The sequence below is a fragment of the Salmo trutta genome, unplaced genomic scaffold (genome assembly GCF_901001165.1).
Source record: "Salmo trutta unplaced genomic scaffold, fSalTru1.1, whole genome shotgun sequence".
NCBI classification, from domain to species: Eukaryota; Metazoa; Chordata; class Actinopteri; order Salmoniformes; family Salmonidae; genus Salmo; species Salmo trutta.
The window spans coordinates 1-59,058 of NW_021823076.1; the positions used below are offsets into that span (position 1 = coordinate 1).

A 59,058-nucleotide genomic window follows, 5' to 3' on the forward strand; every position below is an offset into this window, starting at 1 on the left:
TAGTATACAGTAGGTATTGGTAGGCTATAGTCTATAGACTAGTAGTATACAGTAGATATTGGTAGGCTATAGTCTAATACGACTATGTAGTATACAGTAGATATAGAGGGATACCACAGTTCCTACCAGACTCTCACTAGCCTGGTAAAGAGGGAGGATAACACAGTTCCTTACAGACTCTCACTAGTCTGGTAAAGAGGGACGATAACACAGTTCCTACCAGACTCTCACTAGCCTGGTAAAGAGGGAGGATAACACAGTTCCTTACAGACTCTCACTAGCCTGGTAAAGAGAGAGGATAACACAGTTCCTTAGACTCTCACTAGCCTGGTAAAGAGGGAGGATAACACAGTTCCTACCAGACTCTCACTAGCCTGGTAAAGAGGGAGGATAACACAGTTCCTTACAGACTCTCACTAGCCTGGTAAAGAGAGAGGATAACACAGTTCCTTACAGACTCTCACTAGCCTGGTAAAGAGGGAGGATAACACAGTTCCTTACAGACTCTCACTAGCCTGGTAAAGAGAGAGGATAACACAGTTCCTTAGACTCTCACTAGCCTGGTAAAGAGGGAGGATAACACAGTTCCTACCAGACTCTCACTAGCCTGGTAAAGAGGGATAACACAGCTCTAACAGAGTAGAACAGGACTGTCCTCTGGGCTGGATCGCTGGGGACATGTCCTTCCCCTTCCTCCAATCTCTCCTTCTCCTCTCTCCCTCTCCTCCTGAAAGACAAACCTTCCTCCGAACCTCGTCCTCGTCATCCGTGCGGACGTAGCCAGCGTCGGTGAACAGGGGGGATGAGAGGGGGGAGGAATGGGCGTTGAAGGGCGAGGGCTGGTGCATGTTGGGTCTCTGACCCGGGCCGAGGGGAAAGGCTTTCTGCCCGTTCAGCACCACTGAAGGGTTGGCCAAGGCGGAGTCCGAGAGATCAGAGATGCCTGAGATCACACCTGGAAGAGAGGAGAGGACAGGAAGCAGTCAGAGCTGCCTGAGATCACACCTGGAAGAGAGGAGGGGACAGGAAGCAGTCAGAGCAGCCTGAGATCACACCTGGAAGAGAGGAGGGGACAGGAAGCAGTCAGAGCTGCCTGAGATCACACCTGGAAGAGAGGAGGGGACAGGAAGCAGTCAGAGCTGCCTGAGATCACACCTGGAAGAGAGGAGGGGACAGGAAGCAGTCAGAGCAGCCTGAGATCACACCTGGAAGAGAGGAGGGGACAGGAAGCAGTCAGAGCTGCCTGAGATCACACCTGGAAGAGAGGAGGGGACAGGAAGCAGTCAGAGCTGCCTGAGATCACACCTGGAAGAGAGGAGGGGACAGGAAGCAGTCAGAGCTGCCTGAGATCACACCTGGAAGAGAGGAGGGGACAGGAAGCAGTCAGAGCAGCCTGAGATCACACCTGGAAGAGAGGAGGGGACAGGAAGCAGTCAGAGCAGCCTGAGATCACACCTGGAAGAGAGGAGGGGACAGGAAGCAGTCAGAACTGCCTGAGATCACACCTGGAAGAGAGGAGGGGACAGGAAGCAGTCAGAGCTGCCTGAGATCACACCTGGAAGAGAGGAGGGGACAGGAAGCAGTCAGAGCTGCCTGAGATCACACCTGGAAGAGAGGAGGGGACAGGAAGCAGTCAGAGCAGCCTGAGATCACACCTGGAAGAGAGGAGGGGACAGGAACGAGTCAGAGCAGCCTGAGATCACCTGGAAGAGAGGAGGGGACAGGAAGCAGTCAGAGCTGCCTGAGATCACACCTGGAAGAGAGGAGAGGACAGGAAGCAGTCAGAGCTGCCTGAGATCACACCTGGAAGAGAGGAGGGGACAGGAAGCAGTCAGAGCAGCCTGAGATCACACCTGGAAGAGAGGAGGGGACAGGAAGCAGTCAGAGCTGCCTGAGATCACACCCGGAAGAGAGGAGGGGACAGGAAGCAGTCAGAGCTGCCTGAGATCACACCTGGAAGAGAGGAGGGGACAGGAAGCAGTCAGAGCTGCCTGAGATCACACCTGGAAGAGAGGAGGGGACAGGAAGCAGTCAGAGCTGCCTGAGATCACACCTGGAAGAGAGGAGGGGACAGGAAGCAGTCAGAGCTGCCTGAGATCACACCTGGAAGAGAGGAGGGGACAGGAAGCAGTCAGAGCTGCCTGAGATCACACCTGGAAGAGAGGAGGGGACAGGAAGCAGTCAGAGCTGCCTGAGATCACACCTGGAAGAGAGGAGGGGACAGGAGAAGCAGTCAGAGCAGCCTGAGATCACACCTGGAAGAGAGGAGGGGACAGGAAGCAGTCAGAGCTGCCTGAGATCACACCTGGAAGAGAGGAGGGGACAGGAAGCAGTCAGAGCTGCCTGAGATCACACCCGGAAGAGAGGAGGGGACAGGAAGCAGTCAGAGCTGCCTGAGATCACACCCGGAAGAGAGGAGGGGACAGGAAGCAGTCAGAGCTGCCTGAGATCACACCCGGAAGAGAGGAGGGGACAGGAAGCAGTCAGAGCTGCCTGAGATCACACCTGGAAGAGAGGAGGGGACAGGAAGCAGTCAGAGCTGCCTGAGATCACACCCGGAAGAGAGGAGGGGACAGGAAGCAGTCAGAGCTGCCTGAGATCACACCCGGAAGAGAGGGGGACAGGAAGCATTCAGAGCAGCCTGAGATCACACCCGGAAGAGAGGAGGGGACAGGAAGCAGTCAGAGCAGCCTGAGATCACACCTGGAAGAGAGGAGAGGACAGGAACGAGTCAGAGCTGCCTGAGACACCTGGAAGAGAGGAGGGGACAGGAAGCAGTCAGAGCTGCCTGAGATCACACCTGGAAGAGAGGAGAGGACAGGAAGCAGTCAGAGCAGCCTGAGATCACACCTGGAAGAGAGGAGGGGACAGGAAGCAGTCAGAGATGCCTGAGATCACACCTGGAAGAGAGGAGAGGACAGGAACGAGTCAGAGCTGCCTGAGATCACACCTGGAAGAGAGGAGAGGAGAGGAGAGGAGAGGAGAGGAGAGGAGAGGAACAGGTACTGCCATTACGTCTAACTGAGGCTTTTTCAGTCTTGACAAAACATTATCATCATGCAGCCAGAATGGCAACACACTTCGAGGAAAGAACAATCTCAGAGGAAATGAAAGTTGAAAAGGTTCAATGTAAAGGGCCCAGTTGAATGTAAAGTCCTGTAAAGGGCCCAGTTGAATGTAAAGTCCTGTAAAGGGCCCAGTTGAATGTAAAGTCCTGTAAAGGGCCCAGTTGAATGTAAGTCCTGTAAAGGGCCCAGTTGAATGTAAAGTCCTGTAAAGGGCCCAGTTGAATGTAAAGTCCTGTAAGGGCCAGTTGAATGTAAAGTCCTGTAAAGGGCCCAGTTGAATGTAAAGTAATGTAAAGGGCCCAGTTGAATGTAAGTCCTGTAAAGGGCCCAGTTGAATGTAAAGTCATGTAAAGGGCCCAGTTGAATGTAAAGTACTGTAAAGGGCCCAGTTGAATGTAAAGTCCTGTAAAGGGCCCAGTTGAATGTAAAGTACTGTAAAGGGCCCAGTTGAATGTAAAGTAATGTAAAGGGCCCAGTTGAATGTAAAGTCCTGTAAAGGGCCCAGTGAATGTAATAGTCCTGTAAGGGCCCAGTTGATGTAAAGTCCTGTAACGGGCCCAGTTGAATGTAAAGTCCTGTAAAGGGCCCAGTGAATGTAAAGTAATGTAAAGGGCCCAGTTGAATGTAAAGTACTGTAAAGGGGCCCAGTTGAATGTAAAGTCCTGTAAAGGGCCAGTTGAATGTAAAGTACTGTAAAGGGCCCAGTTGAATGTAAAGTCCTGTAAAGGGCCCAGTTGAATGGTAAAGTCATGTAAAGGGCCCAGTTGAATGTAAGGTACTGTAAAGGGCCCCAGTTGAATGTAAAGTAATGTAAAGGGCCCAGTTGAATGTAAGGTTTACTGTAAAGGGCCCAGTTGAATGTAAAGTACTGTAAAGGGCCCAGTTGAATGTAAAGTACTGTATAAGGCCCAGTTGAATGTAAGTACTGTAAATGGGCCCAGTGAATGTAAAGTAATGTAAAGGGCCCAGTTGAATGCTAAAAGTACCTTAAAGGGCCCAGTTGAAATGTAAAGTCCTGTAAAGGGCCCAGTTGCAATGTAAAGTCCTGTAAAGGGCCCCAGTTGAATGTAAAGTCCTGTAAAGGGCCCAGTGAATGTAAGTCCTGTAAAGGGCCCAGTTGAATGTAAAGTCCTGTAAAGGGCCCCAGTGAATGTAAAGTCCGTAAAGGGCCCAGTTGAATGTAAAGTAATGTAAAGGGCCCAGTTGAATGTAAAGTACTGTAAAGGGCCCAGTTGAATGTAAAGTCATGTAAAGGGCCCAGTTGAATGTAAAGTACTGTTAAGGGCCCAGTGAATGTAAAGTCCTGTAAAGGGCCCAGTTGAATGTAAAGCTAATGCTAAAGGGCCCCAGTTGAATGTAAAGTCTGTAAAGGGCCCCAGTTGAATGTAAGTCCTGTAAACGGGCCCAGTTGAATGTAAGTCCTGTAAAGGGCCCATGTAAAGCCTGTAAAGGCCCAGTTGAATTGTAAAGTCCTGTAAAGGGCCCAGTTGACTGTAAAGTCCTGTAAAGGGCCCAGTGAATGAAGTAATGTAAGGGCCCAGTTGAATGTAACTGGGGCCAGGCTTGAAGTGTAAGTCCTGTAAGGGCCCATTTGAATGTTAAAGTACTGTAAAGGGCCCAGTGAATGTAAAGTCATGTTAAAGGGCCCAGTTGAATGTAAAGTCATGTAAAGGGCCCAGTATGAATGTAAGGTACTGTAAAGGGCCCAGTTGAATGTAAAGTAATGTAAAGGGCCCAGTTGAATGTAAGGTACTGGTAAAGGGCCCAGTTGAATGTAAAGTACTGTAAAGGGCCCAGTTGAATGTAAAGTACTGTATAAGGCCCCAGTTGAATGTAAGGTACTGTAAAGGGCCCAGTTGAATGTAAAGTAATGTAAAGGGCCCAGTTGAATGTAAGAGTACTGTAAAGGGCCCAGTTGAATGTAAAGTACTGTAAAGGGCCCAGTTGAATGTAAAGTACTGTAAAGGGCCCAGTTGAATGAAGTAAGTAATGTCAAGGGCCCAGTTGAATGTAAAGTACTGTAAAGGCCCAGTTGAATGTAAAGTACTGTATAAGGCCCCAGTTGAATGTAAGGTACTGTAAGGGCCCAGTTGAATGTAAAGTAATGTAAAAGGGCCCAGTTGAATGTAAGGTACTGTAAAGGGCCAGTTGAATGTAAAGTACTGTAAAGGGCCCAGTTGAATGTAAAGTACTGTATAAGGCCCAGTTAATGTAAGGTACTGTAAAGGGCCCAGTTGAATGTAAAGTAATGTAAGGCCCAGTTGAATGTAAGTACTGTAAAGGGCCCAGTTGAATGTAAAGTACTGTAAAGGGCCAGTTGAATGGAAAGTAATGTAAAGGGCCCAGTTGAATGTAAAGTAATGTAAAGGGCCCCAGTTGAATGTAAGGTACTGTAAAGGGCCCAGTTGAATGAAAGTAAGTAAAGGGCCCAGTTGAATGTAAAGTCATGTACAGGCCCAGTTGAATGTAAGTACTGTAAAGGGCCCAGTTGAATGTAAAGTAATGTAAAGGGCCCAGTTGAATGTAAAGTACTGTAAAGGGCCCAGTTGAATGTAAAGTACACAACAGTGGAACACAGTAGAAAGAGAGACAGAGGAAACAGCCTGACTGACCTGGTTACAGTTACCATACCTGTTCCTACCCACAAACTGCTGCTCTGACTGACCTGGTTACAGTTACCATACCTGTTCCTACCCACAAACTGCTGCTCTAACTGACCTGGTTACAGTTACCATACCTGTTCCTACCCACAAACTGCTGCTCTGACTGACCCTGGTTACAGTTACCATACCTGTTCCTACCCACAACTGCTGCTCTAAATGACCTGGTTAGAGTTACCATACCTGTTCCTACCCACAAACCCCTGCTCTAACTGACCTGGTTACAGTTACCATACCTGTTCCTACCCACAAACTGCTGCTCTAACTGACCTGGTTAGAGTTACCATAACCTGTTCCTACCCACAAACTGCTGCTCTAACTGACCTGGTTAGAGTTACCATACCTGTTCCTACCCACAAACTGCTGCTCTAACTGACCTGGTTACAGTTACCATACCTGTTCCTATGGTGGGTGCAACGCCAGGGTTGTGGGTTCGATTCCCACGGGGGGCCAATACAAAAAATAAAAATAAAAAATAAATAAATAAATAAATAAAATAAAAAAATGCATGAAATGAAATTTATGAAATGTATGTATTCACTACTGTCAGTCGCTCTGGATAAGAGCGTCTGCTAAATGACTAAAATGTAAATGCCAGACTGGACCTGAGATCTGCTGCTCTGGGTGGCTGGTGGAGGAGGGTAGGGCCTGGCCCTCTGGGTCCTCCGGTCCCTCTGGTCCAGCCTGGTGGCCGTCGGTCACCGTGGGGTCGTCCCCCGGCGCCTGGAGGGTCGACCTGAGAGGAGCGTCTGTCTGGTCCACTGAGACAGTCTGGAGAGGAAGGAGAGAGAGAGAAAAGGGTTATTCTGTGATATCTTCTGTTAAAACAACAAAACAACACATTGACTCTATTCCTTCTCCTAGGAATCAAAGAGAGAAAGGTCACCGTGATATACTTGACCTCTGGTGGTACTGTGGATGTCTTTCTATCCTGGGGCGTCTGGCTGCTGCCGGACACCTTCTTACTGTGTTTCCTGACGGGCAGAGGAGACAGGTGAGGCTCGGTCTATCAACTGGCGAGGTAAAAGGGACATTGACATGGGAACGTCGAGACACAAAAAACAAGCCTCAGGGGGGAAGAGAGGCTGACGTCCAGACAGTGTGAAGACTCACCTTTCAAACGGGACCTTTTGGAACTCTGAGTCCTTGACGTAATCAGAAACCTGCTTCTGTGTCCGACCGCTGCAGATATAAAGAGACAGGACATGGTAGAGAACGTTGAAGGAGGACAGTCCCTGTTAAAGGACTGGCAGTGGAACACAGAGGTCTAATAGCAGAACAGTCCCTGTTTTAAAGGACTGGCAGTGAAACACAGAGGTCTAATAGCAAAACAGTCCCTGTTAATAAACACAGAGGTCTAATAGCAGAACAGTCCCTGTTAATAAAGGACTGGCAGTTGAAACACGAGGTCTGCTGAAGCAGAACAGTCCCTGTTAAGGACTGGCAGTGAAACACAGAGGTCTTGTTGATGCAGAACAGTCCCTGTTTAAAGGACTGTAAGTGAAAGGCCCTGAAACAATAGGAAAGGTTACATTACTAAATTATTATTATTATATACAATAGGAAAGGTTACATTGTTGAGTCCAGTATCAATCTGTGTTGTTGTTGCTGGTTAATATGCATTTAACTCTACAAGCTCCACCCACCCAGCCAGCCTCCCTAAACCTCTACAAGCTCCACCCACCCAGCCAGCCTCCCTAAACCTCTACAAGCTCCACCCACCCAGCCAGTCTCCCTAAACCTCTACAAGCTCCACCCACCCAGCCAGCCTCCCTAAACCTCTACAAGCTCCACCCACCCAGCCAGCCTCCCTAAACCTCTACAAGCTCCACCCACCCAGCCAGCCTCCCTAAACCTCTACAAGCTCCACCCACCCAGCCAGCCTCCCTAAACCTCTACAAGCTCCACCCACCCAGCCTCCCTAAACCTCTACAAGCTCCACCCACCCAGCCTCCCTAAACCTCTACAAGCTCCACCCACCCAGCCTCCCTAAACCTCTACAAGCTCCACCCACCCAGCTAGCCAGCCTACCTAAACCTGAAGGAGGACCCTCTGGTGAAGAGCTGCAGCCAGCCTACCTAAACCTGAAGGAGGACCCTCTGGTGAAGAGAACAGCTTTGGGTTTGGGTTTAGGTTCCTCAAACAGTCTGAAGAAGGCGTGATACTCCACACATATTTTCCAGAAGATCTTACAGCAGTCTCGACTGGCCATCGTAAACTCCAGAGTGTCCTGGTATCCACTCTGCTGCAGGGCAGAGACACACAGACACTGTCAACACATAGCTTAGCATTGGTTAGAACAGGAAGAATACATGGGCTGTTATCATCTATACCACTTAATATAAAACACTGTGTTCGAACTACATAATAACCGGTGAATATCGCTGTGAATTTAACTGAGAAAATATAAATAAAAAAATAAAAAAATCGACACCCTCTCAACCAATCGGAATGTAGTATTCTGCCAAGGCGTGGTATGAGGACTTACATTGAGGTCTGGTCTGAGTTTGATGAGGAAACGCTTCCTCTTGAAGCTGAGCTTGCGGACTTTAGACCAGTTAAAAGTATTGATCCTATTGTCCCCCTATAGGAGAGAGTTTAGACCAGTTAAAAGCATTGATCCTAGTGTCTCCCTATAGGAGAGAGTTTAGACCAGTTAAAAGCATTGATCCTAGTGTCCCCCCCTATAGGAGAGAGTTTAGACCAGTTAAAAGCATTGATCCTAGTGTCCCCCCCTATAGGAGAGAGTTTAGACCAGTTAAAAGCATTGATCCTAGTGGCTCCCCCTATAGGAGAGAGTTTAGACCAGTTAAAAGCATTGATCCTAGTGTCTCCCCCCTATAGGAGAGAGTTTAGACCAGTTAAAAGCATTGATCCTAGTGCCCCCCCCCCCTATAGGAGAGAGTTTAGACCAGTTAAAAGCATTGATCCTAGTGCCCCCCCCCCTATAGGAGAGAGTTTAGACCAGTTAAAAGCATTGATCCTAGTGTCTCCCCCCTATAGGAGAGAGTTTAGACCAGTTAAAAGCATTGATCCTAGTGTCTCCCTATAGGAGAGAGTTTAGACCAGTTAAAAGCATTGATCCTAGTGTCTCCCTATAGGAGAGAGTTTAGACCAGTTAAAAGCATTGATCCTAGTGCCCCCCCCCCCCCATAGGAGAGAGTTTAAACCAGTTAAAAGCATTGATCCTAGTGTCCCCCCCTATAGGAGAGAGTTTAGACCAGTTAAAAGCATTGATCCTAGTGTCTCCCCCCTATAGGAGAGAGTTTAGACCAATTAAAAACATTGATCCTAGTGTCCCCCCCCCTATAGGAGAGAGTTTAGACCAGTTAAAAGCATTGATCCTAGTGTCTCCCCCCCTATAGGAGTTTAGACCAGTTAAAAGCATTGATCCTAGTGTCCCCCTATAGGAGAGAGTTTAGACCAGTTAAAAGCATTGATCCTAGTGTCCCCCCCCCTATAGGAGAGAGTTTAGACCAGTTAAAAGCATTGATCCTAGTGTCCCCCCCTATAGGAGAGAGTTTAGACCAGTTAAAAGCATTGATCCTAGTGTCTCCCCCTATAGGAGAGAGTTTAGACCAGTTAAAAGCATTGATCCTAGTGTCCCCCCCTATAGGAGAGAGTTTAGACCAGTTAAAAGCATTGATCCTAGTGTCTCCCCCTATAGGAGAGAGTTTAGACCAGTTAAAAGCATTGATCCTAGTGTCTCCCCTATAGGAGAGAGTTTAGACCAGTTAAAAGCATTGATCCTAGTGTCTCCCCCCTATAGGAGAGAGTTTAGACCAGTTAAAAGCATTGATCCTAGTGTCTCCCCCCTATAGGAGAGAGTTTAGACCAGTTAAAAGCATTGATCCTAGTGTCTCCCCCCTATAGGAGAGAGTTTAGACCAGTTAAAAGCATTGATCCTAGTGTCTCCCCCCCCCTATAGGAGAGAGTAGTTTCAGTTGGTTGGACAACAACTACTATTTATTTACATGTTTAACCTCCTTTCCACACACACACACACACACACACACACACACACACACACACACACACACACACATTCAAGGGTTTTTCTTTATTTTTACTATTTTCTACATTGTAGAATAATCAAAACGATGAAATATCCCATATGGAATCATGTAGTGTTGTTAGGTTCTAATTCTCAGAGTATAAAACTCAGCGGACGTTATGAAAGCTTAACCAACTTTAATTCTTCCCAGAGGGTCAATACCGCTGCATCAGACAAATACATTTTTCACACAAGCTCTGATATTTAACCCTTCATCCTAGGACGAGTCTCCTCCTACACATCTGAACAGCCAATGCGTCTCTGTTGCTAGGCAGAACCTTAGTGAGATCTGTTCTTCCTCACTTCATCTGACCGGACCTCTAACCCCAATGTGCTCACTCCTCTCCAACTCACGGCTGTCATGGTGCCTGGTACCAGACCGTGTCTCTTCTCCTCCCAGAGGATCCCTGACGGCTAACAATAACACATCCTGACATAATGTAAACGTTATACATTACCCTCTCTCCCTCAGTGACATGAATAAGTATATTTCATATTCTCAGAACCCAACAGTAGTAACCAAAAAAAAGTGTTAAATAAATCAAAATATATTTTATATTATAGATTCTTCAAAGTAGCCACCCTTTGCCTTGATGACAGCTTGGCACTCTCTTGGCATTCTCTCAACCAGCTTCATGAGGTAGTCACCTGGAATACATTTCAATTAACAGGTGTGCCTTGTTAAAAGTTAATTAGTGCAATTTCTTTCCTTCTTAATGCATTTGATCCAATCAGTGTGACAAGGTAGGGGTGGTATACAGAAGATGGTCTTTTACCAAATAGGACTAAGTCAATATTATGTAAAGAACAGCTCAAATAAGCACAGAGAAACGAAAGTCCATCATTACTTTAGGACATGAAAGTCAGTCAATACGGAATATTTCAAGAACTTTGAAAGTTTCTTCACAGTGAAATGCAGACTGACCAGTCCTTAACCAGCAGGTGTAGACCTCACAGTGAAATGCAGACTGACCAGTCCTTAACCAGCAGGTGTAGACCTCACAGTGAAATGCAGACTGACCAGCCCTTAACCAACAGGTGTAGACCTCACAGTGAAATGCAGACTGACCAGCCCTTAACCAACAGGTGTAGACCTCACAGTGAAATGCAGACTGACCAGCCCTTAACCAGCAGGTGTAGACCTCACTGTGAAATGCAGACAGACCAGCCCTTAAACAACAGGTGTAGACCTCACAGTGAAATGCAGACTGACCAGCCCTTAACCAACAGGTGTAGACCTCACAGTGAAATGCACTGACCAGCCCTTAACCAACAGGTGTAGACCTCACAGTGAAATGCAGACTGACCAGCCCTTAAACAACAGGTGTAGCCCTCACAGTGAAATGCAGACTGACCAGCCCTTAACCAACAATGCAGTTTTAAGAAAATACCTTAAAAGAAAAAAGGTAAAAGATCAGAAATGAACTCCCATGATCCTAGTGGGTAAATATCTGTTGCCCATATAACCCAGCAGTACCTGAAACAGCAGCAGTCCAACATGAGACACAGCCAGACTGAGCTTGGTCCCCTCTCGGTCCTTAGCAGGATGGAGTCTGACTCCGTACATCTCCAAGCGCCGGGAGATCTCCAACAGCTGCTGGTCTGACTCGGCTGGCGTCTGGCCTCTGAGGGGAACAGGACAGATGCTTACGCATTTTAACATCACCTTGGACAATTTTCATCTGTACATTTGTCATAAAAATGTTGACTAAATCGGCGCGACACACAGCCTTAAAAAGACAGCTTGGTGGTGTAAATCTGATCACTGTATAAAACTAATAACTAATAGAAACAATTAAACTAATAGAATCCATTAAACCAATAGAATCCACTAAACTAATAGAATCCACTAAACTAATAGAATCCATTAAACTAATATAATCCATTAAACTAATAGAATCCATGAAACCAATAGAATCCATGAAACTAATAGAATCCATGAAACTAATAGAATCCATGAAACTAATAGAATCCACTAAACTAATAGAATCCACTAAACTAATAGAATCCATGAAACTAATAGAATCCACTAAACTAATAGAATCCATGAAACTAATAGAATCCATGAAACTAATAGAATCCATGAAACTAATAGAATCCATGAAACTAATAGAATCCACTAAACTAATAGAATCCATGAAACTAATAGAATCCATGAAACTAATAGAATCCATGAAACTAATAGAATCCATTACACTAATAGAATCCATGTATATTAAACTAATAGAATCCATGAAACTAATAGAATCCATGACACTAATAGAATCCATGAAACTAATAGAATCCATGTATATGAAACTAATAGAATCCATGAAACTAATAGAATCCATGAAACTAATAGAATCCATGAAACTAATAGAATCCATGTATATGAAACTAATAGAATCCATGAAACTAATAGAATCCATGAAACTAATAGAATCCATTAAACTAATAGAATCCATGAAACTAATAGAATCCATTAAACTAATAGAATCCATTACACTAATAGAATCCATTACACTAATAGAATCCATTACACTAATAGAATCCATTACACTAATAGAATTCATGAAACTAATAGAATCCATGTATATGAAACTAATAGAATCCATGTATATGAAACTAATAGAATCCATGAAACTAATAGAATCCATGAAACTAATAGAATCCATGAAACTAATAGAATCGATGTATATGAAACTAATAGAATCCATTAAACTAATAGAATCCATGAAACTAATAGAATCCATGAAACTAATAGAATCCATGAAACTAATAGAATCCATTAAACTAATAGAATCCATTACACTAATAGAATCCATTACACTAATAGAATCCATTACACTAATAGAATCCATTACACTAATAGAATCCATGAAACTAATAGAATCCATTACACTAATAGAATCCATTACACTAATAGAATTCATTACACTAAAAGAATTCATGAAACTAATAGAATCCATGAAACTAATAGAATCCATTAAACTAATAGAATCCATGAAACTAATAGAATCCATGAAACTAATAGAATCCATGAAACTAATAGAATCCATGTATATTAAACTTATAGAATCCATGAAACTAATAGAATCCATGTATATTAAACTAATAGAATCCATTAAACTAATAGAATCCATGAAACTAATAGAATCCATGAAACTAATAGAATCCATGAAACTAATAGAATCCATGAAACTAATAGAATCCACTAAACTAATAGAATCCATTACACTAATAGAATCCATGAAACTAATAGAATCCATGTATATTAAACTAATAGAATCCATTAAACTAATAGAATCCATTACACTAATAGAATCCATTACACTAATAGAATTCATGAAACTAATAGAATCCATGAAACTAATAGAATCCATGAAACTAATAGAATCCATGAAACTAATAGAATCCACTAAACTAATAGAATCCATTAAACTAATAGAATCCATGAAACTAATAGAATCCATGAAACTAATAGAATCCATTACACTAATAGAATCCATGTATATTAAACTAATAGAATCCACTAAACTAATAGAATCCATGAAACTAATAGAATCCATTAAACTAATAGAATCCATTACACTAATAGAATCCATGAAACTAATAGAATCCATTAAACTAATAGAATCCATGTATATTAAACTAATAGAATCCATTAAACTAATAGAATCCATGTATATTAAACTAATAGAATCCATGAAATTAATAGAATCCATGTATATTAAACTAATAGAATCCATGAAACTAATAGAATCCATGACACTAATAGAATCCACAACACTAATAGAATCCATGAAACTAATAGAATCCATTAAACTAATAGAATCCATGTATATTAAACTAATAGAATCCATTAAACTAATAGAATCCATTAAACTAATAGAATCTATTACACTAATAGAATCCATTAAACTAATAGAATCCATTACACTAATAGAATCCATGAAACTAATAGAATCCATGAAACTAATAGAATCCATGTATATTAAACTAATAGAATCCATTACCCTAATAGAATCCATTACACTAATAGAATCCATGTATATTAAACTAATAGAATCCATGTATATGAAACTAATAGAATCCATGAAACTAATAGAATCCATGAAACTAATAGAATCCATGAAACTAATAGAATCGATGTATATGAAACTAATAGAATCCATTAAACTAATAGAATCCATGAAACTAATAGAATCCATGAAACTAATAGAATCCATGAAACTAATAGAATCCATTAAACTAATAGAATCCATTACACTAATAGAATCCATTACACTAATAGAATCCATTACACTAATAGAATCCATTACACTAATAGAATCCATGAAACTAATAGAATCCATTACACTAATAGAATCCATTACACTAATAGAATTCATTACACTAAAAGAATTCATGAAACTAATAGAATCCATGAAACTAATAGAATCCATGAAACTAATAGAATCCATGAAACTAATAGAATCCATGAAACTAATAGAATCCATGAAACTAATAGAATCCATGTATATTAAACTTATAGAATCCATGAAATTAATAGAATCCATGTATATTAAACTAATAGAATCCATTAAACTAATAGAATCCATGAAACTAATAGAATCCATGAAACTAATAGAATCCATGAAACTAATAGAATCCATGAAACTAATAGAATCCACTAAACTAATAGAATCCATTACACTAATAGAATTCATTACACTAAAAGAATTCATGAAACTAATAGAATCCATGAAACTAATAGAATCCATGAAACTAATAGAATCCATGAAACTAATAGAATCCATGAAACTAATAGAATCCATGAAACTAATAGAATCCATGTATATTAAACTTATAGAATCCATGAAATTAATAGAATCCATGTATATTAAACTAATAGAATCCATTAAACTAATAGAATCCATGAAACTAATAGAATCCATGAAACTAATAGAATCCATGAAACTAATAGAATCCACTAAACTAATAGAATCCACTAAACTAATAGAATCCATTACACTAATAGAATCCATGAAACTAATAGAATCCATGTATATTAAACTAATAGAATCCATTAAACTAATAGAATCCATTACACTAATAGAATCCATTACACTAATAGAATTCATGAAACTAATAGAATCCATGAAACTAATAGAATCCATGAAACTAATAGAATCCACTAAACTAATAGAATCCATTAAACTAATAGAATCCATGAAACTAATAGAATCCATGAAACTAATAGAATCCATTACACTAATAGAATCCATGTATATTAAACTAATAGAATCCACTAAACTAATAGAATCCATGAAACTAATAGAATCCATTAAACTAATAGAATCCATTACACTAATAGAATCCATGAAACTAATAGAATCCATTAAACTAATAGAATCCATGTATATTAAACTAATAGAATCCATTAAACTAATAGAATCCATGTATATTAAACTAATAGAATCCATGAAATTAATAGAATCCATGTATATTAAACTAATAGAATCCATGAAACTAATAGAATCCATGACACTAATAGAATCCACAACACTAATAGAATCCATGAAACTAATAGAATCCATTAAACTAATAGAATCCATGTATATTAAACTAATAGAATCCATTAAACTAATAGAATCCATTAAACTAATAGAATCTATTACACTAATAGAATCCATTAAACTAATAGAATCCATTACACTAATAGAATCCATGAAACTAATAGAATCCATGAAACTAATAGAATCCATGTATATTAAACTAATAGAATCCATTACCCTAATAGAATCCATTACACTAATAGAATCCATGTATATTAAACTAATAGAATCCATGAAACTAATAGAATCCATTAAACTAATAGAATCCATGTATATTAAACTAATAGAACCCACTAAACTAATAGAATCCATTAAACTAATAGAATCCATTAAACTAATAGAATCCATTAAACTAATAGAATCCATGTATATTAAACTAATATAATCCATTAAACTAATAGAATCCATGTATATTAAACTAATAGAATCCACTAAACTAATAGAATCCATGTATATTAAACTAATAGAATCCATGAAACTAATAGAATCCATGTATATTAAACTAATAGAATCCATTACACTAATAGAATCCATTAAAATAATAGAATCCATTAAACTAATAGAATCCATGTATATGAAACTAATAGAATCCATTAAACTAATAGAATCCATGTATATGAAACTAATAGAATCCATGAAACTAATAGAATCCATGACACTAATAGAATCCATTAAACTAATAGAATCCATGTATATTAAACTAATAGAATCCATGTATATTAAACTAATAGAATCCATGAAACTAATAGAATCCATGAAACTAATAGAATCCATTAAACTAATAGAATCCATTAAACTAATAGAATCCATGTATATTACACTAATAGAATCCATTACACTAATAGAATCCATTACACTAATAGAATCCATTACACTAATAGAATCCATGAAACTAATAGAATCCATGAAACTAATAGAATCCATGACACTAATAGAATCCATGACACTAATAGAATCCATGAAACTAATAGAATCCATTACACTAATAGAATCCATTACACTAATAGAATCCATTACACTAATAGAATCCATTACACTAATAGAATCCATTACACTCATAGAATCCATTACACTCATAGAATCCATTACACTAATAGAATCCATTACACTAATAGAATCCATTACACTAACAGAATCCATTAAACTAATAGAATCCATTAAACTAATAGAATCCGTTAAACTAATAGAATCCATTACACTAATAGAATCCATGTATATTAAACTAATAGAATCCATTAAACTAATAGAATCCATGAAACTAATAGAATCCATGAAACTAATAGAATCCATGACACTAATAGAATCCATGACACTAATAGAATCCATGACACTAATAGAATCCATTAAACTAATAGAATCCATGAAATTAATAGAATCCATGAAACTAATAGAATCCATTACACTAATAGAATCCATGTATATTAAACTAATAGAATCCATTAAACTAATAGAATCCATGAAACTAATAGAATCCATTAAACTAATAGAATCCATGAAACTAATAGAATCCATGTATATTAAACTAATAGAATCCATGAAACTAATAGAATCCATGTATATTAAACTAATAGAATCCATGAAACTAATAGAATCCATGAAACTAATAGAATCCATGAAACGAATAGAATCCATGAAACTAATAGAATCCATGAAACTAATAGAATCCATGAAACTAATAGAATCCATGAAACTAATAGAATCCATGAAACTAATAGAATCCATGAAACTAATAGAATCCATGAAACTAATAGAATCCATGTATATTAAACTAATAGAATCCATGTATATTAAACTAATAGAATCCATTAAACTAATAGAATCCATTAAACTAATAGAATCCATTAAACTAATAGAATCCATTACACTAATAGAATCCATTACACTAATAGAATCCATTAAACTAATAGAATCCATTACACTAATAGAATCCATTAAACTAATAGAATCCATTAAACTAATAGAATCCATTAAACTAATAGAATCCATGTATATTAAACTAATAGAATCCATTAAACTAATAGAATCCATGTATATTAAACTAATATAATCCATTAAACTAATAGAATCCATGTATATTAAACTAATAGAATCCATGAAACTAATAGAATCCATGAAACTAATAGAATCCATGAAACTAATAGAATCCATTACACTAATAGAATCCATGTATATTAAACTAATAGAATCCATGAAACTAATAGAATCCATTAAACTAATAGAATCCATTAAACTAATAGAATCCATTAAACTAATAGAATCCATGTATATTAAACCAATAGAATCCATTAAACTAATAGAATCCATTAAACTAATAGAATCCATTAAACTAATAGAATCCATTACACTAATAGAATCCATTAAACTAATAGAATCCATTACACTAATAGAATCCATGAAACTAATAGAATCCATGAAACTAATAGAATCCATTAAACTAATAGAATCCATTACACTAATAGAATCCATGTATATGACACTAATAGAATCCATTACACTAATAGAATCCATTACACTAATAGAATCCATGAAAATAATAGAATCCATGAAACTAATATAATCCATTACACTAATAGAATCCATTAAACTAATAGAATCCATGAATCTAATAGAATCCATTACACTAATAGAATCCATTACACTAATAGAATCCATGAAACTAATAGAATCCATTACACTAATAGAATCCATTAAACTAATAGAATCCATTAAACTAATAGAATCCATGTATATTAAAATAATGTAATCCATGAACATAATGCTACTTAACCAAAATGTTGGACTAACATATTGCTCTCCGCCTCCCTGGAGAGGTAGTAGGACAGACAGAGGGTGGAGGGGATAGAGGGGGTTGGTTTGGGGGGTGGAGAGAACTAACATATTGCTCTCCGCCTCCCCACCAACACGAGAGACTTTGAGTTACTAAATCTGCTGAGTGGAAATAGTTTCCTGTTTCCTGTATGTGAGCCTGAATTAGGCTCTTCCATCCTTCCTGTTCTGATCTGGGCTGGCTGGTCTCCTGAGGGGCCGGGTTTGGTTAGGGGGGTGGAGAGGGGCTGGCTGGTCTCCTGAGGGCCGGGGTTGGTTTGGGGGTGGAGAGGGGCCGTGGTTGGTTAGGGGGGTGGAGAGGGGTCATCTGATCCTAGATCTGTGGTTAGGGACGTCTACACTCAGGGAAGACTAGGGACTGGGGTCATCTGGTCCTAGATCTGTAGTTAGGGACGTCTACACTCAGGGAAGACTAAAGCCTAGGACTGGTGCCCATCTCTGGGAGGAGAGGCTGGGAGAGAGAGCAGAGGGAGGGAGGGATGAGACGGAGGAAGTGGTCCTGGCACACACCCAAGGAATGGTATGAGTCATCTCAGATGGAATTCTGGGAAAAAAGGAAGGACAGGGACAGTCTCGATCCATCAGTCCCACAATAGTTTTTACAGGGAAGGCTGGAAGGCAGGGCAGCGGCAAGAGGAGCTTTATGGATAACCATCTCTAACCATCTATGTGGGCGCGGTGACAGAGGCATTGCCAAGCCTGTCAGATTAACAACAACACTGTAGACATAACACTGGGCCTGGCTACTGATGTACATCAAGCTTCTTCTACAGCAGCTAAATCACCATCTAACTTCTCATCTTTCTGATTTAATCTGTCATGTACCTTTTTACTGAGGAGAGGCTTCTGTCTGGTCTACCATAAAGGCCTGATTGGTGGAGTGTTGCAGAGATGGTTGTCCTTCTGGAAGGTTCTACCATTCTCCACAGAGGAACTCTGGAGCTCTGTTAGAGTGACCATCGGGGTTTTTAGTCACCTCCCTGACCAAGGCCCCTTTACCCCGATTGGTCAGTTTGGCCGGGCGGCCAGCTCTAGGAAGAGTCTTGGTGGTTCCAAACTTCTTCAATTTCAGAATGATGGAGGCCACTGTGTTCTTGGGGACCTTTCCCCAGATCTGAACCTCGACACAGTCCTTGCAAACATTTCTAAAAACCTGTTTTTGCTTTGTCATTATGGGGGTATTGTGATGTCATTATGGGGGTATTGTGATGTCATTATGGGGGTATTGTGATGTCATTATGGGGTATTGTGATGTCATTATGGGGGTATTGTGATGTCATTACGGGGGTATTGTGATGTCATTACGGGGGTATTGTGATGTCATTACGGGGGTATTGTGATGTCATTACGGGGGTATTGTGATGTCATTATGGGGGTATTGTGATGTCATTACGGGGGTATTGTGATGTCATTATGGGGGTATTGTGATGTCATTACGGGGGTATTGTGATGTCATTACGGGGGTATTGTGATGTCATTACGGGGGTATTGGGTATAGATATCTGAGAAAAATTATAATATTGAATCAATTTTAGAATAAGGCTGTAACGTAACAAAATGTGGAAGAAAGTCAAAGGGGTCTGAATATTTTCCGAAGGCGCTGAATTTTCCCCCCAAAACATTATTGGTTACTGATTACTATGCGGTTGCATCAAACATACATTTTACAAATCTGCAATGTTTGAATTTCCCACTTTAATTACGGAACAAGTAAAAACATGATTTCCACCAGTCGACATTATAAATAGCAGCATCGTGACGCCGTAGAGGCCTGCAGCTCCGCGAAACACGAGGAGCAACATGACAACCCGATCTAAATAAACACGTCTTCATTTAAAGCCAAAACACACAGCACCACTTCATCTGACAGGCTATCGATAGGTAACCTCGTAGACGACGCAGCACCACTTCATCTGACAGCCTATCGATAGGTAACCTCGTAGACGACGCAGCACCACTTCATCTGACAGCCTATCAATAGGTAACCTCGTAGACGACGCAGCACCACTTCATCTGACAGCCTCTCGATAGGTAACCTCGTAGACGACGCAGCACCACTTCATCTGACAGCCTATCGATAGGTAACCTCGTAGACGATGCAGCACCACTTCATCTGATAGCCTATCGATAGGTAACCTCGTAGACGATGCAGCACCACTTCATCTGACAGCCTATCGATAGGTAACCTCGTAGACGACGCAGCACCACTTCATCTGATAGCCTATCGATAGGTAACCTCGTAGACGACGCAGCACCACTTCATCTGACAGCCTATCGATAGGTAACCTCGTAGACGACGCAGCACCACTTCATCTGACAGCCTATCGATAGGTAACCGCTTATACGACGCAGCACCACTTCATCTGACAGCCTATCAATAGGTAACCTCGTAGACGACGCAGCACCACTTCATCTGACAGCCTATCGATAGGTAACCTCGTAGACGACGCAGCACCACTTCATCTGACAGCCTATCGATAGGTAACCTCGTAGACGATGCAGCACCACTTCATCTGACAGCCTATCGATAGGTAACCTCGTAGACGACGCAATATCAGAGCCACGGACAGCGATCGGGGAAGTCTACACTTTGTATGTGACCCAAACTCTAACTTTACAGGAGGGTCCGGAGAAAGGTAGAGTGGGGTTAGGGGTTAGGGGTTAGGGTTAGGGGTTAGGGGTTAGGGGTTAGGGGTTAGAAAGGTAGAGTGGGGTTAGGGGTTAGGGGTTAGAAAGGTAGAGTGGGGTTAGGGTGAGGGTTAGGGGTTAGGGGTTAGGGGTTAGGGGTTAGGGTTAGGGGTTAGGGGTTAGAAAGGTAGAGTGGGGTTAGGGGTTAGGGGTTAGGGGTTAGAAAGGTAGAGTGGGGTTAGGGGTTAGGGGTTAGAAAGGTAGAGTGGGGTTAGGGTGAGGGTTAGGGGTTAGGGGTTAGGGGTTAGAAAGGTAGAGTGGGGTTAGGGGTTAGAAAGGTAGAGTGGGGTTAGGGGTTAGGGGTTAGAAAGGTAGAGTGGGGTTAGGGTTAGGGTTAGGGGTTAGGGGTTAGGGGTTAGGGGTTAGAAAGGTAGAGTGGGGTTAGGGGTTAGGGGTTAGAAAGGTAGAGTGGGGTTAGGGTTAGGGGTTAGGGTGAGGGTTAGGGGTTAGGGTTAGGGGTTAGGGGTTAGGGTTAGGGTTAGGGGTAGGGGTTAGGGGTAGGGGTTAGGGGTTAGAAAGGTAGAGTGGGGTTAGGGTGAGGGTTAGGGGTTAGGGGTTAGGGTTTAGGGGTTAGGGGTTAGGGGTTAGAAAGGTAGAGTGGGGTTAGGGTGAGGGTTAGGGGTTAGAAAGGTAGAGTGGGGTTAGGGTTAGGGGTTAGGGGTTAGAAAGGTAGAGTGGGGTTAGGGGTTAGGGGTTAGAAAGGTAGAGTGGGGTTAGGGGTTAGGGGTTAGGGGTTAGAAAGGTAGAGTGGGGTTAGGGTGAGGGTGAGGAGTTAGAAAGGTAGAGTGGGGTTAGGGTGACTCACACATGCTTGCGGTGGTTAGGGGTTAGGGTTAGGGGTTAGGGGTTAGGGGTTAGGGTTAGAGGGTTAGGGTTAGGGTTAGGGGTTAGGGGTTAGGGGTTAGGGTTAGAGGGTTAGGGGTTAGGGGTTAGGGGTTAGAAAGGTAGAGTGACTCACACATGCTTGCGGTGGTACTCTGTGATCCTGTCCATCAGGGTGTCTTGGTTTGGTATGTACTTGTTGTGAAGAAGGTGCTGAAAACTCTGGACCTCATCAAAGTCCCCGATCTCAGCTGTGGAGAGAAGAAGAGAGGAGAGACCGAGAAAGAGGAGAGAGAGGAGAGACGAGAGGGAGGAGAGAAGGGAGAGGAGAGACGAGAGGGAGGAGAGAAGGGAGAGGAGAGAAGGGAGAGGAGAGACGAGAGGGAGGAGAGAAGGGAGAGGAGAGAGAGGAGAGACGAGAGGGAGGAGAGACGAGAGGGAGGAGAGACGAGAGGGAGGAGAGACGAGAGGGAGGAGAGACGAGAGGGAGAGGAGAGACCGAGAAAGAGGAGAGAGAGGAGAGACGAGAGGGAGGAGAGAAGGGAGAGGAGAGACGAGAGGGAGGAGAGAAGGGAGAGGAGAGAAGGGAGAGGAGAGACGAGAGGGAGGAGAGACGAGAGGGAGGAGAGACGAGAGGGAGAGGAGAGACCGAGAAAGAGGAGAGAGAGGAGAGAGCAGAAATTAGGAGTCAGAAGGGAGATGGGAGGAGAAGAGACGAGAGGGAGGAGAAGAGAGGGAGGAGAGAGGGGAGAGGAGAAGAGAGGGAGGAAAGACGAGAGGGAGGAGAGAGGGGAGAGGAGAGACGAGAGGGAGGAGAAGAGAGAGAGGGAGGAGAAGAGAGAGGGAGGAGAAGAGAGGGAGAAGAGACGAGAGGGAGGGAGGAGAAGAGAGAGGGAGGAGAGACGAGAGGGAAGAGAGAGGGGAGAAGAGAGACGAGAGGGAGGAGAAGAGAGAGGGAGAAGAAGAGAGAGGGAGGAGAAGAGAGAGGGAGGAGAAGAGAGAGGGAGGAGAAGAGAGAGGGAGGAGAGACGAGACGGAGGAGAAGAGACGAGAGGGAGGAGAGAGGGGAGAGGAGTGTTACTGAATAACCAAGAGAAGAGTTTAATTCACACAGGCGTTTCCCCACTAGAGCCTGAACTGGCCAGTTATTCCCTCTGTATCAGGTATTCAGCAACAGTCTCTCCAGATTACCCAAAGGGGGTGATTTTTCTGACAGGTATTTTTATGTATCCAGAGAAATGGTTCAGCCTGAATGACAATGGCTCCTCTACGCATATTAACCGCCTCATCAACTCAGTTTGGAACTGGAGCCGGTACCCACTGGAGCCGGCCGGTACCCACTGGAGCCGGCCGGTACCCACTGGAGCCGGTACGTACCCACTGGAGCCGGTACGTACCCACTGGAGCCGGTACGTACCCACTGGAGCCGGTACGTACCCACTGGAGCCGGCCGGTACCCACTGGAGCCGGCCGGTACCCACTGGAGCCGGTACCCTCTGGAGCCGGTACCCTCTGGAGCCGGTACGTACCCACTGGAGCCGGTACGTACCCACTGGAGCCGGTACGTACCCACTGGAGCCGGTACGTACCCACTGGAGCCGGTACGTACCCACTGGAGCCGGTACGTACCCACTGGAGCCGGTACGTACCCACTGGAGCCGGTACGTACCCACTGGAGCCGGTACGTACCCACTGGAGCCGGACGTACCCACTGGAGCCGGCCGGTACCCCTGGAGCCGGCCGGTACCCACTGGAGCCGGCCGGTACCCACTGGAGCCGGCCGGTACCCACTGGAGCCGGCCGGTACCCACTGGAGCCGGCCGGTACCCACTGGAGCCGGCCGGTACCCTCTGGGGCCGGCCGGTACCCACTGGGAGGCCGGCCGGTACCCACTGGAGCCGGCCGTACCCACTGGAGCCGGCCGGTACCCACTGGAGCCGGCCGGTACCCACTGGAGCCGCCGGTACCCTCTGGAGCCCGGTACCCTACTGGAGCCGCCGGTACCCTCTGGAGCCCGGTACCCTCTGGAGCCGGTACCCTCTGGAGCCGGTACCCTCTGGAGCCGGTACCCTCTGGAGCCGGTACCCTCTGGAGCCGGTACCCTCTGGAGCCGGTACCCTCTGGAGCCGGTACCCTCTGGAGCCGGTACCCTCTGGAGCCGGTACCCTCTGGAGCCGGTACCCTCTGGAGCCGGTACTAAAATAAATCAGGAAGCTCTAACTATATTATAATATAAAGTATGCTCACACTGGACGATATGTGAGACCAGCAGAGCAGCACTGGTGTCGTTACAGGTCAGACGTCCACACGCCAAATCATGCTTTATCTGGAGAGCAAACAGGTACCTGAGAGAGAGAGAGGAGGAGAGAGAGAGAGGAGAAGGAGAGAGAGAGAGGAGGAGAAGGAGAGAGAGAGAGAGAGAGAGGAGAAGGAGAGAGAGGAGAAGGAGAGACAGAGAGAGAGAGGAGAGAGAGAGAGAGAGAAGGAGAGAGAGAGAGAGGGAGAGAGATGAGAAGGAGAGACAGAGAGAGGAGAAGGAGAGACAGAGAGAGAGGAGAAGGAGAGAGAGAGAGGAGAAGGAGAGAGAGAGAGGAGACACATGGTAACTATTAGCCTGTGTTTCCAGCTTCAGCGAGTTCTGCCCAGTCAGAAACCTGCTTTGTAATGGCAGAGCCTTGAAACCCCAACCCTCCTTACAGGGTCAGCTAACAGTCACATCAGATGCCTTGGCAGACAGTGAATCCACAAATAGCATGAGAATGTTGCCAAGCCATAAAACAGCTCTCCATCCATCTGATTGAATCCCCGAGCTGACAAGGTAAAAACCTGTTGTTCTGCCCTATATCTCTGATCACACATCAACACAGGCCAATATCTCTGATACCGATGACAAGCATACCCATAACATGATGCAGCCACCACCATGCTTGAATACCGATGACAAGCATACCCATAACATGATGCAGCCACCACCATGCTTGAATACCGATGACAAGCATACCCATAACATGACGCAGCCACCACCATGCTTGAATACCGATGACAAGCATACCCATAACATGACGCAGCCACCACCATGCTTGAATACCGATGACAAGCATACCCATAACATGACGCAGCCACCACCATGCTTGAATACCGATGACAAGCATACCCATAACATGACGCAGCCACCACCATGCTTGAATACCGATGACAAGCATACCCATAACATGACGCAGCCACCACCATGCTTGAATACCGATGACAAGCATACCCATAACATGACGCAGCCACCACCATGCTTGAATACCGATGACAAGCATACCCATAACATGATATAGCCACCACCATGCTTGAACAGTTCAAACCTCAAGTGTTATGTTGTGATTTGCCCCCCCCCCCAAAAAAAATAACACTTTGTATTCAGGATTTAAAGTTAATTTCTTTGCCACGTTTTGTTGCAGTATTACTTTAGTTGTCTTGTTGCCAACAGGATACATGTTATGGTACATTTTTAATGTATTTTTTAATGTATTTTATTCCCTCAACAGTAGGTTACACTGCGTCTGATCCCTCAACAGTAGGTTACACTGCGTCTGATCCCACAACAGTAGGTTACACTGCGTCTGATCCCTCAACAGTAGGTTACACTGCGTCTGATCCCTCAACAGTAGGTTACACTGCGTCTGATCCCTCAACAGTAGGTTACACTGCGTCTGATCCCTCAACAGTAGGTTACACTGCGTCTGATCCCTCAACAGTAGGTTACACTGCGTCTGATCCCTCAACAGTAGGTTACACTGCGTCTGATCCCTCAACAGTAGGTTACACTGCGTCTGATCCCTCAACAGTAGGTTACACTGCGTCTGATCCCTCAACAGTAGGTTACACTGCGTCTGATCCCTCAACAGTAGGTTACACTGTGTCTGATCCCTCAACAGCGTCCCTCAACAGTAGGTTACACTGTGTCTGATCCCTCAACAGTAGGTTACACTGCGTCTGATCCCTCAACAGTAGGTTACACTGCGTCTGATCCCTCAACAGTAGGTTACACTGCGTCTGATCCCTCAACAGTAGGTTACACTGCGTCTGATCCCTCAACAGTAGGTTACACTGCGTCTGGTCCCTCAACAGTAGGTTACACTGCGTCTGATCCCTCAACAGTAGGTTACACTGCGTCTGATCCCTCAACAGTAGGTTACACTGCGTCTGATCCCTCAACAGTAGGTTACACTGCGTCTGATCCCTCAACAGTAGGTTACACTGCGTCTGATCCCTCAACAGTAGGTTACACTGCGTCTGATCCCTCAACAGTAGGTTACACTGCGTCTGATCCCTCAACAGTAGGTTACACTGCGTCTGATCCCTCAACAGTAGGTTACACTGCGTCTGATCCCTCAACAGTAGGTTACACTGCGTCTGATCCCTCAACAGTAGGTTACACTGCGTCCCCTCTTCTCTTGTTAAGGACATATTGACTCCCGTTAGAACTGCTGGAGATGCAAACACAGGAAGGAGGCTTCTGACCACTTCCTGTTACACTTCCTGTCCCTGTTTGTTTTGGCCTCTGAGTTGTAGGATACGCTGGACTCATGAGACATTGACCTCTGTAAACATCAGGAAAGAAAAAGCACTGTAACTCTACAGAATGGTGAAGTTATTTTCCCGTTGATGGTTCAGGGTGTGTACAGAATGGTGATGGTTCAGGGTGTGTACAGAATGGTGATGGTTCAGGGTGTGTACAGAATGGTGATGGTTCAGGGTGTGTACAGAATGGTGATGGTTCAGGGTGTGTACAGAATGGTGATGGATCAGGGTGTGTTCAGAAGGGTGATGGATCAGGGTGTGTTCAGAATGGTGATGGATCAGGGTGTGTTCAGAATGGTGATGGATCAGGGTGTGTTCAGAATGGTGATGGATCAGGGTGTGTTTGTTGAGAAGAAGAACAGGAAGACTCATCCACTCTCACCGTGTCAGCTCCTCCAGCAGCTGTGTGTCTGGAGGGAAGAACTTCACCACAAAACGAAGGATGGTGTTCTTAGGGCCTGTGGGGAGAGAGAGAGAGAGAGAGAGGAGAGAGAGACAGAGAGAGAGAGAGAGACAGAGAGAGAGAGAGAGACAGAGAGAGAGAGAGAGAGAGACAGAGCATAATGTAGTTAAAAAGGGTTGTCCTCTCAGTACTATATTCCATTAATACTATACAGGGTTGTCCTCTCAGTACTATATTCCATTAGTACTATACAGGGTTGTCCTCTCAGTACTATATTCCACTTGTACTATACAGGACTGTCCTTTCAGTACTATATTCCACTAGTACTATACAGGGTTGTCCTCTCAGTACTATATTCCATTAGTACTATACAGGGCTGTCCTCTCAGTACTATATTCCACTAGTACTATACAGGGCTGTCCTCTCAGTACTATATTCCATTAGTACTATACAGGGCTGTCCTCTCAGTACTATATTCCATTAGTACTATACAGGGCTGTCCTCTCAGTACTATATTCCATTAGTACTATACAGGGTTGTCCTCTCAGTACTATATTCCATTAGTATTATACAGGGTTGTCCTCTCAGTACTATATTCCATTAGTACTATACAGGGTTGCCCTCTCAGTACTATATTCCATTAGTACTATACAGGGTTGTCCTCTCAGTACTATATTCCATTAGTACTATACAGGGTTGTCCTCTCAGTACTATATTCCATTAGTACTATACAGGGTTGTCCTCTCAGTACTATATTCCATTAGTACTATACAGGGTCCTCTCAGTACTATATTCCACTAGTACTATACAGGGTTGTCCTCTCAGTACTATATTCCATTAGTACTATACAGGGTTGTCCTCTCAGTACTATATTCCATTAGTACTACACAGGGTCGTCCTCTCAGTACTATACAGGGTTGTCCTCTCAGTACTATATTCCATTAGTACTATACAGGGTTGTCCTCTCAGTACTATATTCCACTAGTACTATACAGGGTTGTCCTCTCAGTACTATATTCCACTAGTACTATACAGGGCTGTCCTCTGAGTACTATATTCCATTAGTACTATACAGGGTTGTCCTCTCAGTACTATATTCCATTAGTACTATACAGGGTTGTCCTCTCAGTGCTATATTCCACTAGTACTATACAGGGTTGTCCTCAGTACTATATTCCATTAGTACTATACAGGGCTGTCCTCTCAGTACTATATTCCATTAGTACTATACAGGGTTGTCCTCTCAGTACTATATTCCATTAGTACTATACAGGGTCCTCTCAGTACTATATACATTTTACATTTACATTTTAGTCATTTAGCAGACGCTCTTATCCAGAGCGACTTACAGTAGTAAATGCATACATTTCATTTCATGCATTTTTTTTTTTTTTTTTTTTTTTTTTTTTTGGTACTGGCACGGGGGGCCAGTACCAAAAAAAAAAAAAAAAAAAAACGAACCCACAACCTTGGCGTTGCACACACCACGCTCTACCAACTGAGCTACAGGGTCCTCTCAGTACTATATTCCATTAGTACTATACAGGGCTGTCCTCTCAGTACTCACGTCTTATCTGTTTCAGGGGCTTCAGCAGGTCCAACCAGACCTACAGAAAAACCACAAACAACAAAACGCTTCAGAAACACTTCAGAAACCTTTATAAACGGGTTATAAGGCTGTGTGGAGTCTGGCTGCTTTAACCCCTTTAACCCCAGGCTGTGTGGAGTCTGGCTGCTTTAACCCCTTTAACCCCAGGCTGTGTGGAGTCTGGCTGCTTTAACCCCAGGCTGTATGGAGTCTGGCTGCTTTAACCCCTTTAACCCCAGGCTGTGTGGAGTCTGGCTGCTTTAACCCCAGGCTGTGTGGAGTCTGGCTGCTTTAACCCCTTTAACCCCAGGCTGTGTGGAGTCTGGCTGCTTTAACCCCTTTAACCCCAGGCTGTATGGAGTCTGGCTGCTTTAACCCCAGGCTGTATGGAGCCTGGCTGCTTTAACCCCAGGCTGTATGGAGTCTGGCTGCTTTAACCCCTTTAACCCCAGGCTGTGTGGAGTCTGGCTGCTTTAACCCCAGGCTGTATGGAGTCTGGCTGCTTTAACCCCAGGCTGTGTGGAGTCTGGCTGCTTTAACCCCAGGCTGTATGGAGCCTGGCTGCTTTAACCCCAGGCTGTATGGAGTCTGGCTGCTTTAACCCCTTTAACCCCAGGCTGTATGGAGTCTGGCTGCTTTAACCCCTTTAACCCCAGGCTGTGTGGAGTCTGGCTGCTTTAACCCCAGGCTGTATGGAGTCTGGCTGCTTTAACCCCAGGCTGTGTGGAGTCTGGCTGCTTTAACCCCAGGCTGTATGGAGTCTGGCTGCTTTAACCCCTTTAACCCCAGGCTGTATGGAGTCTGGCTGCTTTAACCCCAGGCTGTGTGGAGTCTGGCTGCTTTAACCCCTTTAACCCCAGGCTGTGTGGAGTCTGGCTGCTTTAACCCCTTTAACCCCAGGCTGTATGGAGTCTGGCTGCTTTAACCCCAGGCTGTGTGGAGTCTGGCTGCTTTAACCCCTTTAACCCCAGGCTGTATGGAGTCTGGCTGCTTTAACCCCAGGCTGTGTGGAGTCTGGCTGCTTTAACCCCTTTAACCCCAGGCTGTATGGAGCCTGGCTGCTTTAACCCCAGGCTGTGTGGAGTCTGGCTGCTTTAACCCCTTTAACCCCAGGCTGTATGGAGTCTGGCTGCTTTAACCCCAGGCTGTGTGGAGTCTGGCTGCTTTAACCCCTTTAACCCCAGGCTGTATGGAGTCTGGCTGCTTTAACCCCAGGCTGTGTGGAGTCTGGCTGCTTTAACCCCTTTAACCCCAGGCTGTATGGAGTCTGGCTGCTTTAACCCCAGGCTGTGTGGAGTCTGGCTGCTTTAACCCCTTTAACCCCAGGCTGTATGGAGCCTGGCTGCTTTAACCCCAGGCTGTGTGGAGTCTGGCTGCTTTAACCCCTTTAACCCCAGGCTGTATGGAGTCTGGCTGCTTTAACCCCAGGCTGTGTGGAGTCTGGCTGCTTTAACCCCTTTAACCCCAGGCTGTATGGAGCCTGGCTGCTTTAACCCCAGGCTGTGTGGAGTCTGGCTGCTTTAACCCCTTTAACCCCAGGCTGTGTGGAGTCTGGCTGCTTTAACCCCAGGCTGTGTGGAGTCTGGCTGCTTTAACCCCAGGCTGTGTGGAGTCCGGCTGCTTTAACCCCTTTAACCCCAGGCTGTGTGGAGTCTGGCTGCTTTAACCCCTTTAACCCCAGGCTGTGTGGAGTCTGGCTGCTTTAACCCCTTTAACCCCAGGCTGTATGGAGTCTGGCTGCTTTAACCCCAGGCTGTATGGAGTCTCGCTGCTTTAACCCCTTTAACCCCAGGCTGTGTGGAGTCTGGCTGCTTTAACCCCAGGCTGTGTGGAGTCTGGCTGCTTTAACCCCTTTAACCCCAGGCTGTGTGGAGTCTGGCTGCTTTAACCCCTTTAACCCCAGGCTGAAGTCACCAGTAGCACTGTCCAGGGGCCAGTATTGAGAGTCACCAGGAACACTGTCCAGGGGCCAGTACTGAGAGTCACCAGTCAGTAACACTGTCCAGGGGCCAGTATTGAGAGTCACCAGTCAGTAACACTGTCCAGGGGCCAGTATTGAGAGTCACCAGGAACACTGTCCAGGGGCCAGTATTGAGAGTCCCCAGGAACACTGTCCAGGGGCCAGTATTGCGAGTCCCCAGGAACACTGTCCAGGGGCCAGTATTGAGAGTCACCAGGAACACTGTCCAGGGGCCAGTATTGAGAGTCACCAGTCAGTAGCACTGTCCAGGGGCCAGTATTGAGAGTCACCAGTCAGTAACACTGTCCAGGGGCCAGTATTGAGAGTCACCAGTCAGTAGCACTGTCCAGGGGCCAGTATTGAGAGTCACCAGTCAGTAACACTGTCCAGGGGCCAGTATTGAGAGTCACCAGTCAGTAACACTGTCCAGGGGCCAGTATTGAGAGTCACCAGTCAGTAACACTGTCCAGGGGCCAGTATTGAGAGAGTGCAACAGAAAAGTAGACAGACAGAAACGTAGGCATGGCATAAGGCTCTGGGCAGAGGTAGTGAGCTATATAGAATACAGGGATCCATTTGTGACACGTCATAGTGTATAAAGAACTTCAGTCTCACCATCAGCCTTCTGGAGTTCTGGTACTGTAGACCGAAGTAGTCTCTTTCAGCCAGGTTCAGATGCACACACACCAGGTCAAACAGAGCCTTGGCTGGGGCCCGTTGCTGTGGAGAGAGCAGAACACACCAGGTTACAGACAGAGCCTTGGCTGGGGCCCGTTTCTGTGGAGAGAGCAGAACACACCAGGTTACAAACAGAGCCTTGGCTGGGGCCCGTTGCTGTGGAGAGAGAGAGCAGAACACACCAGGTTACAGACAGAGCCTTGGCTGGGGCCCGTTGCTGTGGAGAGAGAGAGCAGAACACACCAGGTTACAGACAGAGCCTTGGATTCGATCTTGCAACCTTTCGGTTACAAGTCCAATGCTTTAACCACTAGGCTACCTGCCGCCCCGACAGCCAAAAGAATGTGAAGGATTGATCCTCCAGTGTTAAAGCATTGGTGCCAGAGCCTGGGAACTATGGACCTCATTGGTACCAGAGCCTGGGAACTATGGACCTCATTGGAACCAGAGCCTGGGAACTATATACCTCATTGGAACCAGAGCCTGGGAACTATGGACCTCATTGGAACCAGAGCCTGGGAACTATGGACCTCATCCAAAGCATTGGTGCCAGAGCCTGGGAACTATGGACCTCATTGGTACCAGAGCCTGGGAACTATGGACCTCATCTAAAGCATTGGTACCAGAGCCTGGGAACTATAGACCTCATCTAAAGCATTGGTACCAGAGCCTGGGAACTATGGACCTCATTGGTATCAGAGCCTGGGAACTATAGACCTCATTGGTATCAGAACCTGGGAACTATGGACCTCATCCAAAGCATTGGTACCAGAGCCTGGGAACTATGGACCTCATCCAAAGCATTGTGATTGCTCCAGCATGTCATTCCTCCCATAGAGCTAAATAGTTCCTGTACTCACTGATATGTCGAAGACCTCCGTGACGTCGTCCAGCAGCTGTACCCGGATGGAGACCTGTCGTCCTTGGGGCGTGGTTGGGAGTCTCTGGCCTGGTTCCAGGGTAGACACCCCTAAACTCTCTGGGATCCCCAGCCTCTGGCCAGCCACCGCCCTGTCCACCGGATCTACCATGGTGCCTCAGTCAGCAGAACCAGCCTCTCTACTACCCTCACACACCTGAGGACAGACAGGGAGACGTGTACAGGATACACTCTGAAAACAAGGACATGTCTGAAGACGGACGTTTTCCCCCATATAGAGCTATTAGCAGGGCTATTTAGAGTTGATTTAGTGTTTCAAACCAGGGAGTTTATTAACATTCTATTAGCAGGTTGATTTAGTGTTTCAAACCAGGGAGTTTATTAACATTCTATTAGCAGGGCTATTTAGGTTGATTTAGTGTCTCAAACCAGGGAGTTTATTAACATTCTATTAGCAGGGCTATTTAGGTTGATTTAGTGTCTCAAACCAGGGAGTTTATTAACATTCTATTAGCAGGGCTATTTAGGTTGATTTAGTGTCTCAAACCAGGGAGTTTATTAACATTCTATTAGCAGGGCTATTTAGGTTGATTTAGTGTCTCAAACCAGGGAGTTTATTAACATTCTTCATCAAGAATATCGTCAAAATGTTATTATTTACAATGAAAGAAGTGGGAATGTTGTTCCCTTGTTATATAATTGCTACATTTAATATCAATATAGTATTTTTTTTTTTAAATAGTTTTCCAGATTGTATTTTGGCGACGCAAATATTGGGTCGCGACTGAGACAACCTGGTTGAATTTGGGTCCTGAGCTAAAACCAGCTGAGAACCACTGCTTTAGAGGACAGAGTGTCTGTTTTCATACTAACAGCCAGTTGTTTCAGGAAGCAAGCAGCCCTCCGAGCCTGAGAGGACAGAGACAGTGAGCAGAGACCGAGCCGGAGAGGACAGAGACAGTGAGCAGAGACCGACCCGGAGAGGACAGAGACAGTGAGCAGAGACCGACCCAGAGAGGACAGAGACAGTGAGCAGAGACCGACCCGGAGCAGCAAGGCCACGACCTATTCCCAGAACACACGCGGGTTGCCATGGGAATATAAGTATTCAGCCCAAAAAAAGGACAGACAATTACTGTGAGAACCAGGCCAGATACTGTCTGTCTGTAACAGTATGAACCAGGCCAGATACTGTCTGTCTGTAACAGTATGAACCAGGCCAGATACTGTCTGTCTGTAACAGTATGAACCAGGCAAGATACTGTCTGTCTGTCTGTAACAGTATGAACCAGGCCAGATACTGTCTGTCTGTCTGTAACAGTATGAACCAGGCCAGATACTGTCTGTCTGTCTGTAACAGTATGAACCAGGCCAGATACTCTCTGTCTGTAACAGTATGAACCAGGCCAGATGCAGCACTTCCCTGTCTAAACCATGCCAGATAGAGGACCTCCCTGTCTAAACCAGGCCAGATAGAGGACCTCCCTGTCTAAACCAGGCCAGATAGAGGACCTCCCTGTCTAAACCAGGCCAGATAGAGGACTTCCCTGTCTAAACCAGGCCAGATAGAGGACCTCCCTGTCTAAACCAGGCCAGATAGAGGACCTCCCTGTCTAAACCAGGCCAGATAGAGGACCTCCCTGTCTAAACCAGGCCAGATAGAGGACCTCCCTGTCTAAACCAGGCCAGATAGAGGACCCCATCGGTGGTCACACTTCAGCCAGCTTGCAGGTGAGTCACTAGACTCCTTCCCTCCATGACGATGACACAAGTCTAGAAAACCCAATGGTATTTTAGCTGTGGCTGACTAAACCAGACAGTAACGTCGATACAGACAGACACAGAGGAATTAAAGGAGGTTGAATGATGAGACAGAACATACCTCTGTCTCTCAGGCCCTCGGGGCTTATCCTCCTCAACGTGGAACGACAGCTCTCCTCCTCCTCTACCCCCCTACCCACTAACGGGGCCGACGTCGCCCTCTCCTCCTCCTCTACCCCCCTAGCCACTAACGGGGATCTCTCCTCCTCCTCTACCCCCCTACCCACTAACGGGGCCAACGGAGATCTCTCCTCCTCCTCCTCTACCCCCCCACCCACTAACGGGGCCAACGGAGATCTCTCCTCCTCCTCTACCCCCCTACCCACTAACGGAGCCAACGGAGATCTCTCCTCCTCCTCTACCCCCCCACCCACTAACGGAGCCGACGTCGCCCTCTCCTCCTCCTCTACCCCCCTAGCCACTAACGGAGCCAACGGAGATCTCTCCTCCTCCTCTACCCCCCTAGCCACTAACGGAGCCGACGTCGCCCTCTCCTCCTCCTCTACCCCCCTAGCCACTAACGGAGCCGACGTCGCCCTCTCCTCCTCCCTCTACCCCCCTACCCACTAACGGAGCCAACGGAGATCTCTCCTCCTCCTCTACCCCCCTAGCCACTAACGGAGCCGACGTCGCCCTCTCCTCCTCCTCTACCCCCCCACCCACTAACGGAGCCGACGTCGCCCTCTCCTCCTCCTCTACCCCCCTAGCCACTAACGGAGCCGACGGAGATCTCTCCTCCTCCTCTACCCCCCTAGCCACTAACGGAGCCGACGTCGCCCTCTCCTCCTCCTCTACCCCCCTAGCCACTAACGGAGCCGACGGAGATCTCTCCTCCTCCTCTACCCCCCTAGCCACTAACGGAGCCGACGTCGCCCTCTCCTCCTCCTCTACCCCCCTAGCCACTAACGGAGCCGACGGAGATCTCTCCTCCTCCTCTACCCCCCTAGCCACTAACGGGGCCAACGGAGATCTCTCCTCCTCCTCTACCCCCCTAGCCACTAACGGAGCCGACGTCGCCCTCTCCTCCTCCTCTACCCCCCTAGCCACTAACGGAGCCGACGTCGCCCTCTCCTCCTCCTCTACCCCCCTAGCCACTAACGGAGCCGACGTCGCCCTCTCCTCCTCCTCTACCCCCCTAGCCACTAACGGAGCCGACGTCGCCCTCTCCTCCTCCTCTACCCCCCTAGCCACTAACGGAGCCAACGTCGCCCTCTCCTCCTCCTCTACCCCCCTAGCCACTAACGGAGCCGACGTCGCCCTCTCCTCCTCCTCTACCCCCCTCGCCACTAACGGAGCCGACGTCGCCCTCTCCTCCTCCTCTACCCCCCTAGCCACTAACGGAGCCGACGTCGCCCTCTCTCCTCCTCCTCTACCCCCCTAGCCACTAACGGAGCCGACGTCGCCCTCTCCTCCTCCTCTACCCCCCCTAGCCACTAACGGAGCCGACGTCGCCCTCTCCTCCTCCTCTACCCCCCTAGCCACTAACGGAGCCAGCGGCTGAATGTCTGGAACACAAAACACAAACGGACCTCCGAAGGCTCCGGTTTCGGTAGAGCACTTTACCGTCTACAAAACGCAAACATTCCACTGCAGTGACGTCATCAATCTCAGACCAGATCAGACGTGGCCGGGCTGAATTCATCTCATCCTACACAAGTTCCTTCCAACATTCTCCTGTCGACTGATCTAAAGACTAAATAGGTGACAGCATCATAGGTTGAGGGATTTGACAGACGACAGAAAAGCACGCGACCTTCCTAGAAAAATAGAAGTATTTCAGCTACAGTAGATCCCCAGAGATAAATCAGTCTTTCAGCTACAGTAGATCCCCAGAGATAAAATCAGTCTTTCAGCTACAGTAGATCCCCAGAGATAAGTCAGTCTTTCAGCTACAGTAGATCCCCCAGAGATAAATCAGTCTTTCAGCTACAGTAGATCCCCAGAGATAAAATCAGTCTTTCAGCTACAGTAGATCCCCAGAGATAAGTCAGTCTTTCAGCTACAGTAGATCCCCAGAGATAAATCAGTCTTTCAGCTACAGTAGATCCCCAGAGATAAGTCAGTATTTCAGCTACAGTAGATCCCCAGAGATAAATCAGTCTTTCAGCTACAGTAGATCCCCAGAGATAAATCAGTCTTTCAGCTACAGTAGATCCCCAGAGATAAGTCAGTATTTCAGCTACAGTAGATCCCCAGAGATAAATCAGTCTTTCAGCTACAGTAGATCCCCAGAGATAAAATCAGTCTTTCAGCTACAGTAGATCCCCAGAGATAAGTCAGTCTTTCAGCTACAGTAGATCCCCAGAGATGAATCAGTCTTTCAGCTACAGTAGATCCCCAGAGATGAATCAGTCTTTCAGCTACAGTAGATCCCCAGAGATAAAATCAGTATTTCAGCTACAGTAGATCCCCAGAGATAAATCAGTCTTCCAGCTACAGTAGATCCCCAGAGATAAATCAATTTGCCATTAGATCAGATCACTTTAAGACTGCCAACCCTCCTGAGGCCGACAAGCTGCAATCAAAAGGTTGGAAATAATGGTTGGGACTTGTGGAACATTACCTGGCTGCCTCCAAAATGGCTCCCTATTCCCTATGGATTCTTTTGACCAGGGCCCATAGGGAATAGGGTGCCATTTTGGATGCTTTTGACCAGGGCCCATAGGAAAAAGGGTGCCATTTTGGATGCTTTTGACCAGGACCCATAGGGAATAGGGAGCCATTTTGGATGCTTTTGACCAGGGCCCATAGGGAATAGGGAGCCATTTTGGATGCTTTTGACCAGGGCCCATAGGGAATAGGGAGCCATTTTGGAGGCAGCCAGGTAATGTTCCACAAGTCCCAACCATTATTTCCAACCTTTTGATTGGCCCTGGTCAAAAGCATCCAAAATGGCTCCCTATTCCCTATGGGCCCTACCACTAAATCAGGCATTCAGAGCAGCAAACCCCCTAAATCAGCCATTCAAAGCAGCACACCCACTAAATCAGGCATTCAGAGCAGCACACCCACTAAATCAGGCATTCAGAGCAGCACACCCACTAAATCAGGCATTCAGAGCAGAATTCAGATGATACCCACTAATTACTAAAATCCAGAAAATAGACTCTTAATTCTACAACCACCTAAAAGGAAACTATTCCCAAACCTTCCATAACAAAAGCCATCACCTACAGAGAGATGAACCTGGAGAAGAGGCCCCTAAGCAAGCTGGTCCTGGGGCTCAGTTCACAAACACAAACAGACCCCACAGAGCCCCAGGACAGCAACACAATTATACTCAACCAAATCATGAGAAAACAAAGATAATTACTTGACACATTGGAAATGATTAACAAAAAAACAGAACAAACTGGACTGCTATTTGGCCCTATACAGAGAGGACACCGTGGCAGAATACCTGACCACTGTGACTGACCCAAACTTAAGGAAAGCTTTGACTATGTACAGACCCAGTGAGCATAGCCTTGCTATTGAGAAAGGCCGCCGTAGGCAGACCTGGCTCTCAAGAGAAGACAGGCTATGTGCAACACTCCCCACAAAATGAGGTGGAAACTGAGCTGCACTTCCTAACCTCCTGCCAAATGTATGACCATATTAGAGACACATATTTCCCTCAGATTACACAGATACACAAAGAATTTGAAAACAAACCCAATCTTGATAAACTCCCATATCTACTGGGTGAAATACCAGTGTCCCATCACAGCAGCAAGATGTGTGACCTGTTGCCACAAGAAAAGGTCAACCAGTGAAGAACAAACACCATTGTAAATACAACCCATATTTATGTTTATTTATTTTCCCTTCTGTACTTTATCCATTTGAACATAATATGATATTTGAAATGTCTTTAGTGTTTTGGTACTTTTGTGAGTGAAATGTTTATTTCACTTCTGTTCATTATCTATTACACTCGCTTTAGCAACATACACAATGTTTCCCCATGACAATAAAACCCTTTGAAGAGGAGAGAGAGAGAGGAGAGACAGAGAGAGAGAGCCAGAGAGAGAGAGCCAGAGAGAGAGAGCCAGAGAGAGAGAGCCAGAGAGAGAGAGCCAGAGAGAGAGAGAGAGCCAGAGAGAGAGAGAGAGCCAGAGAGAGAGAGAGAGCCAGAGAGAGAGAGAGAGAGAGAGAGAGCCAGAGAGAGAGAGAGAGAGAGAGAGAGAGCCAGAGAGAGAGAGAGAGCCAGAGAGAGAGAGAGAGCCAGAGAGAGAGAGAGAGCCAGAGAGAGAGAGAGAGCCAGAGAGAGAGAGAGAGACAGAGAGAGAGAGAGAGCCAGAGAGAGAGAGAGAGAGAGCCAGAGAGAGAGAGAGAGAGAGAGAGAGAGAGAGCCAGAGAGCGAGAGAGCGAGAGAGCGAGAGAGCAAGAGAGCGAGAGCGAGACACACACAGAGAGAGAGCCAGGCACCAGGCCTAAGCCAGCACTCAGTTCAGAGGGGTTAAAGACTCTCAGCTAGAGTATAGCTTAATGAACACAGGTGTGCTGTGAAATCTGTTTCTAAAATTGTATAACTGCCTTAATTTTGTAAGACCCCAAGAAGAGTAGCTGCTGCCTTGGCAGGAACTAATGGGGATCCATAATAAACCCCAGGAAGAGTAGCTGCTGCCATGGCAGGAACTAATGGGGATCCATAATAAACCCCAGGAAGAGTAGCTGCTGCCTTGGCAGGAACTAATGGGGATCCATAATAAACCCCAGGAAGAGTAGCTGCTGCCATGGCAGGAACTAATGGGGATCCATAATAAACCCCAGGAAGAGTAGCTGCTGTCTTGGCAGGAACTAATGGGGATCCATAATAAACCCCAAGAAGAGTAGCTGCTGCCTTGGCAGGAACTAATGGGGATCCATAATAAACCCCAGGAAGAGTAGCTGCTGCCTTGGCAGGAACTAATGGGGATCCATAATAAACCCCAGGAAGAGTAGCTGCTGCCTTGGCAGGAACTAATGGGATCCATAATAAACCCCAGGAAGAGTAGCTGCTGCCTTGGCAGGAACTAATGGGGATCCATAATAAACCCCAGGAAGAGTAGCTGCTGCCTTGGCAGGAACTAATGGGGATCCATAATAAACCCCAGGAAGAGTAGCTGCTGCCTTGACAGGAACTAATGGGGATCCATAATAAACCCCAGGAAGAGTAGCTGCTGCCTTGGCAGGAACTAATGGGGATCCATAATAAACCACAGGAAGAGTAGCTGCTGCCTTGGCAGGAACTAATGGGGATCCATAATAAACCCCAGGAAGAGTAGCTGCTGCCTTGGCAGGAACTAATGGGGATCCATAATAAACCCCAGGAAGAGTAGCTGCTGTCTTGACAGGAACTAATGGGGATCCATAATAAACACCAGGAAGAGTAGCTGCTGCCTTACAGATTATCACTACAGAAACATTTAATGTAGAAGAAACTATCTCAAACTAGGTGTCATTCTGCCTTCTCCCTTCAGCTCTCAGTCATTCTGCCTTCAGTTCTCAGTCATTCTGCCTTCTCCCTTCAGCTCTCAGTCATTCTGCCTTCAGTTCTCAGTCATTCTGCCTTCTCCCTTCAGCTCTCAGTCATTCTCCCTTCAGTTCTCAGTCATTCTCCCTTCAGCTCTGTCATTCTCCCTTCAGTTCTCAGTCATTCTGCCTTCAGTTCTCAGTCATTCTGCCTTCAGTTCTCAGTCATTCTGCCTTCAGTTCTCAGTCATTCTGCCTTCAGTTCTCAGTCATTCTGCCTTCAGTCATTCTGCCTTCAGTTCTCAGTCATTCTGCCTTCAGTCATTCTCCCTTCAGTTCTCAGTCATTCTGCCTTCTCCCTTCAGTTCTCAGCTTTGCACACGACTACCACATGTGAACTACAATCTGCAGACTCAACAGCCTTATAAAATAAACAATCCAAACGCTGTGTTTTAAGCTTTAGAAATGTCAATAATCATCACTTGTGATACGGATTTCTAAACATATGGCCCTTACCTTTTATCAGCGAGAAAGAATCCTTCAAATAAATAAAATATATTTACTGTAGATCCATACAGCTATGGAGCCTCCATCCTACTAAACTACACTGTAGCAGTTACAGATCCATACAGCTATGGAGCCTCCATCCTACTAAACTACACTGTATCAGTTACAGATCCATACAGCTATGGAGCCTCCATCCTACTAAACTACACTGTATCAGTTACAGATCCATACAGCCTCCATCCTACTAAACTACACTGCAGCAGTTACAGATCCATACAGCTATGGAGCCTCCATCCTACTAAACTACACTGTAGCAGTTACAGATCCATACAGCCTCCATCCTACTAAACTACACTGTAGCAGTTACAGATCCATACAGCTATGGAGCCTCCATCCTACTAAACTACACTGTAGTAGTTACAGATCCATACAGCTATGGAGCCTCCATCCTACTAAACTACACTGTAGTAGTTACAGATCCATACAGCTATGGAGCCTCCATCCTACTAAACTACACTGTAGCAGTTACAGATCCATACAGCCTCCATCCTACTAAACTACACTGTAGTAGTTACAGATCCATACAGCTATGGAGCCTCCATCCTACTAAACTACACTGCAGCAGTTACAGATCCACACAGCCTCCATTCTACTAAACTACACTGTAGCAGTTACAGATCCATACAGCTATGGAGCCTCCATCCTACTAAACTACACTGTAGTAGTTACAGATTCATACAGCTATGGAGCCTCCATCCTACTAAACTACACTGTAGCAGTTACAGATCCATACAGCCTCCATCCTACTAAACTACACTGCAGCAGTTACAGATCCATACAGCTATGGAGCCTCCATCCTACTAAACTACACTGTAGTAGTTACAGATCCATACAGCCTCCATCCTACTGAACTACACTGTAGTTTTGGATCATTTGGCTATTCACTATAATCCTGTTGGAAGATGACCTTATATAACACACACACACACACACACACACACACACACACACACACACACACACACGTCTATTATATTCCAACTGGAGAACATCTGTAACTTCAGACAATTCAGAGAGAGAGAATTAACTGGCAAACCGCAGGAATTAGAGGTAAAGGGAAGATTACAGGACATGATTGAAATTGGTTTTCTACTTGTATTTAAAATTGTTTGTCTATCTTCTATCTAGCCTCCGCGGTTAGGGTACTCCAGTAACCTATCTAGCCTCCGCGGTTAGGGTACTCCAGTAACCTATCTAGCCTCCGCGGTTAGGGTACTCCAGTAACCTATCTAGCCTCCGCGGTTAGGGTACTCCAGTAACCTATCTAGCCTCCGCGGTTAGGGTACTCCAGTAACCTATCTAGCCTCCGCGGTTAGGGTACTCCAGTAACCTATCTAGCCTCCGCGGTTAGGGTACTCCAGTAACCTATCTAGCCTCCGCGGTTAGGGTACTCCAGTAACCTATCTAGCCTCCGCGGTTAGGGTACTCCAGTAACCTAAACGACATAAAGACGCCCGTTTCTTTCTTACCTTTTCCTTCAGATTGGGGAGAGATTGTCCACGTGTATATTTTCCAACAGTGTGTTTGACCGAAGTGAATTCCTTTACGATCCAAACTGCGCTGATTTTTTAAGCGTTTGAAAGTTTCAGGAAGGAGAAGCGGCTCTTAATTAAAACGCAGATTCTTCCTGGTCGCCATATCGGCTCGACAAGACCTTCGACTAACTCCGCGTTACGTTGTAAAAAAACAAAACAATGGGACTTCCATTGAATTTTGTTACCCGAACAATAACATGAGCACAGTAGTCCCTCCAGCACTGGTACCTGCACTATAGCTCAGCTGGTGTCCTTTGTATCAGGCCTGTAGAGAGGGAGCAATACTACCACATAGCGGCTTCACTGGAGCATGACCATGGTTGGGGCCGTTCAAAGCCAACCACTACAATAGAATAATAACTCCATATCATATGGCACCAATAGAATAACTCCATATCATATGGCACCAATAGAATAACCCCATATCATATGGGACCAATAGAATAACTCCATATCATATGGCACCAATAGAATAACTCCATATCATATGGCACCAATAGAATAACTCTATATCATATGGAACCAATAGAATAACTCCATATCATATGGCACCAATAGAATAACTCCATATCATATGGCACCAATAGAATAACTCCATATCATATGGCACCAATAGAATAACTCCATATCATATGGCACCAATAGAATAACTCCATATCATATGGCACCAATAGAATAGAATAGAAGAAGTCCAACTTTAATCCCAGAGACGAGTAACACAACAACACAGCCTATTCAACAGTCAAAATGGTCATGGCCAGTACGGGTATCGAACCCGCGACCTTCGCGTTATTAGCACGACGCTCTAACCAACTGAGCTAACCGGCCAAGTGAACACAGCAGACCAAATCTAATCTTTTATAAGGTGGAAAACAACCGGTTTGCTTTTATGAGTGTTGATAAAGTAGCATTATGCTCATCTAGATTTCAACGTATTCTCCAAACAGTTATAAAATATCATCAAATATATATATATATAATTCTATAATGTTATGATATCACATGAACTAAATTTCTCGGTGTTAATTTGGTGAACGGTGTCGTGAGCCCTCTGCCGTTCAACAGACGGACGCAGCCGCTCTCCGGACAGCCGCTCCGGACAGCCGCTCCGCGCCGACATGGATCCGCCAGTGGTGACAAGATGGAGGACAGGAGACGAGGGGAAAACACAGATAATATGTATAGTTGTCAGCGTGGTAATCTCCTTTGGATGGATTTTCAACTAGCCGATGATTACAAGATCGGATCGTAATCATATCTTATTGAACGGCTTTATGTTGTTATGTGGCTGCGTGGAAAGTCTGTCAAGGCGGTCGGATGAGAGACCAGTCGGCTACAGGAGCTAACGAAGCTAACGAAGTTGACAGCGAGTTGTTCGGTAGCTAATCGGTGATATAACATCAAAAATAAATTGGAAACCGTTCGCTAGTATGATATATATAGATCACTTATGCTTTACGGTTAAAAATAAATTGGAAATACGGTCCAGCTAACATTGTCAGCTAGCTATTTTGTATTCATGTTGATTTGTTGTCACCGTGCAGCTAGCTAGCTAGCTAGTTAGGGTACGATGCTAACGACGAAGCTAACTAGCCAGTTAGCAAGCTAGCTCATTTTTCCTCAAGTAAAAAATATTCATTGGATGATTTACTAGTTATGATGATTTTATAGTTATGTTAACATAGGACAACGGTCGATGAACTAGCTTTGTTTATACCACAAGGTTTTCGTGGCCGAGTCAACATGTTTTAACTTTGTACCGAGCTTGTTCGGGAAGGATTCACAGGACGTATCGATAAGGACGCAGGACGTATCGATAAGGACGCAGGACGTATCGATAAGGACGCAGGACGCATCGATAAGGACACAGGACGTATCGATAAGGACGCAGAAACGCATCGATAAGGACACAGGACGTATCGATAAGGACGCAGAAACGCATCGATAAGGACACAGGACGTATCGATAAGGACGCAGGACGCATTGATAAGGACGCAGGACGCATCGATAAGGACGCACGACCTGCTGCGTTGTGTATTCTGGGTTGTAACTAGTGACTAACTGTTCTAGCTGGTCAGACTGTGGACAGGCGACATGGCTCACTCTCCGGTTCAGAGTAGCCTGCCAGGGATGCAGGTACGCTGTTTTCACCTCATTTCCAGTAGCTAGCTAGTTAAAGTACACCTTACCAAAGTGCTATATGGTGAAGCTAGCTCTCACCTGCTGTCAGGTGATGTAAACAATTCTAAAGACATGCACAGCATGCTGCAGGTAGAGAGACAGTCAATTCCCTTCCTTCCTTCTGCATGTCCAATACTAGCCTGGTACAATATTTAACATTCAATTATACTAGGAGTCACATTGGGGCTTCACCAAGCCAGGCTAAAGGCTAAAGCACTGGAAAACAGAGGATTCTCTAAGCTAGGCTAAAGGCTAAAGCACTGGAAAACAGAGGATTCTCTAAGCTAGGCTAAAGACTAAAGCACTGGAAAACAGAGGATTCTCTAAGCTAGGCTAAAGCACTGGAAAACAGAGGATTCTCTAAGCTAGGCTAAAGGCTAAAGCACTGGAAAACAGAGGATTCTCTAAGCTAGGCTAAAGACTAAAGCACTGGAAAACAGGATTCTCTAAGCTAGGCTAAAGACTAAAGCACTGGAAAACAGAGGATTCTCTAAGCTAGGCTAAAGACTAAAGCACTGGAAAACAGAGGATTCTCTAAGCTAGGCTAAAGGCTAAAGCACTGGAAAACAGAGGATTCTCTAAGCTAGGCTAAAGCACTGGAAAACAGAGGATTCTCTAAGCTAGGCTAAAGGCTAAAGCACTGGAAAACAGAGGATTCTCTATGCTAGGCTAAAGGCTAAAGCACTGGAAAACAGAGGATTCTCTAAGCTAGGCTAAAGACTAAAGCACTGGAAACAGAGGATTCTCTAAGCTAGGCTAAAGACTAAAGCACTGGAAAACAGAGGATTCTCTAAGCTAGGCTAAAGCACTGGAAAACAGAGGATTCTCTAAGCTATGCTAAAGACTAAAGCACTGGAAAACAGAGGATTCTCTAAGCTAGGCTAAAGACTAAATCACTGGAAAACAGAGGATCATCTAAGCTAGGCTAAAGACTAAAGCACTGGAAAACAGGATTCTCTAAGCTAGGCTAAAGACTAAAGCACTGGAAAACAGAGGATTCTCTAAGCTAGGCTAAAGCACTGGAAAACAGAGGATTCTCTAAGCTAGGCTAAAGACTAAAGCACTGGAAAACAGAGGATTCTCTAAGCTAGGCTAAAGGCTAAAGCACTGGAAAACAGAGGATTCGCTAAGCTAGGCTAAAGGCTAAAGCACTGGAAAACAGAGGATTCTCTAAGCTAGGCTAAAGGCTAAAGCACTGGAAAACAGAGGATTCTCTAAGCTAGGCTAAAGGCTAAAGCACTGGAAAACAGAGGATTCGCTAAGCTAGGCTAAAGGCTAAAGCACTGGAAAACAGAGGATTCTCTAAGCTAGGCTAAAGACTAAAGATTTTAAGGTTGTAGACCAAAAACAGGATAATGAAAGTTCACAAAGTAACAAGTAAAGGTAGATCCACCAATTACTTAGTGTTTTTACTGATATCAACTTTTTCTTATGAATTAAGTGATTTAAAACTCGTAATTCTGTTACCAAAATCGGTAACAGAATTACTGAGAAAATCTGTTATTTGTCACCTGATTGCTAAACAACAGGTGTAGACTAACAGTGACATGCTTACTTACGAATCCTTTTACAACAATGGAGAGTTAGATTACAATAATAAATCATTGAAATGGGGACACAAGGAATAAATACACAGTGAATAACTAGTCAGAATAATGTTGCTATATTCAGGGCATTCAGAAAGTATTCAGACCACTTCACTTTCTCCGCATTTTGTTACGTTACAGCCTTATTCTAAAATGGATTAAATACATTGTTTTCCTCATCAATCTACACACAATACCCCATAATGACATCACAAAACCCCATAATGACATCACAATACCCCGTAATGACATCACAATACCCCATAATGACATCACAATACCCCATAATGACATCACAATACCCCATAATGACATCACAATACCCCATAATGACATCACAATACCCCATAATGACAAAGCATAATTTATGAAAAATAAAAAACAAATACCTTATTTACATAAGTGTTCAGACCCCTTTGCTATGAGACTCGAAATTGAGCTCAGGTGAATCCTGTTTCCATTGATCATCCTTGAGATGTTTCTATAACTTGATTGGAGTCCACCTGTGGTAAATTTAGTTGATTGAACATTTATTTGGAAAAGTACACACTTGTCTAAATAAGGTCCCAGAACTAAAACTAAGCCATGAGGTCGAAGGAATTGTCCGTGGAGCTCCGAGACTGGTGCCTCGACAAAATCCTATCTGGGATAGTGTACCAAAAAATGTCTGGAGCATTGAAGGTCCCCAAGAACACAGTGGCCTCCATCATTCTTAAATGGAAGAAGTTTGGAACCACCAAGGCACTTCCTAGAGCTGGCCGCCCGGCCAAACTGAGCAATCGGGGGAGAAGGGTCTTGGTCAGGGAGGTGACCAAGAACCCAATGCTCACTCTGACAGGGCCCCAGAGTTCCTCTGTGGGGACGGGAGAACCTTCCAGAAGGACAACCATCTCTGCAGCCCTCCACCAATCAGGTCTTTATGGTGAAGTGGCCAGACAGAAGCCACTCCTCAGTAAAAGGCATATGACAACCCGCTTGGAGTTTGCTCAAAGGCACCTAAAGGACTCTGACCATGAGAAACAAGATTCTCTGATCTGATGAAACCAATATTGCATTCAGAGTTCAAAGTGTCACATCTGGAGGAAACCTGGCACCATCCCTACGGTGAAGCACGGTGGTGGCAGCATCATGCTGTGGGATGTTTTCCAGCCGCAGGAACTGGGAGACTAGTCAGGATCAAGAGAAAGATGAACGGAGCAAAGTACAGAGAGATCCTTGATGACAACCTGCTCCATAGCGCTCAGGACCTCGGACTGGGGCGAAGGTTCACCTTCCAACAGGACAACGACCCTAAGCACACAGCCAAGACAATGCAGGAGTGGCTTCGGGACAAGTCTCTGAATGTACTTGGGTGGCCCAGTAAGAGCCCAGACTTGAACCGATCCAACATCTCTGGACCAACCTTAAATAGCTGTGCAGCGACGCTCCCCATCCAACCTGACAGAGCTGGAGAGGATCTGCAGAGAAGAATGGGAGAAACTCCCCAAATACAGGTGTGCCAAGCTTGTAGTATCATACCCAAGAAGACTCGAGGCTGTAATCGCTGCCAAAGGTGCTTCAACAAAGTACTTAGTAAAGGGTCTGAAAACTTATGAAAATGTGATATTTCCGGTTTTTATTTTTAACACATTTGCAAAAATGTCTACAAACCAGTTCTTGCTTTGTCGTTATGGGTATTGTGATGTCATTATGGGGTATTGTGATGTCATATGGTGTATGTGATGTCATTATGGGGTATTGTGTTAGATCGATGAGGGGAAAAAACTATTTAACCCATTTTACAATGAGGCAACGTAACGCAAACGGTGTGGGAAAAAGTCAAGGGTCTGAATACTTTCCAAAGAAGAGTACTGTAGGGTTAGGGTCAAAGGTCAGGGCCAGTGGAGAGTACTGTAGGGTTAGGGTCACAGGTCAGGGCCAGGGAAGTGTACTGTAGGGTTAGGGTCAAAGGTCAGGGCCAGGGGAGAGTACTGTAGGGTTAGGGTCACAGGTCAGGGCCAGGGGAGAGTACTGTAGGGTTAGGGTCAAAGGTCAGGGCCAGGGGAGAGTACTGTAGGGTTAGGGTCACAGGTCAGGGACAGGGGAGAGTACCTGTAGGGTAGGGTCCACAGGTCAGGGCCAGGGGAGAGTACTGTAGGGTTTAGGGTCAAAGGTCAGGTCGAGGAGGTTAGGGTCACAGGTCAGGCCAGGGCAGAGTACTGTAGGTTAGGGTCACAGCTCAGGGCCAGGGGAGAGTACTGTAGGGTTAGGGTCAAAGGTCAGGGCCAGGGGAGAGTACTGTAGGGTTAGGGTCACAGGTCAGGACCAGGGAAGTGTACTGTAGGGTTAGGGTCACAGGTCAGGGCCAGGGGAGAGTACTGTAGGGTTAGGGTCACAGGTCAGGACCAGGGTCGAGTACTGTAGGGTTAGGGTCACAGGTCAGGACCAGGGGGAGAGTACTGTAGGGTTAGGGTCACAGGTCAGGACCAGGGGAGAGTACTGTAGGGTTAGGTCACAGGTCAGGACAGGGTAGAGTACTGTAGGGTCACAGGTCAGGGCCAGGGAGGACGGGACGTGTACTGGTAGGGTTAGGGTCCAGGACCAGGGGAGGAGTACTGTAGGGTCACAGGTCAGGGCAAGGGCAGAGTACTGTAGGGTTAGGGTCACAAGGTCAGGGCTCAGGGGAAAGAGTACTGTAGGGTTCACAGGTCAGGGCCAGGGGAGAGTACTGTAGGGTTAGGGTCACAGGTCAGGGCCAGGGGAGAGTACTGTAGGGTTAGGGTCACAGGTCAGGACCAGGGAAGAGTACTGTAGGGTCACAGGTCAGGACCAGGGAAGAGTACTGTAGGGTCACAGGTCAGGGCCAGGGGAGAGTAATGTAGGGTTAGGGTCACAGGTCAGGGCCAGGGAGGAAGTACTGTAGGGTTAGGGTCACAGGTCAGGACCAGGGAAGAGTACTGTAGGGTCACAGGTCAGGACCAGGGAAGAGTACTGTAGGGTTGGGGTCACAGGTCAGGGCCAGGGGAGAGTACTGTAGGGTTAGGGTCACAGGTCAGGACTAGGGAAGAGTACTGTAGTGTTAGGGTCACAGGTCAGGACCAGGGGAGAGTACTGTAGGGTCACAGGTCAGGCCAGGGTAGAGTACTGTAGGGTTAGGGTCACAGGTCAGGACCAGGGAAGAGTACTGTAGGGTTAGGGTCACAGGTCAGGACCAGGGGAGAGTACTGTAGGGTCACAGGTCAGGGCCAGGGTAGAGTACTGTAGGGTTAGGGTCACAGGTCAGGGCCAGGGGAGAGTACTGTAGGGTTAGGGTCACAGGTCAGGACCAGGGGAGAGTACGATATCCTAGTCCCAGGTTAGGGTCAGAGTGATATCCTAGTCCCAGGTTAGGGTCAGAGCGATATCCTAGTCCCAGGTTAGGGTCAGAGCGATATCCTAGTCCCAGGTTAGGGTCAGAGCAGAGTGATATCCTAGTCCCAGGTTAGGGTCAGAGCGGAGTGATATCCTAGTCCCAGGTTAGGGTCAGAGCGGAGCGATATCCTAGTCCCAGGTTAGGGTCAGAGCAGAGCGATATCCTAGTCCCAGGTTAGGGTCAGAGAAGTGCGATATCCTAGTCCCAGGTTAGGGTCAGAGCGATATCCTAGTCCCAGGTTAGGGTCAGAGCGCTATCCTAGTCCCAGGTTAGGGTCAGAGCGGAGTGATATCCTAGTCCCAGGTTAGGGTCAGAGCGGAGCGATATCCTAGTCCCAGGTTAGGGTCAGAGTGATATCCTAGTCCCAGGTTAGGGTCAGAGCAGAGCGATATCCTAGTCCCAGGTTAGGGTCAGAGCAGAGCGATATCCTAGTCCCAGGTTAGGGTCAGAACAGAGCGATATCCTAGTCCCAGGTTAGGGTCAGAGCAGAGCGATATCCTAGTCCCAGGTTAGGGTCAGAGCAGAGCAATATCCTAGTCCCAGGTTAGGGTCAGAGCGGAGCGATATCCTAGTCCCAGGTTAGGGTCAGAGCGGAGCGATATCCTAGTCCCAGGTTAGGGTCAGAGCGATATCCTAGTCCCAGGTTAGGGTCAGAGCGGAGCGATATCCTATCCCAGGTTAGGGTCAGAGCAGAGCGATATCCTAGTCCCAGGTTAGTGTCAGAGCAGAGTGATATCCTAGTCCCAGGTTAGGGTCAGAGCGATATCCTAGTCCCAGGTTAGGGTCAGAGTGGAGTGATATCCTAGTCCCAGGTTAGGGTCAGAGCGGAGCGATATCCTAGTCCCAGGTTAGGGTCAGAGAGGAGCGATATCCTAGTCCCAGGTTAGGGTCAGAGCAGAGCGATATCCTAGTCCCAGGTTAGGGTCAGAGCGATATCCTAGTCCCAGGTTAGGGTCAGAGCAGAGCGATATCCTAGTCCCAGGTTAGGGTCAGAGCAAGCAATATCCTAGTCCCAGGTTAGGGTCAGAGTGATATCCTAGTCCCAGGTTAGGGTCAGAGCAGAGCGATATCCGAGTCCCAGGTTAAGGGTCAGAGCAGAGCGATATCCTAGTCCCAGGTTTAGGGTCAGAGCGGAGCAATATCCTAGTCCCAGGTTAGGGTCAGAGCAGAGCGATATCCTAGTCCCAGGTTAGGGTCAGCAGTGTATATCCTAGTCCCAAGTTAGGGTCAGAGTGATATCCTAGTCCCAGGTTAGGGTCAGAGTGATATCCTAGTCCCAGGTTAGGGTCCAGAGCAGGAGTGATATCCTAGTCCCAGGGTAGGGAGGGTCAGAGCGGAGTGATATCCTAGTCCAGGTTAGGGTCAGAGCGCTATCCTAGTCCCCAGGTTAGGGTCAGAGCGGAGTGATATCCTAGTCCCAGGTTAGGGTCGAGCGGAGTGATATCCTAGTCCCAGGTTAGGGTCAGTGATATCCTGTCCCAGGTTAGGGTCAGAGTGATATCCTAGTCCCGGGTTAGGGTCAGAGTGATATCCTAGTCCCAGGTTAGGTCCGAGTGGAGTGATATCCTAGTCCCAGTATTAGGGTCAGAGCAGAGTGATATCCTAGTCCTAGGTTACGTCATGGAAACAGAATGAACTCCTGTATTCAGATTCTGTTAGTTATATAGAGGACGTTTTGGGTTCATCATTGCTGCGGTGTTGCAACTGTTGTGACAAAATAATGCTGAATATTCTTTAACTCTTATCACATGTCATGTTAAGCAACTTCTAAGCACTGCTGCTCTCTCCTCCCCCTCCCTCTCTCCTCTCCTCCTCCCCTCCCTCTATCTCTCTCTCTCTCTCTTCTCTCTCCCCCTTCTCCTCCCCCTCCCTCTCTCTCTCCCTCCCCCTCCTCTCTCTCTCTCTCTCTCCCTCTCTCTCTCTCCCTTCTCTCTCCCCCTTCTCCTCCCCCTCCCCCTTTCTCTCTCTCTCTCTCTCTTCTCTCTCCCCCTTCTCCTCCCCCTCCCTCTCTCTCTCTCTCCCTCCCTCTCTTTCTCTCCCTCCCTTCTCTCTCCTCCCCTCTCTCTCCTTCCCTTCTCCTCCCTCCCCCCTCCTCCCCCTCCCTTCTCTCTCTCTCCCTCCCTTCTCTCTCTCCCTCCCTCCCTTCCTCTCTCTCCCTCCCTTCTCTCTCTCCCTCCCTCCTCTCTCTCTCTCTCTCCCTCCCTCTCTCTCTCTCCCTCCCTTCTCTCTCTCTCTTCCTCCCTTCTCTCTCCCCTCCCTTCTCTCTCCTCCCCTCCTCTCTCCCTCCCTCTCTCTCTCTTCCTCCCTTCTCTCTCCCCTCCTCTCCTCTCCCCTCCCTCTCTCCCTTCGCTCTCTCTCTCCCTCCTCCCTTCTCTTCTCCCTCCCTCCATCCCTCCTCTCTCTTCCTTCCTGCCCTTCTCTCTCCTCCCTCTCTCCCCCTCTCCTCCCAGCTCTATCAAATCCCCCCCCCTCCTGTAGAACCTGAAGGCAGACCCAGAGGAGCTGTTCACTAAGTTGGAGAGGAGAGGTAAAGGCTCGTTTGGTGAGGTGTTTAAAGGAATAGACAAGATGACCCAGAAGGTGGTGGCCGTTAAGATCATTGACCTGGAGGAGGCTGAGGATAGATGGAGGACCTCCAGCAGGAATCACTGTGTTGAGTCAGTGTGACAGCCCCTTCATCACCAAGTACTATGGATCCTACCTGAAGGTAGGTCATAGGGTTTAGGGATCAGGGTTAAAGTCATGGATCCTACCTGAAGGTAGGGTCATAGGGTAGGGGATCAGGGTTAAAGGTCATGGAGCAGCTCACACACCTCCTCTGTAGATCTGGAGGAACCAGCCCCCTGTCCTAACACCATCCTCTGTAAGATCTGGAGGAACCAGCCCCCTGTCCTAACACCTCCTCTGTAAGATCTGGAGGAACCAGCCCCCTGTCCTAACACCTCCTGATCTGGAGGAACCACCCCCTGTCCTAACACCCTCCTGATCTGGAGGAACCAGCCCCTGTCCTAACACCTCCTGATCTGGAGGAACCTGCCCCCTGTCCTAACACCTCCTGATCTGGAGGAACCAGCCCCCTGTCCAAACACCTCCTGATCTGGAGGAACCAGCCCCCTGTCCTAACACCTCCTCTGTTAGATCTGGAGGAACCAGCCCCTGTCCTAACACCTCCTCTGTTAGATCTGGAGGAACCAGCCCCCTGTCCTAACACCTCCTCTGTAAGATCTGGAGGAACCAGCCCCCTGTCCCTAACACCTCCTCTGTTAGATCTGGAGGAACCAGCCCCCTGTCCTAACACCTCCTGATCTGGAGGAAACCATCCACCTGTCCTAACACCTCCTGATCTGGAGGAACCAGCTACCTGTCCTAACACCTCCTGATCTGGAGAACCAGGCCCCTTCCTACACACCTCCCGATCTGGAGGGACCAACACCCTGTCCTAACAACCTACTGATCTGGAGGAACCAGCCCCCTGTCCTAACACCTCCTCTGTTAGATCTGGAGGAACCAGCCCCCTGTCCTAACACCTCCTGATCTGGAGGAACCAGCCACCTGTCCTAACACCTCCTGATCTGGAGGAACCCTCCCTGTCCTACACCTCCTCTGTTAGATCTGGAGGAACCAGCTCCCTGTCCTAACACCTCCTCTGTTAGATCTGGAGGAACCAGTCCCCTGTCCTAACACCTCCTGATCTGGAGGAACCAGAGCCCTGTCCTAACACCTCCTCTGTTTAGATCGTGGAGGAACCAGTCCCCTGTCCTAACACCTCCTGATCTGGAGGAACCAGGCCCCTGTCCTAACACCTCCTCTGTAACTGGTCTCTCTTGGTCGTCTTCAGGAGGCCAAGCTGTGGATCATTATGGAGTATCTCGGAGGAGGCTCAGCGTTGGATCTGGTGAGTGATGTTACCAGTAGTCAGACAATATGTGGACGTTGTGCTAGGCTAACGGGGGGCGGTTGAGCTAGCTAACGGGGGGCGGTTGAGCTAGCTAACGAGGGCGGCTGCGCTAACTAACGGGGGGCGGCTGTGCTAGCTAACGGGGGGTTGTTTTTCTGAGTTGCGCTAGCTAACGGGGGTGGTTGTGTGAGTTGTGCTAGCTAACGGGGGCGGTTGTGTGAGTTGGGCTAGCTAACGGGGGTGGTTGTGTGAGTTGCGCTAGCTAACGGGGGCGGTTGTGTGAGTTGAGGGCTAGCTAACGGGGGGCGGTTGTGCTAGCTAACGGGGGCGGTTGTGTGAGTTGCGCTAGCTAACGGGGGCGGTTGTGTGAGTTGAGCTAGCTAACGGGGGGCGGCTGTGCTAGCTAAACGGGGGCGTTGTGTGAGTGTGCGCTAGCTAACAGGGGGCGGTGTGTGAGTTGAGCTAGCTAACGGGGGGCGGTTGTGTGAGTTGTGCTAGCTAACGGGGGCGGTTGTGTGAGTTGTGCTAGCTAACGGGGGCGGGTTGTGTGTAGTTGCGCTAGCTAACGGGGGGCGGTGTGTGAGTTGCGCTAGCTAACGGGGGCGGTTGTTGTGAGTTGAGCTAGCTAACGGGGCGGTTGTGCTAGCTAACGGGGGCGGTTGTGTGAGTTGCGCTAGCTAACAGGGTGGTTGTGTGAGTTGCGCTAGCTAACGGGGGGCGGTTGTGCTAGCTAAAACGGGGGCGGTTGTGTGAGTTGCGCTAGCTAACGTGTGGTTGTGTGAGTTGCGCTAGCTAACGGGGGGGCGGTTCACGCTAGCTAACGGGGGCGGTTGCGCTAGCTACAGAGGTGGTTGTGTGAGTTGCGCTAGCTAACTGGGCGGTTGTGTGAGTTGCGCTAGCTAACGGGGGAGGTTGTGGTGAGTTGCGCTAGCTAACGGGGGCGGTTGTGTGAGTTGTGCTAGCTAACGGGGCGGTTTGCGCTAGCTAACAGAGGTGGTTGTGTGAGTTGCGTTAGCTAACGGGGGGCGGTTGTGCTAGCTAACGGGGGGCGGTTGTGTGAGTTGCGCTAGCTAACGGAGGCGGTTGTGTGAGTTGCGCTAGCTAACGGAGGCGGTTGTGTGAGTTGCGCTAGCTAACAGGGGTGGTTGTGTGAGTTGTGCTAGCTAACGGGAGCGGTTGTGTGAGTTGTGCTAGCTAACGGGGGCGGTTGTGTGAGTTGTGCTAGCTAACGGGGGCTGTTGTGTGAGTTGCGCTAGCTACAACAGGGGCGGTTGTGCTAGCTAACGGGGGGCGGTTGTGCTAGCTAACGGGGGCGGTTGTGTGAGTTGCGCTAGCTAACGGGGGGGCGGTTGCTGTGAGTTGCGCTAGCTAACATGCGGTTGTGCTAGCTAACGGGGGCGGTTGTGGTGAATTGTGCTAGCTAACGGGCGGTTGTGCTAGCTAACGGGGGCGGTTGTGTGAGTTGCGCTAGCTAAAACGGGGGGGGCGGTTGTGTGAGTTTGAGCTAGCTAACGGGGGCGTGGTTGTGTGAGTTTCGCTAGCTAACGGGGGCGGTTGTGTGAGTTGCAGCTAGCTAATGGGGGGCGGTTGTGTGAGTTGTGCTAGCTAACGGGGGCTGTTGTGTGAGTTGCGCTAGCTAACATGGGCGGTTGTGCTACTAACGGGGGGCGGGTTGTGGCTAGCTAACGGGGGCGGTTGGTGTGAGTTTGCGCTAGCTAACGGGGGGGGGCGGTTGTGTGAGTTGCGCTAGCTAACGTGCGGTTGTGCTAGCTAACGGGGGCGGTTGTGTGAGTTGTGCTAGCTAACGGGCGGTTGTGCTAGCTAACGGGGGCGGTTGTGTGAGTTGTGCTAGCTAACTGTGTGGCGGTTGGTGCTAGCTAACGGGGGGGCGGTTGTGTGAGTTGCGCTAGCTAACGGGGGGGCGGTTGTGTGAGTTAGCTAGCTAACGGGGGGGCGGTTGTGTGAGTTTGCGCTAGCTACGGGGGCGGTTGTGTGAGTTGAGCTAGCTAACGGGGGGGGGGCGGTTGTGCTAGCTAACGGGGGCGGTTGTGTGAGTTGCGCTAGCTAACGGGGGCGGTTGTGTGAGTTGTGCTAGCTAACGGGGGCGGTTGTGTGAGTTGCGCTAGCTAACGGAGGCGGTTGTGTGAGATGAGCTAGCTAACGGAGGCGGTTGTGTGAGTTCCGCTAGCTAACGGAGGCGGTTGTGTGTGTTGCGCTAGCTAACGGTTATGGTTGTGTGAGTTGCGCTAGCTAACGGGGGGCGGTTGTGTGAGTTTGGGCGGTTTGTGTGAGTTGTGCTAGCTAACGGAGGCGGTTGTGTGAGTTGTGCTAGCTAACGGAGGCGGTTGTGTGTTTTTCCAGTTGGAGCCAGGGTTGCTGGATGAGACTCAGATCGCTACCATCCTCAGAGAGATTCTGAAGGGTCTGGAATACCTCCACTCAGAGAAGAAGATACACGAGATATCAAAGGTACTAAATAGCATGGATACTACTAGGGCTAACCTAGCTAACGGGGACTAGTAGGGGCTAACCTAGCTAACAGGGATACTAGTTGGGCCTAACAGGGATACTAGTAGGGGCTAACCTAACTAACAGGGATACTAGTAGGGGCTAACCTAGCTAACAGGGATACTAGTAGGGGTTAACCTAGCTAACAGGGATACTAGTTGGGCCAACAGGGATACTAGTAGGGGCTAACCTAACTAACAGGGATACTAGTAGGGGCTAACCTAGCTAACAGGGATACTAGTAGGGGCTAACCTAGCTAACAGGGATACTAGTAGGGGCTAACCTAACTAACAGGGATACTAGTAGGGGCTAACAGGGATACTAGTAGGGGCTAACAGGGATACTAGTAGGGGCTAACCTAGCTAACAGGGAGACTAGTAGGGGCTAACCTAGCTAACAGGGATACTAGTAGGGGCTAACCTAGCTAACAGGAATGCTAGTAGGGGCTAACCTAACTAGCAGGGATACTAGTAGGGGCTAACCTAGCTAACAGGGATACTAGTAGGGGCTAACCTAACTAACAGGGATACTAGTAGGGGCTAACCTAACTAACAGGGATACTAGTAGGGGCTAACCTAGCTAACAGGGATACTAGTAGGGGCTAACCTAGCTAACAGGGATACTAGTAGGGGTTAACCTAACTATCAGGGATACTAGTAGGGGCTAACCTAGCTAACAGGATCTAGTAGGGGCTAACCTAGCTAACGGGGATACTAGTAGGGGCTAACCTAGCTAACGGGGATACTAGTAGGGGCTAACCTAGCTAACAGGGATACTAGGAGGGGCTAACCTAGCTAACAGGGATACTAGTAGGGGCTGACCTAGCTAACAGGGATACTAGTAGGGGCTGACCTAGCTAACAGGGATACTAGTTGGGGCTAACCTAGCTAACAGGGATACTAGTAGGGGCTAACCTAACTAACAGGGATACTAGTAGGGGCTAACATGGATACTAGTAGGGGCTAACCTAGCTAACAGGGATACTAGTAGGGGCTAACCTAGCTAACAGGGATACTAGTAGGGGCTAACCTAACTAACAGGGATACTAGTAGGGGCTAACCTAACTAACAGGGATACTAGTAGGGGCTAACCTAGCTAACAGGGATACCAGTAGGGGCTAACCTAGCTAACAGGGATACTAGTAGGGGCTATCCTAACTAACAGGGATACTAGTTGGGGCTAACCTAACTAGTATGGATACTAGTAGGGGCTAACAGGGATACTAGTAGGGGCTAACCTAGCTAACAGGGATACTAGTAGGGGCTAACCTAGCTAACGGGGATACTAGTAGGGGTTAACCTAGCTAACAGGGGTACTAGTAGGGGCTAACCTAGCTAACAGGGATACTAGTAGGGGCTAACCTAGCTAACAGGGATACTAGTATGGGCTAAACTAACTAACAGGGATACTAGTAGGTGCTAACCTAGCTAACAGGGATACTAGTAGGGGCTAACCTAGCTAACAGGGATACTAGTAGGGGCTAACCTAGCTAACAGGGATACTAGTAGGGGCTAACCTAGCTAACAGGGATACTAGTAGGGGCTAACAGGGATACTAGTAGGGGCTAACCTAATTAACAGGGATACTAGTAGGGGCTAACAGGGATACTAGTAGGGGCTAACCTAGCTAACAGGGATACTAGTAGGGGCTAACCTAGCTAACAGGGCTACTAGTAGGGGCTAACAGGGATACTAGTAGGGGCTAACCTAACTAACAGGGATACTAGTAGGGGCTAACAGGGATACTAGTAGGGGCTAACAGGGATACTAGTAGGGGCTAACCTAGCTAACAGGGATACTAGTAGGGGCTAACCTAGCTAGGGATACTAGTAGGGGCTAACCTAGCTAACAGGGATACTAGTAGGGGCTAACCTAGCTAACAGGGATACTAGTAGGGGCTAACCTAGCTAACAGGGATACTAGTAGGGGCTAACCTAGCTAACAGGGATACTAGTAGGGGCTAACCTAGCTAACATGGATACTAGTAGGGGTTAACCTAGCTAACAGGGATACTAGTAGGTGCTAACCTAGCTAACAGGGATACTAGTAGGTGCTAACCTAGCTAACAGGGATACTAGTAGGGGCTAACAGGGATACTAGTAGGGGCTAACCTAGCTAACATGGATACTAGTAGGGGTTAACCTAGCTAACAGGGATACTAGTAGGTGCTAACCTAGCTAACAGGGATACTAGTAGGTGCTAACCTAGCTAACAGGGATACTAGTTGGGGCTAACAGGGATGCTAGTAGGGGCTAACCTAGCTAACAGGGATACTAGTAGGGGCTAACAGGGATACTAGTAGGGGCTAACAGGGATACTAGTAGGGGCTAACCTAACTAGCAGGGATACTAGTAGGGGCTAACCTAACTAACAGGGATACTAGTAGGGGCTAACCTAGCTAACAGGCATACTAGTAGGGGCTAACAGGGATTCTAGTAGGGGCTAACCTAACTAACAGGGATACTAGTAGGGGCTGACCTAGCTAACAGGGATACTAGTAGGGGCTAACAGGGATACTAGTAGGGGCTAACCTAGCTAACAGGGATACTAGTAGGGGCTAACAGGGATACTAGTAGGGGCTAACCTAACTAGCAGGGATACTAGTAGGGGCTAACCTAGCTAACATGGATACTAGTAGGGGTTAACCTAGCTAACAGGGATACTAGTAGGGGCTAACCTAGCTAACAGGGATACTAGTAGTGGCTAACCTAGCTAACAGGGATACTAGTAGGGCTAACCTAGCTAATAGGGATACTAGTAGGTGCTAACCTAGCTAACAGGGATACTAGTAGGAGCTAACAGGATACTAGTAGTTGAAGGTACAGAGAGACATCAGCAGTACTGACAGGGTTAATGTAGAAGGTACAGAGAGACATCAGCAGTACTGACAGGGTTAATGTAGAAGGTACAGAGAGACATCAGCAGTACTGACGGGGTTAATGTTTCATTCTGGGTTTGAGTCCTGGTCGGGGCCTACCCTCTGGTTCCATTCTGGGTTTGAGTCCTGGTCGGGGCCTACCCCTTGGTTCCATTCTGGGTTTGAGTCCTGGTCGGGGCTACCCCCTGGTTCCATTCTGGGTTTGAGTCCTGGTCGGGGCTACCCCCTGGTTCCATTCTGGGTTTGAGTCCTGGTCGGGGCCTACCCCCTGGATCCATTCTGGGTTTGAGTCCTGGTCGGGGCCTAACCCCTGGTCGGGGCCTACCCCCTGGTTCCATTCTGGGTTTGAGTCCTGGTCGGGGCCTACCCTCTGGTTCCATTCTGGGTTTGAGTCCTGGTCGGGGCCTACCCCCTGTTTCCATTCTGGGTTTGTGTCCTGGTCGGGGCCTACCCCCTGGTTCCATTCTGGGTTTGAGTCCTGGTCGGGGCCTACCCCCTGGTTCCATTCTGGGTTTGAGTCCTGGTCGGGCCTACCCCCTGGTTCCATTCTGGGTTTGAGTCCTGGTCGGGGCCTACCCTCTGGTTCCATTCTGGGTTTGAGTCCTGGTCGGGGCCTAACCCCTGGTCGGGGCTTACCCCCTTGGTTCCATTCTGGGTTTGAGTCCTGGTCGGGGCCTACCCTCTGGTTCCATTCTGGGTTTGAGTCCTGGTCGGGGCCTACCCCCTGTTTCCATTCTGGGTTTGTGTCCTGGTCGGGGCCTACCCCCTGGTTCCATTCTGGGTTTGAGTCCTGGTCGGGGCCTACCCCTGGTTCCATTCTGGGTTTGAGTCCTGGTCGGGCCTACCCCCTGGTTCCATTCTGGGTTTGAGTCCTGGTCGGGGCCTACCCTCTGGTTCCATTCTGGGTTTGAGTCCTGGTCGGGGCCTAACCCCTGGTCGGGGCTTACCCCCTTGGTTCCATTCTGGGTTTGAGTCCTGGTCGGGCCTACCCCCTGGTTCCATTCTGGGTTTGAGTCCTGGTCGGGCCTACCCTCTGGTTCCATTCTGGGTTTGAGTCCTGGTTGGGGCCTACCCCCTGGTTCCATTCTGGGTTTGAGTCCTGGTTGGGGCCTACCCCCTGGTTCCATTCTGGGTTGAGTCCTGGTTGGGGCCTACCCCCTGGTTCCATTCTGGGTTTGGGTCCTGGTCGGGGCCTAACCCCTGGTCGGGCCTAACCCCTGGTTCCATTCTGGGTTTGAGTCCTGGTCGGGGCCTAACCCCTGGTTCCATTCTGGGTTTGAGTCCTGGTCGGGCCTACCCCCTGGTTCCATTCTGGGTTTGAGTCCTGGTTGGGGCCTACCCTCTGGTTCCATTCTGGGTTTGAGTCCTGGTCGGGCCTACCCCCTGGTTCCATTCTGGGTTTGAGTCCTGGTCGGGGCCTAACCCCTTTGCTTCGTTGTGATCCAAACTGCTTTCTTCTCTCCCTCAGCTGCCAACGTTCTGCTGT

General features: G+C 47.0%; 1 protein-coding gene, 1 long non-coding RNA gene and 1 other non-coding gene across 3 annotated transcripts; 1 reads left to right on the forward strand and 2 right to left on the reverse strand.

Annotated features, from left to right (window-relative positions):
- Positions 1-740: 740 nt before the first annotated feature.
- LOC115188796 (FERM, ARHGEF and pleckstrin domain-containing protein 1) lies at positions 741-42,636 on the reverse strand (the record flags this gene model as incomplete). Its single annotated transcript, XM_029747647.1, is given in 14 exon segments — positions 741-955; positions 6,334-6,499; positions 6,615-6,702; positions 6,842-6,910; positions 7,807-7,973; positions 8,217-8,312; positions 11,260-11,407; positions 21,831-21,945; positions 23,942-24,039; positions 26,646-26,721; positions 28,234-28,273; positions 30,830-30,934; positions 31,753-31,968; positions 41,066-42,636. Coding segments are annotated over 13 exon segments (1,554 nt in total), but the record flags the coding sequence as incomplete, so codon positions are not given.
- trnai-aau (transfer RNA isoleucine (anticodon AAU)) lies at positions 41,886-41,959 on the reverse strand. Its single transcript has one exon. It is a non-coding gene; the product is annotated as a tRNA-Ile (tRNA).
- An 8,297-nt stretch (positions 42,637-50,933) lies between the features above and the next one.
- Positions 50,934-54,634, forward strand: LOC115188797 (uncharacterized). The gene is made up of 3 exons (XR_003876605.1): positions 50,934-50,996; positions 52,128-52,184; positions 54,549-54,634. It is a non-coding gene; the product is annotated as an uncharacterized LOC115188797 (long non-coding RNA).
- Positions 54,635-59,058: the final 4,424 nt, after the last annotated feature.